At 36.1% G+C, this 71,068-nt stretch overlaps 5 protein-coding genes and 1 long non-coding RNA gene across 8 annotated transcripts; 3 read left to right on the top strand and 3 right to left on the bottom strand.

Moving 5' to 3' along the window:
* Positions 1 to 2,506: 2,506 nt before the first annotated feature.
* On the bottom strand, positions 2,507 to 6,207 carry LOC147532418 (uncharacterized). Of its 2 annotated transcripts, none has more exons than XR_015227966.1 (5): positions 6,061 to 6,207; positions 5,919 to 5,978; positions 5,352 to 5,798; positions 4,316 to 4,825; positions 2,507 to 3,630 (listed from the first exon to the last, which is right to left on the bottom strand). It is a non-coding gene; the product is annotated as an uncharacterized LOC147532418 (long non-coding RNA). The 2 variants fall into 2 exon arrangements; XR_015227967.1 differs by having other exon boundaries at positions 6,076 to 6,203.
* A 19,290-nt stretch (positions 6,208 to 25,497) lies between these two features.
* On the top strand, positions 25,498 to 29,193 carry LOC147532417 (Rieske (2Fe-2S) domain-containing protein). 2 transcript variants are annotated; one of them, XM_086647861.1, is made up of 4 exons: positions 25,498 to 26,119; positions 27,482 to 27,745; positions 28,346 to 28,563; positions 29,018 to 29,193. In XM_086647861.1, exons 1-3 carry the CDS (start codon positions 25,703 to 25,705, stop codon positions 28,532 to 28,534), a joined length of 870 nt encoding a protein of 289 aa, XP_086503987.1. In that variant the 5' UTR covers positions 25,498 to 25,702; the 3' UTR covers positions 28,535 to 28,563; positions 29,018 to 29,193. The 2 variants fall into 2 exon arrangements, with proteins under 2 accessions (XP_086503987.1, XP_086503986.1); XM_086647860.1 differs by lacking the exon at positions 29,018 to 29,193 and having other exon boundaries at positions 28,346 to 28,859.
* A 6,893-nt stretch (positions 29,194 to 36,086) lies between these two features.
* On the top strand, positions 36,087 to 41,530 carry LOC147532416 (uncharacterized). Its single transcript, XM_086649948.1, has 3 exons — positions 36,087 to 36,201; positions 39,993 to 40,539; positions 40,834 to 41,530. The coding sequence occupies exons 1-3, from the start codon at positions 36,087 to 36,089 to the stop codon at positions 41,528 to 41,530; spliced, it is 1,359 nt and encodes a 452-aa protein (XP_086506074.1).
* A 1,302-nt stretch (positions 41,531 to 42,832) lies between these two features.
* LOC147532415 (regulator of nonsense transcripts UPF3-like) lies at positions 42,833 to 50,889 on the top strand. The gene is made up of 12 exons (XM_086645741.1): positions 42,833 to 43,314; positions 43,780 to 43,886; positions 45,434 to 45,529; positions 45,649 to 45,747; positions 45,854 to 45,933; positions 46,519 to 46,632; positions 47,568 to 47,715; positions 48,627 to 48,700; positions 48,937 to 49,666; positions 49,765 to 49,886; positions 49,986 to 50,039; positions 50,228 to 50,889. The coding sequence occupies exons 1-11, from the start codon at positions 43,175 to 43,177 to the stop codon at positions 50,022 to 50,024; spliced, it is 1,749 nt and encodes a 582-aa protein (XP_086501867.1). The 5' UTR covers positions 42,833 to 43,174; the 3' UTR covers positions 50,025 to 50,039; positions 50,228 to 50,889.
* A 1,099-nt stretch (positions 50,890 to 51,988) lies between these two features.
* Positions 51,989 to 56,096, bottom strand: LOC147532414 (putative methylesterase 12, chloroplastic). The gene is made up of 5 exons (XM_086648301.1): positions 55,239 to 56,096; positions 54,087 to 54,323; positions 53,823 to 53,966; positions 52,971 to 53,105; positions 51,989 to 52,644 (listed from the first exon to the last, which is right to left on the bottom strand). Exons 1-5 carry the CDS (start codon positions 55,497 to 55,499, stop codon positions 52,372 to 52,374), a joined length of 1,050 nt encoding a protein of 349 aa, XP_086504427.1. The 5' UTR covers positions 55,500 to 56,096; the 3' UTR covers positions 51,989 to 52,371.
* An 8,062-nt stretch (positions 56,097 to 64,158) lies between these two features.
* On the bottom strand, positions 64,159 to 67,708 carry LOC147532413 (elongation factor 1-gamma 3-like). The gene is made up of 8 exons (XM_086646347.1): positions 67,503 to 67,708; positions 67,334 to 67,377; positions 66,561 to 66,710; positions 66,402 to 66,462; positions 66,258 to 66,310; positions 65,875 to 65,976; positions 65,279 to 65,774; positions 64,159 to 64,760 (listed from the first exon to the last, which is right to left on the bottom strand). Exons 2-8 carry the CDS (start codon positions 67,340 to 67,342, stop codon positions 64,381 to 64,383), a joined length of 1,251 nt encoding a protein of 416 aa, XP_086502473.1. The 5' UTR covers positions 67,343 to 67,377; positions 67,503 to 67,708; the 3' UTR covers positions 64,159 to 64,380.
* Between the last annotated feature and the right edge of the window lie 3,360 nt (positions 67,709 to 71,068).

Raw genomic sequence — 71,068 nt, 5'->3', positions numbered from 1 at the left:
ATCGGACTTTTGAAAATAAGTTATTTGGGGAAGAGTCAGTTTTCGGGAGAAAAATCGGGTTTTGGGGGAAAAAATAATTTTCAACGAAAAAAACGATTTTTCGGGGAAAACACTTTTAGGAAAAAAAAAAAACGATTTATGGAAAAAAAAATTCAAAATAATTATTTTGTAGAAGGAAATATATTTTTTTTTTTTGATTTTAAGTTTGAAATCTAGGAATCCTACAACCAAACACATCATAAATTCATTTATAACCATGAAGTCATGTCAGAGTGTGACCACATATTCTTAAAAATTGAGGATCTGGGGAGGGAATCATGTTCTCAAAACTAAGAAGCAGAGGGGCTTTTCGATACTTTGTTAAACTTAAGGGCTTTCTATTGAAAAGTGAATTGTAAATATGCCTAAAGTTGTTTAACCACATAAAACTTGAATTATTATTATCTTTTTGATATTTTGCCTCTTAGAAAATATTATTGTCCTACTAACAACTCTTCTTTTCCCATAAAAAAAAACAACTCTTCTTTTCTGTTGTGACATGGATTTTGGAAGTATGGATCGTTAATTCACCAAATTGAGATGTTGAGTACTTGTAATAGTCTAACGGAAATATATGGGATACTATTGAAGAGAGCTTTAAATGTTCTATTTTGGTTGTTCATATTTATAGGTTCCCCCTCCCATTACAATTAAGAGTTCTCCAGAGTTGGCAACAATTCAAACTTAAATCCAATGGAGAAATTGGAGAAAACTAAAGGTCTGTTTGATACGTGAGAAAATCAACTAGGAAAAACGATTTTTCATTGTTTGTTAAGGCAAAAAACGTGAGAAAGTCAATTTTTCATGGTAAAAAAAAAGTGTGAAAATCACTAAAAAGGTGAGAAATCAGACTTGGCAGCCTCTCAAAGTTGTGCTCTCTCTACTTCTGTCTCTAAACTCCTGTCTGAAGATAACAATTAGGTCTCTCTAAACTAGATTTGAAACTAAGAACCATATTCATTTCTTCCTCCATGAAATTTTTTTTTTCAGCAAAATAACATATTTACCATTAATTGGAATAAATTGGTAACTCTATGACCTAGATTCAAAACCCTTGAAGAGGAATTCAAGATGCTTTAGTTAGAGTAACTCTATGACTTAGATTCAAAACCCTTGAAGAGGAATTCAAGATGCTTTAGTTAGATTACGGTCTAAATTGAGTATTTGATCTCTTAAAGCAACGTTGATACATAAGGGATCATTAGGCTTTTTGGAAGAAGAAATCACTACTTTCTTGATACATAAATGGTCACGAGGTTCCAAAGGTTCTTTGGAGAATATGGTTTTCACTCTTTAGTCCTGATTTCTTGATACATAAGGGGTCATTAGGGCTTTTGGAGAAGATGTCCTAGTTTTAAAGGCTCCCTCACTAATTCTTTTTTTTTAATAAAAGAAGATTCAGGTGTCGCTTGGCAAACAAAAGTAGAAGAACTTTTGCTTCTAGTAGAAATACTTTTGCTTTAATAAAGTTAAAAAATATGTTTGACAAAATTGTTATTTATAAGTAAAAAAGTTAGTTTGACAACATTATTTACTTTTCTATTTTTTATTTTTCTTTCCCCATAGAGATAATTCATTTAAGTTTACTCATACGATTTAATGATGACTATTACGTCAAAGGTGGTGGTGGTGGTTGATGGGTCTAAAAAGTTTCCCTAAAAGGTCTATACCGCAAGTGCACGGTGGTCAAGTAGTAAAATCCCGGTAAGACCGGGGTCGATCCTCAGAGACTAGTCAAACCCGTTCTAAAACTTAGAACTACCACGATTTTGATTTTGATTTTAAAATTGGTTTTTTTTTTGTGAAAATTAAAATAACAAACAAAACACTAAAGTGAGAAAATCGATGGGGAGAGGTCTAGAGATCAAAATCCACCTCAAACGATCATAAATGATTTAACTCTTTTCTAACATGATTCATAATTTTTATAACTCAATATCTAGAAAAATAACCTTATCGGAAAATTGAACCTTTTAAACAAAAATATCTAAAATGAACTACACAAACATCGATTCCTAAATAATCATATCCCAACTATCTTCTATCAAATTTCAAACATAAATCATCAAAGAAACCTAATCCTAAGCATGACATATCAAGCCATAAGCATAAACGATGAAGCTACTATAATTATTCGATGGAATCAACTAAAGTCTAGTTAAACAATAACGCACATTAATGAGAATCATAAAGAGGGAAGAAAACTAATTACTCATGCTTGGAGCTTCATCTTCACTCGAAGTAAAAAGTCAGCAATACATAAATAGCTGGATCATTCTTTAACAATAAGAAAAACAGGAATTGATATAAGAGTTACAAATTAAATCACCAAAACAAGATGGAAGCTCTTGATTTTCTCTCCTTGCTGCACTTAGCTCTCTGTTTTTCTCTTAATTTCTTTCTTTCTACTCTGTCTTCTCTCTCTCACAAAAAGAATAACACAGGAAAAAGATCAAGAAGAAATAGATGATGAAGAAGAAATTAATGCTCTCTATTTTATTTGATTTCTTTCTTTCTCACTCTACAATTTCTCTCTCACTCTCTGTTTTCTACTAAACTCTCTCTCACTTTCTCTCTACAATTTCTCTCTTTTCACTCTCATAAGAAAAGAAGAAGATGATGATTCAAGTCGAGCTACTCTCTCTCTAATTTTCTGTTGTAGTTGAGCTAGAGAGAAGATCCCCCCAAAAGATGAGATACCCTTTTCTCTTGCTCCCTTTTCTGTTTTATATTCATCCCCTGGCTGGATTCTTTCTTTCTCTCTAAAATAAATCACAGACTCCTTCAATCTTCACTATTGACAGAAATAAATCTCTGAAATCTTCCTTCTTTCTCTAACAAATCTGTTTCAATCTCTCTTTCTATATATTGAAATCATCTGTTGATTCAAATTCCATCTTCAACTCTTTAAAACATAGTTATTTAAAATTAGGAGTTTCTATATTTTAAAGTACGGTCATTGTTGAAGTTTTATTAGATATTCTATACTTATCTAATATTAGGAGTTTCTATAATGTGGAGTTTCTATTTAATATTAGGAGTTTCTATGTTTCTATATATTGAGTCTTAGTTGAAATCTGATTAGGACTCCTAATTAGATAGTAAATTGTCTAGTTGTAGCCAAGTACAAGGACTTCAAATTTCAAACTGATTACCGTCCTTTTGCATTATACAACATGATTTATATACTTTTAAGAATGTCATGACAAATTAGGTTATGATATTTCTTGGAAACCAGGATATTAGTGTTTAAATGCCTTTGTTCGCTAAAGATATTGACCAAGATCTCAGAGCATGGAAGAGCAACTTGATATTTGATACAAATTCAGCTAGAGAGATTCTAAAGATACCTTTGAGCGGAGTAGATACTACAGATAAAGTAGTCTGGATATACATAGAAAAAAGAAACTTCACGGCAAAATCATTATACCAAACGATAGAGAATGAACAACCGTCGTGTTCAAATTTAGGGCCAGTTATAGATGCATTTCCATGGACTAAGAATTGGAAGAAAATGAACATTGCTCCAAGGATTCAGATGTTCATATGGAGACTACTTCAAGATGCTTTACCAACAAAAGTGAAGCAAACCTCCTATCCACAATTTTGTGGATAATATGGAAAACTAGATGTGATCATTGTTTTCAATATGAAATAACCGACCTCTCCCAAATCATTAAGATGGTCAATAAATTCCCCAAGAATATGCTACCTAATACTAAGAATAGCAAACCCGTCCAAATTAAATGGAACCCTCCAGAAAGCTCATGGATGAAAATTAATGTAGACGCATCTTTTATCAATGTGAATGAAATGACAGGTGTTAGCTTAATTATGCATGATGCGGGAGCAAAATTCATTGCAGCACAAACGTCTCTATCCAGATGCAGGAATAGTGAGGAAGGGGAAGCCGTTGCTATCCTTAATGGACTTCTATGGGCAGCTGAACATGATTACAAAGACATTATCATTGAGAGTGATAACATTAATCTAATTAGCCACATCCAGAATCCCAAGCATGAAGTTCATTGGCAATCTCGAGTTCATCTCAAGAAAATTCACGAAAGCAAAAATCAGTTTAATAGAGTGAAATTTAATTACATCAACCGGAAACTGAATATGCCAGCTGACAAGCTTGCGAAGCGTGCAAGGAAGAAAAATAAATCTGAATCTTGGCACAGAATTCCTTTCTTTCTTATTTCTTTGTACTGTAATAACACTTTGGTTTATTAATTTGATCCGAACACCTTAACAAAAAAAACAAAAGTGAAGTCACTTCGATTTACTCAAAGTGAATAAAAAATGTGTCCTATGTGCAATGAGGAAGAAGATGTTATTTTTTGTTGAAAGAGGAAGAAGAAGATATTAATCATTTATTTAACATTTGCAAAAGAAATGTGGATTCGATCTCCTCTTGGAATTCGAGTTGATGACAGTACAAACATTCAAGAGGTCATAAAAGAATGGATTGAAAATGCAATAAGTGATGAGGGAGTGAAAATTGGTCTATACCTACTGTGGTTTCTTTGGAAGGCTATAATTTCAGCTGCCATCAATATGTTCAAAGACTTTGAAGGAGAGAAAAATGAAGAAGAAGCAACTCAAATGAGAGAAGAAAACAATAGAAATGTTACATGGGAACCACCACTACTAGGTTCTTAGAAAATTAATGTGGATGAAGCCTTTGTTGAAAGACGAGGAGTAGTAGCAGCAATAATGCGTGACGGGAGAGGCAATATGGTGGCAACAATGGTGGAAACGTTTAGCTCCAATAATCCAATGGAATCTGAAGCACAAGCCGTTAAGTTAGGTCTTAAAATGGCAAAACGAAGGCAAGAAAGTGACATCACTATTGAAGGAGATGCGTACACAATAATAAGAGCATGTGAAACCGAATTAGAAAGCATGCCATGGAAGATAAGGAACATAATGGCAGAAATTCATGAAGAAGCGAGATTGTTCGCGAATACAATTTTAAATTCATTGCTCGTGAAAGCAACTTTGTGGCCAATCAACTAGCCAAATTTGGTTATTCAAATAATGTAACTCAAATTTGGGAAGGGAATCACCCCCCAACTTGTATTGATGTAGCTATCACAAAGAAATATACTATCTATTGGTAACCCAACGATGAATGAATAAACTAATAGGCTAAGTCCTATTTTTACCCAAAAAAATGCCTTGAAGAAAAATTGCCTATAGTACTGTTAATTCAAAAAAGATACGTGCAATGAAAAATTTTCAAGTAAGAAAAAAAGTTTGTCTTAAAACTTTATACCCGTTTTCTGTCTAAGTATCAATAGTTCGCATACCTTAAAGAGAAGTCGATGAAATTCACATACTCGCTCTAATCCTTCCATTAAGTCTACTTGTCGGACGTTACTCGCTTAATCACTTATACGGTTGGGAAGATATTCCAAACCCAAACATGGAATTCTTAGCATCTCTAACAATTTCCAAGTGAATAACCTCAAAACGAAGAAAATAAACGCAGCAGTGTGTCAATCTGTCCCGAATGCGCGCTGTTCACTCTAACATCCATAACTCCCTCATCCGGACTCGGAATGATTATCACCATACCATTCTGGAATCGTATCGAGATGAGCTACAAGTTTGTAGAAGACTATAAAAGCTTTCGAACTACCAATCTCGTGCTACAGACCTAACAGTACACTGTTACGGGTATGAAGTCTATAGAACTCGTAATTTCGACCTTATTTCACCTCTAGGTTCCACCATCTCTTAAATCAAGCATCACACTAAAAATACATGAAATTATCACTCATTCAAACCCTAAAATCAGAAAACCCCTAAATTCCAAACTCATAAACCCTAAAATCAGAATAACACAATTAAATCATCAAAACTACAATTCTTACCTTGATTTAGTTGCCTTTGATTTACATGTTCATAATTTCCATCAATTCCTCTCAAAGTCCCTACAAATTCGAATTCAAACTCGGTTAAAACTCAAATCACATAACCAATGAGTTCTAGAGAGAGAAACACAAAATCTCTTACCAAAATATCACTAACCTAGGTCAATTCACATCCTCATGCTTTTCATTTAACAAGAACAAGCTTTCCCCTCTGATTTCTAGCCAAAATACTCTCCTTCATCGATTTTTCTCCCCTGCCCTAAACTCTGTTCAGCTAAAAACCACGAGCAACTAAGTCTGGTTCGGTTTTTCCCTTAACCGGCCAAAGTTGCAGTTCAGTCCCTGAATTTTTCCTCATTGCAAAAAACCCCCTGATTTGGACTTGATTATTACATGCTTAAATGATTTGAACATCGAATTCTATTCTCGGTGTGTTAAGTTTGTGATCATCCAACTCAAAACCAATTGGCAATGAGTGGAGAGGACCTAGACTTTATATTCTTGGTTGTTAGTTACCCATTCTCCCATGTGGGACTATTCTCACACGCCCCCTCACGTGTGGCGTTCTTTGAGCCTAACACGTGTGTTTTTTTCTTTACGGGTGACGTGGAGTACGTGTGGCTTTTAAACCTATCACGTGTGGGCCTAGCTCTGATACCACTTGTGACATCCCGTGCCCCGTAACTAGGCACGACCACTCCCCGGCAATTCACAGACGAGCAGAAAATCCGGCAGCACCTCCTCTGTAAATCGAACCGGTCGTACCTGTAACCTGTCATGCAAACCATACATTCGCAAACACATACATAACGGAAGCTAAAAATAAGACATGACGCAACTAAAAACTCTGGTTCCAAGTTGAACCACCAACACTAGGTTAACTCAACCTGCACACAACCTTATATCCCTGCACAACCTATGTGATACATATATATTTACATTATAAGGTGTTCAGTGTATAAGAGTATAACTTCGAAGATAAATCAAAACCGAAATGAAAGGAAATTACACCAAAGTGGCACTACGTCACAACCCCTGCAATCCATCTGCTAACCCTGTCGCTACAGACGCTTCTAACTAGGAACCTGCATACTAACACACTGGTAGGGGGTCAGTAACTCACCGACACGAGTTAACTGGTAGAGGAGTCCCAAAACAAAACTACGATAAAACCATTTTCGCAATAAAACATGCACACGTATATATATATATATATATATATATATATATATCAATCCTACTCTAATATACAACAACACTCATGGTATGCTCCTCAATCAACAGAGAGTTACCCAGAGAGTTCTATAGTATTTGGGCTAGTACCGTCCCATACCAGCACTAACTCATGTACTCAAGTTCTCTCGAGAAAGTGGTTTACCCCTAGGTAGGTAAGCCCCTCTCCCACTAGGCGACTCCACAGTCATTGAAAAGCTAACCTCGTGATAAATATATACACCTAGCTTAGCCAGATACGTTTTAGCTTCACCGAAGTCGAATAGTCAGGTCGTCCCTCCAGTATTCGTGTTGGAACGAAAAGCATATTCTCATCGGTACCCTAGCATGCAACTATTTCTTCTGGTTTTGGAAAAGCATTTATTGTGTCAACAACAGAAATAATACTATTTTCTTGTGAAAACATCCTTCACCCACAATCTCAACAGATTCGGAACTCGCCCCTTACGCCCTCGACTGAGATAGGCTTTTTAAAACATCACTTATCTTATCACACACAAAAGTGGCACAAGCAAGAGTCATATCATAACGTGGAGAGGGATCCCAATCACCAAACCAGTCGGGCGGACCGAGGTGTACAGCCCCTGAGCCCTGAGGGTAAGAACAAACAAGCTGACAGTCCAATCGAGCGGTCAAGGGTAGCAAATCCCCGAGCCCCGAGAGTCCAACCTAAACGAGAATCCTGGCCAGAGAGTGGAGCACTACAACTTCCAAGACCCTCATGACTAGTCTCAGTCCACTTCACCAATCACATACAACATACGAAATCTTTATGTTTTCAAAACATCGATTATCACAAAGCAGTTCAAAACTATCACTTTGAAAGTCATTTACGAGTAAAACTCATCAAAACAACTCATCGATAATCACAATAAACAATACAAGCTTCATCGTAAAACAATTACCGAAATAGGCATAATCCACGTTGTAAACCTCATTAAAATCAACGGTATAAATCATGCATATATGATTACCTACCATCTACACATAATGATGCATGCATATCTCCTACTTCTAGCATGAATCTAGACAATAGTATAAAAGAAAACAAGAGGTATCCCCTACCTAGCGATTCAGGACTCCGTCCTCATCCGCTTTGTTTCGAGCATGTGTGTTAGATTTTAGAGGCCCTTGAACAGATCATTTATCCTTAGCAGAATTTGTAATTAGTAACAGTACGCAGACACTACTGGTATGGCACTATTCGAAGCGTGATCCGGGTGACAGGTTGTAGGGGGAAGTTAATCAATTGCAGAATGCTGCTAGCCAAGAGTAGACCAAAGAGTGATGGAAACTAACGACGACTGTTAGAATTTGATGTGGATGACATGTGTATGTAACGGTGTCACCAATAAAAAGAGTAAAGAGATTTGAACTTCAGGGCAAGCTAGCGTCGGGACTCGAGATTCATTTGTTCTTTTGCTATCCTTGAGAGAGTTGGTGTGGTAGCATATCGAGTATGGTTGCGACCAAAGTTAGTGAAAGATCAGAATATAGTTCACGTCTCAGAACTAAGGAAGTATCAACTAGACACCCATCTTATGTGGTTAGTGGAGACGAGTTAGAGATTGATGAAGACGCAAACTATGAGGTCATGCCAATTATGATTTAAGACAAACTGCTAAAGGTACCAAGGAACAAGGAAATCCCGTTGGTGATAGTTCTATGGAGGCACAACAACATCGAAGAATCAACATGGGAGAAGAGACAGAAATGCGAGAACATCCAAAACTCTTTAAGGTTTCAAAGGCACGAAGGATGTAAGGGTGGTGAGTGATATAGTGTTTGAATCAGAGGTCTTAAGATGGTAATGAGACAAATGTTAAATTATGTAGATGATGTAACCAACGTAGCTCTATCCTAATATCGGATAATTGGAACTCTACTTGCGTTTCACGAAAGAAAAGTGGCATTTTTGTTGTTCTTATTATTATGAGTCGAGTTCACTCGATCTCTGTCTTGTCTTGATTAAGACAGAGTCTGAGTTTGACGAGTAGGATCGAGCCAAAATCGACTCGATTCCAACACTTCTGTTTTTGAATAAAGAAAAGCAATAACATGTCTTTCATCCCCAAGGGCGATGTTCCATTAAAGGCTTGTAGGTGGACCTAACTTTAAAATAGAAATACACAAGACAACTGAAAGTGAAGAACATACTTCAATGTGCACAATTTTTTTCTTTCTACAATGTGGAGGATCAAAATCAAATATTTTGTTAGAATTTCCACCGCCTGTTGTAATTCTGCGAATTAATCTATGAAATTTCATGAGAAGTTGCTTGAATTAAATTTCGTGGGAAAGTTCAAGAAATTTCTAGGATTTTTTTAGAACTTCACATTGGAAAATGGAATAAAGGTATAAGTTTGCACTATTTCACCAAGGGTTGTCTAACAATTTCATTTGCAACCACGAAGTCATATATATCACAGAGGGCGACCACATATGTTAATGCAAATCAATGTTCTCAAGTTTTACATACGAACCTGAATATATTGAAAAGAAGAAATTCCATATTTTTTGTTTATAAAATGTTAAAAACTACAATTTCTAACGACGACTTTAAAAATATATCATTAAAAAATACATAAAAAAAAAGTGAAAGGAAGTAACACAAAATCGCAATAGTAATGTGGAAAATAATTAAATATCCAACTTCCCTGAAATCCCTTGTGGCACAATTAGGGGAATTATTGATTTGTGATATATATTTATATTAACTTTTATTTGAATATTTACTAATATACCCGGGCATGTGCCTCATAGATTTTAAAGTGGGTATGTTCTGATTTTAAATACATTTTCAATGTGCAATATTTTGAGATCATCTTGAAAAAGTTGAAGTTAACCAATATTTGAATAGAGTAATTGCGGATACGCCGAGGGAGTAATGTTCTTAAAAATCAAGAAGAGGAAGGGCTTTCTATTAGAAAGTGAAATGTTAATACGCCTAAAGTTGTATAAAATTTGAATTTGTTTTTAAACATTCCCCTTAGCAGATATTATGGTCCAAATAACATCCCTTGTTTTCTGGTTTTTCTCACGAAGCCCTTGTTTTCTGTTATAACATTGATTTTCAAAGTATTGGGTTAGTTAATCATCCAAATTGAGACGTATAGTACTTGTACGAGCCTAATGGAAATATATGGAATAGTGTGAAAATGATTATGAACAAGATATTTGTGAGAGGATTGTAGTGAGCTTTAAATATTCTACTTTGTCTGTTGATCTTCATAACACCTGTTTCCTATTTTTGTTCTATCACAATTAGAGTTCATCTTAGGTTTACAACAATTCAAACTTGAGAAATTGGAGAAAACTAAATGGTCATTTTCCATATGCCCTCCTAAGTTTGAGTAAGTTTAACCAGAACATTAATAGATAATGAATTCATGATCTATATAAGATGAATAAGTCACTTGTAATAGATGGAATTAATTCTAAAAGATAAAACTGTTCATTTTACTTAAAGTTTTCAATGAGAAGAAGAACAAGACCCATCAGTAATTCTAAATGAAATTCAAGTCAAAGTCTTTTAACTTAACCCCTCCCGAAATTCAGAGAAGAGATATCGTTCTACGATGTTCGTCGATCTCTGACAGTGAAGGTTATAGAGGTGTAAACATAGTGTTACATTTACAAAGAAGAATGTAAGGGATGGTGTAACTAGAGTGTAAGAAAGATAAAGACTGAGGTGCCTATAGCTATAACTAATATAACAACCATAACTAACTATTCTAACAAATTAGTTAGTTATGGTTGTAACCGAATGAAACTCTTCTCTCTCTCTCTATAACAGAAATGTAAAAGCTTATAAAAGCTTAGAACTTCAACAATTAATACAATCTTTTTCGAGTGATTTAGAGAACTAATTCTTCTCTCTCTAGCTTTTATCATGGTATAAGAGCCAGTGATTTTTTTTTTCTGTTCTTGTTCTTCCTCAAATTCCTCTTTCTCTCACTAGAAAGTGTGAATTTCTTTTCTTTAATCTCTAATGGCTTCTCAATCATCACAATCGGTTTCATCTCTAAACTTGTCTTCACCAAATACATCCATATCCAATATTGCTAGTTTTGTCTCTGAGAAGCTTGATAGATCAAATTTCTTAATTTGGAAAGATCAATTCGAAGCTATTTTGATCAGTACTGATCTATTTGGTTTTGTTGATGGATCTATTGTTCCTCCAGCAAAATCAATTGTTGATAATCATGTCGAGATTCCAAATCCTCTTTATCTTCAATGGAGGAAGACTGATAATTTCGTTAAGTCATGTATGAAGGCAACCTTTACTCATTCGATCTCTACTGATGTTCTAGGTCTTCAAACCTCTAGAGAAATTTGGAGGTACCTTGAGCTCAATTATATTGAAGAATATGAAGCAAAGATAGCTTCACTTCGAGAACAAATTCAACATCTTAAAAGAGGTGATTCTTCTGCAACAGATTATCTTCGAAAGGTAAAAGCTTTATCTGATTCATTAGTAGCTGTTAATGAAAGATTGTCTGATAAGAAACTTAGTCGTATTGTTCTCAAAGGTTTAGGAAAGGAGTATAGTCCTTTTTTTATTGCTATTCATAATACAGAAGCTCCTATTTCCTTTGCTGAGCTTAGAACTCGAATTATTCACCATGAACAATGGATGAAGACTCAATCTCATGATGATGAACCTTCTGCTTATTATGTAAAGAATCTTCCTCCAAAATATGGTCATAAACCTTATAATTCCAATCGAGCTATCCAATCTCATCAACCTTATAGGAATTATTATCATGTAGATCAAGGAAAACCTTCTTCTTCTCAGATTTAAAGGATCTTACTCTTTTAGTCAAAATTTAGGAGAATCAGCCTCTGAATTTGACTTCTCTACTGTGCCTTGTGGCATTTGTAAGAGATGGGGACATTTTGCCTCCAAATGTAGATACAGATATGCTCCTGATGACTCTATCAAAAGTCCACAAAGTAAAAATGATATAAATCAATCTCAAAGAAGACTTTCACAGCAATTCAAGCCTAACAAGAGTAATTTTGCTGGAATCCATCTGTATGAGAGTACAGAAGAATGTAAAAATGAAAAAAGAGAAAAATGTTCTCCAACAGAGGAGGAATTATATGAGTCATATTTTGACTATAATTCAGATGAATTTTCTAATGAAGAGGCTAATATGGTGGTCATATTACCTTCAAAAGACTTGGTTTCTAATGAAGCTCTTCACGCTGTCATTGAAAAAGTGTGGCTGGCTGATACTGGTGCCACAAGCCATATGACAAATGATCCTACTACTATCATTGATCAGCAAGTCTATAAGGGATCGGATTCTGTAATGGTGGGTAATGGACTGTCCATCCCTATTGCTGCTATAGGTAATGCTCAAATTCATACTCAAAACTACAATTTTGATTTGTTCAATGTGCTATATGTCCCTAACCTCAAGAGGAATCTTCTATCTATTTCAAAGTTCACATATGATAATCAATGTTCACTGAAATTCACACCATGGGGATATCAAATTAGGGACTTATGGTCTGATGATATTTTAAATGAGGGGTCAGTAAGAAATCATCTATATCCTATCACATTTGGGATACAAGAAGATGATCCTCAATGTGCTTATGTAGTATCTTTATCTGCTCCATTTTCAGTATGGCACACTAGATTAGGTCATACTTCAGATACTATTATTCATCTTCTCTCAAGAAACAAGTTGATTTCAGTACAAGATAAACCTTCTAAGAGTCTTTGCCATCCTTGCTCATTAGCTAAGAGTAAATTACTACCTTTCCCTAACTCAGAGAGCTATACTGAATTTCCCATGTATCTAATTCATTGTGATATTTAGGGTCCTTCTCCTGAGGTTAGTGTTGATGGTGAAAAGTATTTTATCTTGTTCCTAGATGATTTCAGTAGGTTCCTTTGGATCTACCCTCTGAAATATAAGTCGGACAGTCTCAAATACTTCAAATTATTCAAGACTTCTAATGAGAATTGATGGGCCTAAAAGGTTACCCTAAAAGGTCTCCACCCGCAAGTATACGGGCGTCAAGTAATAATAACCCGGTAAGACCGGGAACGATCCACGAAGATAGGAAGGTAATACGAATATCAGAAGAGTCTAACCCACCGGTTTAAGTGTTAGTCACTAACTCAGACTAAAAACAAAAAGATAATATGATGTAGATTGTTGCGGAAGCGAATTAACTAAAGAACTCATTGCTAAATAACTAAACTAAACAAGATTAAACTAAATAATAATAATAAGAACAATGCAATCAAGGAGGTTTTTATTCGATATTCAATTCAATAATTCAATAGACAGACTGAACTTCTCTTTTATAGAGATTAATATTTTCTAGATAGACTCAAATAAGGAAGAAAATAAAAAGAAGATAACAACTTATGGACACTTTCCTTGATTGCTAGGACTCTTAATTATAGAAACTCATAATACTTAAATACGGAAACTATATTAATATAGCAACTTAGCCGTTTGGCTCTATAGCGTCTTGGCCGAGAGGCCCACTCGCCGGAAAAGCTAATACCGGAGCTGAACATAATCTTTGTTTAATTAATTGAAAACTCTCTTCCTGTTGGCTTTCCCAGGTGAATTTCCCTTTCTTTAAACAATCAGTTAAAGGGGCCATTATAGTACTGAAGTCACGTATAAATCTTCGATAGAAAGAAGCTAAACCGTTGAAACTACGTACCTCAGATGGTGATGAAGGGGTCGGCCACTCAGAAATTGCCCGAACTTTTGCCTGATCAACTTTCATACCTTCTTTACTAATAAGAAAACCTAAGAAATATACTTCATTGAGGAAAAAGTGGCTTTTCGGAACATTCATAAATAAATAATTACGACGCATGGTGTCGAAAACTTCTCTAATATGTTGAAGGTGGTCACTTCTAGATTTACTGAAGATGAGTATATCATCGAAGTAAACAACCACGAATTTATTCAAGAATGGCTTCAGAACTTGATTCATGAATCGCATGAAAGTACTAGGTGCATTAGAGAGTCCAAAGGGCATAACTAACCATTCATAAAGACCCTCCTTTGTTTTGAAAGCCGTTTTCCATTCGTCTCCCTCCCGAATACGGATTTGATGATAACCTGCTTTTAGATCAATTTTTGAAAACACTGTAGCCCCGGAAAGGTGATCCAACATATCTTCAAGTCTTGGAATTGGAAACCCGTATTTAATTGTAATTTTGTTAATAGCCCGACTATCAACACACATTCTCCAGGTTCCGTCTTTCTTTGGTACTAACAATGTTGGAACTGCACAAGGACTAAGACTTTCACGGATAAAACCTTTGTTCAATAATTCTTCCACCTGTTCTTGTAGTAATTTATGCTCTTGCGGGCTCATCTTGTGATGTGGTAAGTTTGGTAAGTTAGCTCCAGGTATAAGGTCGATTTGGTGTTGAATTTCTCTCAATGGAGGTAACGATGGTTGGGAAGAAGATGGGTTGAGGTCGTTATACTCATCGAGCAATGTTTGGACCTCCGGTGGTGGATGGTTGCCGACGGTGGGAGAGTCCTTCGTTGCTAGAAGGAATCCCCTCGGTTCGGTTGGTGGAGACCGAACATCCTTCCTTGTTGGTTGGTGATGTTCGTCCGGCAGTGGTAGGAGACAAATTCGTTTATTCAACCAAAGGAATTCGAAGGTGTTATCTCGACAATGATGTGTAGCATCTACGTCATAAATCCAAGGTCTTCCAAAAATAATATGACAATTATCCATGTCCACCACGTCACAAGTAATTGTATCATGGTAATGAGTACCGATGGAGAAGGAAAACGAGCATTGTTTAGTAACTGACAGCTCTCTCTGATTAGATATCCAACCTATTTTATAAGGAACTGGGTGATTAATTACCTGTAGTTGTAGTACTGCAACCAGACGACTAGAAACCATGTTTTCTTCACTACCGTTGTCGATTATGAAGTCGCAAACTTTGTTGTTAATTGTTAGGCGTGATTTAAACACCTTGTTTCGTTCCGGATGTGTTGGTGAAGAAAAAAAATTTGTTATTTTCTCCTCAGGATTTTGAGGGCTCATGATACCAGCTGATGTAGATTGTTGCGGAAGCGAATTAACTAAAGAACTCATTGCTAAATAACTAAACTAAACAAGATTAAACTAAATAATAATAAGAAGAACAATGCAATCAAGGAGGTTTTTATTCGATATTCAATTCAATAATTCAATAGACAGACTGAACTTCTCTTTTATAGAGATTAATATTTTCTAGATAGACTCAAATAAGGAAGAAAATAAAAAGAAGATAACAACTTATGGACACTTTCCTTGATTGCTAGGACTCTTAATTATAGAAACTCATAATACTTAAATACGGAAACTATATTAATATAGCAACTTAGCCGTTTGGCTCTATAGCGTCTTGGCCGAGAGGCCCACTCGCCGGATGGTCTCCATCATAATAAGTTGGGTTTTTTGATTGATTTCAAATAAATAAACAAATAAGGCTAACTAAACTAAAGGTGAGAAGTTAGGGAAGAGTCGAGCAAGAATCGAATGAGAGGGATACTTCGATCCACAAAGTCGATAGTGACTAGTACTAATGATCTATAAGCATAAAAAGTTAGTTAACTTCACCCATTTACTTGGATGGATCAACGAACTCTTGGTTTAACTCAGATTCCAGTCCATGAACGATCTAAAAACCCGGAAATCATTAAAAGCAATAAAACTCTTTTGTCACATCTAAACATGTTTCACGAGTATTCGACTACAAAAGCTAGCTAGACATGGCGATACAAATAATAAATGGGAAGAAAACAAAGAAAGACACGAGTTAAGGTGAGAATCTCCCTATTCCAAAGAGGCGCGAGACTAAGATCGACGGGAAATATAAGTGTTCAAGTGTTGTCGATCTCCCTGTAACAGAATGTTGGGGTCCCCTTAACAGTGTATAATAGGTGTCCTGTCAGCAGAACTTGACCTCCTCTTATCGGTCAGTATCATCTTCTTCCTTTAAAAAACAATCCACCATTAAAGCTATAACTAAGCTTTCTCTCTCAAGAAATATTAACCAAAAACACAATAGGATAGCAAGGGATCAAGGTAATGATCAAGGGAGCAAAACCCCTAAACTTTCCAGCCAAAATAATGGTCGGAAGTACCCCAAATAGCTCCGGTTAGGTGCTGTTTTTCCGGTCACGAAATGATGGATTCCGGCCAAGAAATCTGCTATTCCCGAGCTCTCCTTCCTTCCACCTGCTGTTCCGAGCTGCTACTATGGGTCGTCCCATGAAGAACCAGAGCTGCTGTTCCCGTGTTTGAGTTTGTCCCGAACCCTAGCTATAGATCCCGAGTTGGTGAAGAAGACGAGCTGGTTCGTTTCCAGCAACTCGATCCTTCCCGGTTTGTTATGCCTTCAAATCCCGAGCTGCTGATGAAGAAACCCGAGCTTCCTCACGTTCCTGTTTTCGTGGTAGCTTATCTCTCTCCCGTGTTCTCTTTCCGGCGTTTTGGTGTGCCGGCCAAGAGATGGCCGGAACTAGTCCCCCTTCAAAACTCCTCCAACCCTAGTTTCTTTTCACAAACCCTAAAACTCTAATGTCCAAGATGAAGTCTGACCCTCTTTTCTTTTATCTCAAAAACCCCCAAAAAGACCAGCCCTTGACTTGCTTAGCCTAACTTTGACTTGGGCTTGTAAAGATGAGTGCCCTTAAATTTTCTCCTTTGGTCTTCTTCCTTGGACTTTGGGCCTGTCTTTGAGTCTTATTACAAACCAAGGGGTGCCTTCAAATGTGTCTCTACTTCCTCTAATTTTCAGAAAGACAAAAATGACCCTCGACTTCTTTCTTACATAACTTTCCCGTCCGAACTCCGATTCGACTTCCGTCTTCGCCGTCGGACTCACCATTGGCTCCACTTTCTATTTAACCTCTAAATTTCACAAAATGACCAAAATACCCCTGGTTCCCTCTCCTTCCGATCTCTTCCACATGAGACGAAAATGTGACGAATTGCTTCGTTTTATTCCGAATGTAATGCCAAACTCCAAATAAGCTTCCTAACAAGAAAAATACATAAATTATTAGAAATAAAACCCGAAACGAACTAACTCATCCAAGTTAAGTGATCTCAATGTGGTATTTTAACGCCACATCAAGAATCTCTTCTCAACTTCTATTAAGTATTTTCAAAGTGATGGTGCTTTGGAATTGACTAAGGGTGATTTCAAAGCTTACTTGGATCAATGTGGTATTCTTCCTAGAAGTTCTTGTCCTTATACTCCACAGCAAAATGGAAGAGCTGAAAGGAGAAATAGGCAAATTACTGAAATGGGCAATTCATTGTTATTTCAATCTAATCTACCAAAATGCTATTGGTTTGAGGCATTCTCAGCTGCTGTCTGATGGGCCTAGAAGGTTACCCTAAATAGGTCTACACCCGCAAGTGCACGGGTGTCAAGTTGTAATAAATTTCGGTAAGACCGGTTCGTTCCTCAGAGACTAGTTGAACCTATTCTAAAATTAGAAAGTAATAAGATTTTAAAATGATTTGGTTTTGGTTTTTAAAATAAAATAAATAAAATATTAAAATAAAATAACGGAAATAAAAATGAACTCAAATGGGGGAGGAGTCTAGGTTTTAGGAATTCACCACATAAAATCACCTTTAGAAACAAATATTTAAAATGGTTAATTCTCTTTTTTTTTATAACTCAGAATTTCGGATAATGAACTATCCTAATTCCGGGAGATGTTTTCGTTAAAACCGAATAAAACATAATGATGTAATCATTTTATTTTAAATAAATAAATCTCTAAACTATTATCTATCAATCGGTAAGTATGCATCATCAAAGGATTCAACCTAAGTATGATGCATCAAACTAAAAGTATAGATAATGAATTGAAAATCTATTTATCAAACTAAAACGAATTAAACTATGAAGCATTAATCAAGAGTTAATCAAAGAAATATATCTCTAAAAGATCAAAATGGGTTTCATCGTAAAATCCTAGATGGAGAGTATTAGCTAATCATGATCGAGATTTAAACAAATATGAAAAGCAGGAGAGAAAATGGAAGAAATATCATAACTTTTCCTGCTATATTCAAACCAAACAGGGCCTTAGGGAAGTGATTTCCTTCTGTTTCCCCAGAATTCTGCCAAACGCACCCTTCAGGAAAACGATTTTCTCGTCTTCCTGGAAAATATTTCGATGAAGCTCACAGTACTCTGTCTTTCTTTCTCTCTCTTTCAATAATTTCGATGAAGCTCAGGAGAGAATGAGAAGAAAAGAGAAGAAGATCAAAACCCAATTAAATTCAGTGGATTGCTCCCCCAATCCGAGATGAAAAATGATGATGCTCTCCCTGTCCTGTTTATGCCCGAGAAGAATATCTTTCCCTCTCTTCTGTAATTTGTTGCCTTCTTTGTATATCAAGAAAAGATCCCCCCATGATGATGAAGACCGGCTCCTCTGTTATAAGAGAGAATTTATCCTCTCTCTACTGTATCCACTAATAACTGAGAGTCTTCTTTCTCTCTCAAATATCTTCTCTCCAGCCCACACGATTCTTTCCTCCAATCTCCAGCTGAAGCATTATCCTCCTTCCTATAATGGACATTCCAAGATCTCTTTCCATTTCTTTCTCTTTAAAAATATCTCTTCAAATCTCATTCTCTCTCTCTACTGGTTTTATCAAGGGTTCTTTGCTTTCCCTCTCTATTCAATTCCAGCTGGATAATATATCCTATCATATCCTCTCTCACTGTTATTTTCCATTAATAGAGATGAGAGGAAGAAGAAGAAGAATCGGCTTTCCTTCTCTCGGTCTCCAACTATTCCTCTCATGCTCTCTTTCTTAAAATGGAGAAGAGATAGGAAGAACGTGAGATTCTGGTGTTGATTTGGAATTTTTCAAAAGCATGTGATATGCTGCAACAGGGACTATCGTATTAGGGTGAGTCACAGTGAAACTGACCGTTAGATGGAAGCTCATTAATGCTGACGTTTCTGATGTTGGCTTACTCCCTTTTATGCTGTAGTGCGTCACACAGAATCAACCCCAAGTGCCTTCCCGAACATACCGACCGAATACCGAAATTTAGCCATCGCCATCAGATTGCACGCCGCGTGTCCAGAATCTAATTTGGTCCACTAATTTTGACTCAAACTTTGACTTGGTCTAATTTGCTCTCTCGGACTCCGATTTGACTTCTGTTTTCGCCGTTGGACTCGTCTTGGACTCTACTTTCATCCGAGCATCAAAATTGGCCAAATTACCAAAATTCCCAAATGACCAAACTGCCCTTTTGTGTGACTTTCTCCCGTTTTTATCTAACTTTCGAGCACAATTCCATAGAAGACACCTGAACAAGAGAAACTTACAAATCATCAGAGTAACCGCTCGAAATAGACTAACTAACCCGAGTTAAGAGATTCAGATAGGACATTTTCATGTCTCATCACTGTCTTCACCATCAATAGACTTCCTACAAGACTTCTTCAGAGTAAGTCTCCTTATGAGGTATTGTTCAATAAACCTCCCGATTATTCTCTTTTAAAAACTTTTGGGGTCTGTTTGATAGGCAATTTTTTACGGGAAAAGAGAAACTTTTTCCCAAAAACTGATATTTTCAAGTGTTTGATTGATAGTTTGGAGAAAATCTCAAATGCCCTCACGTGACCCTATTTTTCTCATATTTCCCTCAAAACAGGGAATCTCTTGACCCATCTTTTATTGGAGAAAGATTTTCTCTAGGTCTCTCTTCTCTTGGCAACCTACCATTAAACCCATCGGTTCCACCATTTTCAACAAACAAAAATAAAGGCAGCAAATGCAAAGAAGTATCTCACCGTGTAATCAATCTATGTTTAAGAATCCCCTGTTTTATTCTCTTCTTTTTCTCTCTCTAGCAGATGCTTCTTCCTCTTTGGGTGATATGAAATCACTATTTATTAATTAATTAAAGAATCTATCGGCAAACGAGTGTTTTTCTCTTCTTCTTCTCTCTAGCAACTGATATGATATATCAAATTAATCCCTATGAACGAATCTCTTAATACTAAGCAGATAGACTATAGTGTTCCTCTCCCTTTCCTTATCTCTCTCTCTCTCCCTCTTTCTCTCTCTCTCTCTCTCTATATATATATATATATATATATTGTGAAAATGAAGGAGTATTGAAGATGGTGATGAGATCACACAGTCTTTCTTTCACCAAAATAAGCTGAATGGGGTGTTCTCTTCTCCTCCTCCCACTCTCTCTCTCTAAATATTTTATTTTGAGTTAATCTATTGAATTCTTATGCTTGTGTGTAACATTCAAAGTGCAAATATAATAACTTATATAAATGGAAGTTTTAGGTAAATCTATTACAGTATTAATATTTGAAGATACCATGCTTGATCTTAATCATTCTCCTCAAAATGATGATCATCAAAGATTAATAAAAGTGAGGGAGATCTACAGCTTCTTTTGACAGAGAAGATGAAAAAAATGAGAAGAGGTTCGATCAATTTTAAACAATTTGAGATTTACCCGACGAGGAAAACTGTTTTTTGAAAAGTTGTAATTATATTTTATCTCAGCGAATCAAACAGTGGAAAATTTGAAAATCTTTAAGGAGAAAATGTTTCTCGGAGAAAATGTTTCTCGAAGTAAATATTTCTCTATTTTTTTCCTTTTCTCCCTACTGCTATCAAACACAACCTTGGTTCCTTGTGTTATCCACATTTAGGAGCTATCAGGCAGGACAAACTTAGTCCAAAGTCTTCTAGGTGTGTCTTCATTGGTTATAGCTCCTCTCACAAAGGCTATAAGTGTTTAGACTTAGATTCTCATAAAATATATATCTCAAGAAATGTAGTCTTTGAAGAAACTACCTTTCCATTTGCTGAGTCTACCATTTCCAGCTCCACCTCTGAAAATCCACCTATTACTTTGCAATTGCCTTTAGCATCTATACCTTCAAATGCTTCAAATAGTCCAATCATTGAAGATTCACCACAGCTCAGTGTAGGGATTTACACCCTTATACTAGTGTTTATAGCGGAAATAAGACATCTAATGTCTACACTAGTATCCCCAGGATCACATGCAAAACTAGTAATTAATCTAATAGAGATAGTAGATTACCTTAATCGCTTTTCCCTCGAACTAGTTGAATTGATTGAAGAAGACCAAGAGCTTCAAGTGTAGCTCCTCTACTTGGGACACGAGCAATCAATTTGATCTCCCACCTTGTTGTATAGCTAGCACACCAATGGTGGTTGGAAAGAAGAACACCTTCTTCTTTGACTAGATAGATAGTATGGGAATTAGCTCACTTTCTCCTCTCTACTTGATGTGGTAGAGTAAGAAAGCTTAGAGAGAAATTTCACACCTTATTCTCTGCCCTAAGAGTGTTTATATAGAACCCTAATAAGAATCCACCTCCTTTTAGATTTCCTAAAACACCCTTTAGAATAAGATTTAGGGAGATAGTCGAAAATAGCAACTATTGGTATTTTCTCAATTCCCTAAGGAGATGACGTCCAAACCCAGCCAAAATTGGCAGATTTAATGTTCATAACATAAGGAAACGTCCCTCCAAAAATCAGCCCAATCCGAGCCCTAAAAGTGCCCGAATCGGCCTAGGCCCAAAAACCCTGTTTTTGGCCTTTTTGTACTATCTTTGCCTAATTCCTTTTTAGGCCTATGAGATATGTTTATGGGACACTCCCATGATTATATCTCACTCCCACTAGTCATATCCTAGATCAATTTGTCACTCTTATGTGTAACCCGTTGTAGGATCCGATCGAAGTTAGCCGTGAATTACTTCGTAATTCGACGATCGTAGTTGGTCTCTAGCTACAACTCTACGATCCCTAAATCAATCGGACTTGATGATCTTCCACATCAATTATCCTATCCGACAAATTGTTCGCATTGTCACCTTGGTCGAAGGACATCTCCTTCAACTCCTTCACTCAGTACCTCAGCTACTGAATCCTCTGCACCTGAACCAAGTCATAGAATGACTACTAGATTAAGAAATGGAATCTCTAAACCCAAATGCATTCCTGATTACATTTCTCATTTATCAATTAGACACCCAATATCTCAGTCCTTTCTTACCCTATTACTTCATCATAAGGAACCCTCTACTTTCAAAGAGGCTGCTTCTGATCCAAAATGGGTAAATGCCATGAAAGAAGAGTTTCAAGCTTTACAAAGAAATGGAACTTGGTTTCTTGTTCCTCCTGATTCCTCTATGAATTTATTGGGTTGTAAATGGGTATTTACAGTAAAATACAAGTCTGATGGTTCAGTTGAGAGGTATAAAGCTAGATTAGTTGCCAAGGGTTATCATCAAAAGGATGGTTTGGACTATTCTGAAACCTTTAGTCCAGTAGTGAAGGCTGCTACTATAAGGACTGTTCTAAATGTGGCTGTCTCTAATGGATGGAAAATTCAACAATTAGATGTTTCAAATGCTTTCTTGCATGGTCTTCTTCAAGAAAATGTGTTCATGACTCAACCCCAAGGCTTCATTGAATCAGAATTTCCTTCTTATGTTTGCCATCTTCATAAGAGCTTATATGGATTGAAACAAGCTCCTAGAGCTTGCTTTCAAAGATTTGGTTCTTTTTTGCTCTCACTTGGGTTCAAGAGGAGTGCTCATGACCATTCTATGTTCATTCAAACTACTGCTTCTGCTATGATGGTACTGCTTCTTTATGTTGATGACATAATTCTGACGGGAAGCAGTGACACCCTTATGACTTCTCTTATAAACACTCTTAGCAAGGAGTTTTCTATGAAAGTATTGGGACCTCTTCACTTCTTTTTGGGAATTGAGGTAGCTACATCATCTTCTTCTGCCTTATTCCTTACACAAAAGAAGTATGCTCTTGGATTACTTGAGAAAGTTGATTTACTAGATTGTAAACCAAGTACTACACCAGTAACAAGTGGGAATCGACTCTCAGCATCTGATGGCACCATTGTCTCTGATCCTACTTTTTACAGAAGCATTATAGGTGGTCTTCAATACCTCACCATGACAAGGCCAGACTTAGCCTATGCTGTGAACTATGCTGCTCAGTTCATGCAAGCACCTAGGTCTTCCAATGTTCAACTAATGAAGAAAATTCTTAGATATGTAAAAGGAACAATTGATTGTGGGATTACTATTACACCTGGTGATGTTTCCAAACTAAGGTGTTACTCAAATTCAGATTGGGCTGAATGCCCTGATTCAAGGAGATCTACAAGTGGGTTCTGTGTTGTACTTGGCCAATCTCTTGTCTCTTGGTGTTCTAAGAAACAACCAACTGTTGCTAAGTCTTCAATAGAGGCAGAGTACAAAGCTTTGTCAATTGCTTCTGCTGAATTACTCTGGATTTCCTATCTCCTTGTTGAGTTGAATCAGAAGATTACCTCTATGATTGCTTATTGTGATAATTTGGGAGCAAAGAACATAGCTGCTAATCCTATTTGTCATGCTAGAACTAAGCATATTGAAGTTGACTACCATTTTGTGAGAGATTTAGTTGCTTCAGGTCAGCTTGAAATTAGGCATATTCCCTCTTTGGAGCAGCCTGCGGATTTGCTTACTAAAGGACTATCTAAAGATCTGTTTCTATCTCTTCGAAGCAAGTTAATGGTCCTGTTCGATCCATCAACTTGAGGGGGCATGACAGTGAAGGTTATAGAGGTGTAAACATAGTGTTACATTTACAAAGAAGAATGTAAGGGATGGTGTAACTAGAGTGTAAGAAAGATAAAGACTGAGGTGCCTATAGCTATAACTAATATAACAACCATAACTAACTATTCTAACAAACTAGTTAGTTATGGTTGTAACCGAATGAAACTCTTCTCTCTCTCTCTCTATAACAGAAATGTAAAAGCTTATAAAAGCTTAGAACTTCAACAATTAATACAATCTTTTTCGAGTGATTTAGAGAACTAATTCTTCTCTCTCTAGCTTTTATCAATCTCTTCTTCTTCTACGATCTCTTCTTCTTCAAATCTCTCTCTCAAAATCACCATACTTAACCCGAGTTCACTACAACTTTCCTCTCCATCTCTCTCCCATTTTCTCTGTCCATAAACTCTAGAATTTGGGAGATCAAATTCCTATATAATCTTGACTCCGAAACTAAATTTCTCTGTGTGGGGTTGTTTGGAGTCTTAATTGAAGCGTATCTACCAGACATTTTAGTTCAGAGTTGAGGCAATCGTCGATTTCAACTTCATTAATGGGGTAGCCTTCTTTGGAGTTCAAATCGGTCCTCCTAGACCCGTAAGCTAGTTGCAAATCGGTACGATGCAAAAATTAAGTTCTTGTTGTTGAATCGGTGGGCTCGTATCGATAGAGGCAGCGGTATGTATGTAGAAATGGGTCTAGTCACATCGTGTTATACACACGAACTCGGTCGAACCAGACCGATTTTGAGGTCGACGTCAAATTTTTTTTAATCAATGACGAAGCATGAATTAAAGTATTAGGATACTCACTACCTCTTTAGAACTAGAATCTCGCCCAAAAATCGGTTTTTTTGTAGTCTTTTGAGGTTTTCTCAATGTTTTTGGAACTCTTTTCATCCATGGCGGTTTCTAACAAATATGGTACCTCTTGCACTTAGAGTATGAGCACGTACACAATGGGCTACAACACATAATTGGTGTGGTCGATTCGTTTCAAAAGTCGTCGGTTAGCGGTGATTTTGATATTTCTGATGAGATGAAGCTAGGGTTTAAGGATTCGGGTTTGACTTTTAGGACTGAATTTAGTTTCTAATTTTGAAGATAGAGAAAAAAGGAAAACTTGGATGAAATTAACCCTCAAACTGTTATAGGATGGTGCGGACCAGCCTTCCGGGCTGCTAGTGATACTGTCCGCTTTGGCACACCTGGGCCTCACGGTTTTAAAAGGCCTCACTAGGGAAGGGTGCTTAACCTCTTAAGAGGAGCACCACACTCCTATCTCCCACCAATGTGGGATTGCTTTACAACACACCCTCCCAAGACCACATCATAGTAGAGCGAATCGTGCTGATAACGTGTTATATAGGATGGTGCGGACCAGCCTTCCGGGCTGCTAGTGATACTGTCCGCTTTGGCACACCTGGGCCTCACGGTTTTAAAAGGCCTCACTAGGGAAGGGTGCTTAACCTCTTAAGAGGAGCACCACACTCCTATCTCCCACCAATGTGGGATTGCTTTACAACACAAACTTAGTTATCTGAGCATTGTCTTTAAACAAACATGGTCATATTGACTGAATTGACCGAGTCAAAATTGTAAAATACATTGCCTTTAACATAATCGTATATTGCCCATAAAATCTCCCGTAATAAATTAAAAAGTGAGTCTCACATACACAGAGTACATGACCATAAAGTATAAATAAATACACGCAGTGAAGTCCAAGACCACAACTTCCCATTATCCACATCTTGTGGTCATGGATTTTCCATCTCTCTTCACTCTAATTCCTTTCTCTCTCTTCATACTCTGATTTTCCATCATCATCATTTCTTCTTCTTCTTGTCATTCTTCTTCTTCTTCTTTCATGGCGATAACAACCGCCTCAAATCCTATTACTTTTTCTACCATTTCTCCTTTACATAATACCCGTAACCCACTTCCTTGTTTAATTCATCCTCCTCACATCTCTTCACCAAAAATCTTCTTCACCTCAGTTTCCCTCTCCAGTTCAAAGATTCACAGAAACCCTAGAAATTTTTTATGTAAGGCGACGGAAGTTTCAGTTACTGAAGAATCATCAGTTTCTGGAGATGATGATGGTAAGAATTGGATTCCTGTGGTTCCTTTGGCAGCATTACCAAAAGGAGAGAGAAGGGTGATTATTCAAGATAATGAAACTATTTTGCTTTTATGGTATAAAGATTCAGTTTATGCAATTGAGAATCGTTCTCCTGCTGAAGGAGCTTATACTGAAGGATTGCTAAATGCCAAGCTTACTCAGGTTAATTACTTATTTTCTTAGTTATATTCAATTTTAATGTATTATTTGAGTAAGAATTGAATTATTAAATCTTTGTAGTAGGTGTCTTTTCATAATTTCAATATTGATACCATTTGTGAGGCCCCAAGCCTGTTATCGATATTGTCCAGTTTTAGACACCTCAGGTCCAAGCCGACAGGTACTGGGGTTTGTTCTTGTCAAAGGCTCCACGAGCCTACCTAAAAGGCCTCGAGATTGGGGAAGACTCTTCGCCAACCCATCAGAATACACAACGACACCGTAGACTCCCCACATGTATGATTTTGTTCTCACTTAGCCACCACCCAACGTGGTGTGAGGTTTTGTTCCACACCTGGAGGTCTCTACACTTACTAGGCTTGAGCGTTCACAAAGAGGAAATTGAACTTCAATTTGCACAAAAGAAGTAAAAGCAAAGTAGTTTGAGAACCCTAAATGTAACCTACCTTAAAATATCAAACTTTAGTATTGAAAGTTGATAGAAATCAGGTCCAGCTAGAATGTTACTTTTTTTAAGAGAAGAGGAATATATAGAACAAAAGAAAGGAACTACACAGGGGGCTATACAAAACGAAAAACAGACAAACAGAACGAAACCTCTAAAAAATTACGTAGTGAGTCTCCTAATTTAAAGTGAAATCCCTAAAAGTCGCCTGGTAGCTCAGTACTTTTGCTTGCACCACAAAAAGAGCAAACAAAGACGGGCAATTTACATTTGCAAATATTAACTATACCATCTCGGAAGAAAGATTTTTGTTACCCCATCCAAATGGATCAAATCAAAGTTTGAGAAATGAAGTGCCAATCTTCATATTGCCCTCGTAAATTGGTGTAGTCTCCCAATTTAACACACATACTAAATGTTACTTACTTTAAGGGGATGTGCACTATTTCCTTAGTAATGGGTTAGTGGTTGAAGAGATAATGGACAGGTTGTTGGCGAATAACATATTCAAGTTGAGTACTTTTTTGTTTATAGGGATAGTTTTTGGAACAAAATGGTAGACATCGATGTTGTCACATTGGTAGGCTGGACATTTTATACCACTATCTATATAATTATAATCCAAATCATAAATTTTAATGTCACTGTCATTTTTTGTCGAACTTTTTTTAAATATTTAGAGTAAGAATATATTGGTTGTTTGAAAATTGTAGAAACATAACTCTATATGAACACAGATCTTTCATGATAAATTGTTTGTTAGAACAGATACATATCTGGTATCCAAAGATTATGGATTATGAGAGATAAAGATACTTTTCGTTTTTTGGTAAAATAAAGTTACCCATTTCATTCTCGTTGGACGGTCCAAATAATTAACTTGTGATTTCCTTTTTCAGGACGGTTGTATAGTTTGTCCAACTACAGACAGTACATTTGATCTCAGGACCGGAAAGATAAAGGAATGGTATCCCAAGAACCCTGTGCTTAGAGCTCTCACACCTGCTTTGAGAGAACTCTTTGTTTTTCCTGTCAAAACAGATGACGAGAACATTTACATCAGCATGGGTGGAGCAGCAGTTGGATCCGGTGTGTCTGCAGAGATCGTCTTTAGTGGAAGAGCTCAACCAGGTGTTACTGCGTCTGATGTCAATGTGGACGAGGTATTACCAAGATTTTCTATTTTTAGTTAGAGTTATTTTATAAGTTGGCCGTGGGAACATAATAGATGACGGGTCCAGGTCACAATGTTGTGTGTTTTTTTTTGTTCAGCTTTGACATAAACTAACGACAGTTAGTGACCCTAAGAGTCTAAGACTAGTGAGTTTCGATCACTTACGGTAATTATCATTAGTTATTAGTGAATGTCTAGCTTAACGGCCATATAATAGTCAAAGTTAATTTGTGACCCAAACTACAAAAAATGCAATATCGTGATAGAGACCTGCCATATGTTGATTTTATACGCCCATCACGATATAACCGTTTTATTTAAACTAATTCATGCTCATTTGGTAGTTCTTTGAGATTCTTGTAAGTACTTCTAACTTCGCCTTTTCGACTATCAACTTCGAACCAGAACATCTTTTAAAATAAGTCGATCTGCTTTGAAAAGAAGTTACTAATCGGAAAAAAAAAACCTTCTATCGTTTAGTTACAAACAATTTTCATTGGAAATGGTATTATTAGCCATAAAAAAGGAAACGGTTAGAAACTCAATTTCTGCTTTCGTTTTGAGTTTGCCATTGTCATGATTAATGCAGGTGAGAATGGTAATTGATGAGGGTGAAGGAGGGTTTGGTTTCACGCGTAAGAACGAATTGATCAACGGAAAAGCAGCTATAATTGGTTTTCTATTGGTGTTAGACTTTGAACTGCTAACAGGCAAAGGCCTTCTCAAGGGAACTGGTTTCTTAGACTTCCTTTATGCTGCTTCAAATGCTCTTAACTAGGCATCGACGTGGAATCTGATGAACTAGAGGTAACTCATGGATTTGCAAAGATCACATATATACTTTTTCGTCTCATCAAACACATATGCTGATATTGACAGTCGTGTAGTATATATCTCACCTCAAAATGTTTTGTTCCTTATGTGTCTTCCCTTTGATTCTTTCTCAAGTTGTTTTTGTAAGATTATACTCAAAATGGTACTCATACCAGTGTTATGTTCATTGAATCGAAAATTTGGTATCAATTATTTCCAATATCTATGTATAAAATAATAGACGAAGTCATCAAATGTGTTTACTATACAATATGTTTATTGCTCAAAAATACTTGCCAATTTGAAACTTGTGAAGAAAATTTCATGATGATATCTCTAGTTAACTGAAGTCACTTTCTTGAATCTTGTCTTACCTTCTTACGCTTTGGGTTTCGGCATGTTTTCTTGCTTATCTTCTCAAATAGAGTTAGTATATTTCATTTGACAGGTAAATCATGGTTAAAGAAACTGAAATGATGATACTTCTAGCAGGGGAAACTCGGTACCACCACCACCAAAATTCTTAAGCAAATGAGTTTAGTCCAAGATATTTGTAATCTCGGTTATTGTTGACAGGTTTTTGTGCAGTACATTCATAACAAGTTAAAGATCAAAGATTCATAATCTCGTTATTTACTTAGATCGTAAAAGCTTATAAATAGATATTTGAAATACACTCAAACTATGTAAATAATTGACAATGATTACACGATTCTACTAAATCCATAAATCCAACGAACAGCTAAATAAAAACTCAAGAAACCTATGTAACATATTAACTTCTAGATATTACCTGGCCGACGTTTTTTTACGAAGAACCAAAAACCCTTACATTTTTATTAAGTGATGGGCCTAAAAAGTTTCCTAAATAGGTCTACACCCGCAAGTGCACGGGTGTCAAGTTGTAATTTCTGGTAAGACCGGTTCGTTCCTCAGAGACTAAGTGAAACCTATTCTAAGACTTGGAAGTAACTCGGTTTTTGGTTTTGATGAGGTTTTGGTAATAAAATATATAAAATATTAAAACAAATAAAAAGATGAACTCAAATGGGGGGAGAAGTCTAGGGGTTTCGAATCCATCCTTCTAAAAATTCTAACGACGATTTGTTATGATTTAATTAGCAAATTCTTTATATAACTCAGATTTTAGTCCATGAATGGTCTAAAAATCCGGAAGATTTTATCATGAAAAACAATAAAAATTATTAACAAATCATATCGATAAAATTAATTTTGGACTTCATCTAAACCCTAGATAGACAAGAGTTTAGCTAATCATGCTGGAAGAGATAAACATTTAAAGTTATATAAGTAAAAGAGTAAGAAAACGTAACTTTTTCGCTATTTCCAAACCAAACAGGGCCTTAGGGAAATGATTTCCTTCTGTTTTCCCAGAATTCTGCCAAACGCACCCTCAGGGAAAACGATTTTCTCATCTTCCCGGAAACGGATTCCCTGTGGGAAAACTATTTTCTCACCATTTTTCTCATCTTCCTCACTGATTTCTGTCTCTCTTTACTGTATTTAACTTCTTCTAATCTTTGTCTTTCTCTGTTTTTCCTCTCTCTCTCACTAAAATAGTCAAAACAGAAACAAAAGAACACATAAAATGATAATCAATGTTTGAATTTATGATCTCTTTCTTCCTCTCTCTCTCTACAGCAATCTGTTTGGATTCTTTCTCTCACTACAACTTCTGTTAATCTCTCTCTCACTAAGAAAAGATACAGAAGAAGAATAAGATAAAAATCAATGATAATCTCTCTCTACAAATTTCTGTCACTCTCTCTCTGATTTTTCTATTGGTTGAGCTCCAAAGAGGCTTCAGCCCCCAAAGATGAGATGTCCCTTTGTCTGATAAGAGTTCCTGATTTATAGAGAAAGCAGACGAAAAGAATCCAAAATTCCAAATCTCTGTGGTGTGGCTGTCTCTCTATGTGATAAGATCAGCTGAATCCTCATTCAAATATTTCCTTCCCTCTTAAAAATCATCTTTAGTCGAATTTCTCTTATCTTGTTTCTTCATTGAGTCGAATCTGTCCTTTGATTTATGATATCTCCTTTAATATTAGTAGCAGCCCTTTCAATCGAAAATCTCTCAATTCAATCTTCATCCAACCGAATATCTCCATAATCCGAAAGTTTCTGTTTCTAAAACTCATTCCCTTTCTTTCTTATTTCCCTCTTTGATTAACAAACATATGCTTTCTCTTTCTTAACCTCTCTTTCTTTCCTTTGCTAATTCGAGATACACACAAAAATGAAGCTGCTCTTGGTTTTCTCTCTCCACTGTTAGGAAACTTAAAAGGAATAAAATCCTTAAGTTTCTTTAAAAAGGAATCAAAGAAGAAGAAGGGGATAGGCACTGTTTTCTTCATCCATTTAATTGCTGGCTCATAGGGACTGATTTGGTGCTTCACGGCAGTAATAATTAAGTTGCAACGCCACCCTAGTTGCTTCCATGTGTGAAGATAAAATCTAGGTCCCCATCTCCTTTAGATTTACGCGGGGAAGTACGGAAGTATGGGTTGGCGAAGCACCTAATCATGTTCTCAACATGAATCCCGAGCATTGTCTCACGCAACCCACCAGTTTATTTCTCGCCACATGTCGTCGTCATACTCGTTAGTCAACTTAATTGGACCAAGACTTTGACCTTCTCTATCTTGCTCGTTCGGACTCCGTTTTCACTTCCGGTTTCGCCAATAGACTCGTCTCGGACTCTACTTTCACATGAGCACTAATATTGAGCAGAATACCCTTGTCATTAAAATGACCAAAATGCCCCTCAAGTATGTCTTTATCACGATGTTTTCGCATCGAACTCCGTAAATGAGACCTAAGAAAGAAAATCAAATAATTCATCAGAGTAACCGCTCGAGTTGGACTAACTAACCCGAGTTAAGAGATTCAGATGGGACATTTTCATGTCTCATCATTAAGCTTCTTGGGTTCTTCTAACAATTTGATAAAGTTCGAGAAGACAATAATATCATTTCTAGTGTCTCTAGATCTAGTAACCCCCATTTCCATATTGTGCAATAACCAAAGAAGATCCATATGATTTTGCTAAAAGAGTTGATTTGTTTTCTATAGACTGAAGATATCAAAACTTTGTGACTCATCTACTCTCTGTGATCTCACTAATTTATGCTAGTACCTATAGGCTATAGTTGTAAAATCACATATTCTCACCAGGTTGACTACAAGCATTTGATTGAATTTGGTAATTGAGTTTGGCTTAAACGGAGAAAAAGAAAACAATCGAGTCTAAAAATAGGATGCAAGAAGGCACAATATGAAAGAAAAATGATAAAGTTCTCTTTTACCTTACTCCCTTGCATAACGCCTGGCCTCTGTGACAAAAAAGAAAGGATTTTTTGAGTTTACATCTTCAATACTAATTGGTAATGAGTTTATCCCTCAATAATTGATGATTGAGTTTACTTCCCTCAACTTATAAGTTTTATTAAAAACACTAAAACAATGTTTGACGTGTGGAGAAAATTATATAACTACCAAGAATAATATTGGGTAATGTGATTTTAGTAATTGTAATAACTTACTTTAGTGTTAGGTCTGGTCAAGAATATGATCTGTAATGTAGTCCTTGAATTATTTAATTTATAATTACCATTAATGTTGAGGGGATAGAGTCGAAAAAACCCAAAAAGAAAAGGGTTGTTTTTGTCTGGTTGAGAGATAGGAGGCGAAGCTGTGCCACAGGGAACGAGGAAGGTTATGGTTCGAAACTGGAAACTTTGTAGATTCAATGAAAGAGACATTAAGTAAAGACATCACATGAAAGGGGAGGAATTTAGTCGATTCATCTGATTGATCAAGGAAAGAGAGAGACGTGAGAGAGTGACTTTTTTTTTTATCTTTCCAGGTCGCCGGCAGGAAAATTTTCCGGCCGGCAACCTGGTCGGAGAAGACAGAGAGAGTGGTGGGGAGAGAGAGAGGTGAGGTGGGGAGAGAGAGGTAAGGTGGAGAGAGAGAGTTGAGGTGGAGAGAGAGTGAGGTGAGGTGGATTTTTATTTCCCTAAATTTGAAATTGTTTGTTAGTCCCTAAATTTATTTCCCTATAACAACTTACAAAATAAAATTGTGAAACAAAATTGACCAATTTTTGACCAAGTCTTCACACTCCGGAAATTATTTTGCTTTCCCCAGAGCGCTGGCCTTTGATTTTTCAAGAATCCAGATTCATTCCTCGGTAGATGTCTATGTGGTTGTCCTAGTTAGAATGTAGGAGCATTTATTTTATCCTACTTACAACTTTTCTATTTTGTAATACAAGCTAGGGAATAAATCGTGCTTTTGGCACACCATAATTTGTTGATTATGTTACGTAGATGAACACATACTACCATCATACCGTAGAAAGAAACCTAATCATATTCTCCTCAACTTTTTTTTTTTGTTTTTTTTATTTTTTGATGAAGGAACTTTTTTTTTTGTTGAGAGAATATTCTCCTCAACTTGCATAGCTAAAATCAACATGTACATTCATTAAAAAAAATCATAGTAAATAAATTGTCCTAAAATTAACATTACGAGTACAAATTACAAAATCTTACTTTGTAGTCTATGATAACAAATTTGCCATGTCATAACTTGCAATTGTAATACTATACCCAAATATTACATTAATGATGTGTTTGATATCAGAGAAATAATTCCCTATGAAAATAAAAGAGTTTCTATAGAAAGTATTCCATGTTGTGAAAAATATAAAGGAGGGAAGAAGAAAGATAATGGAAATATAGACCAAGAGGTAGAGACAAGTATAACTAGAGTTGTATTCGTATGCTTGTAGATGATTTCTCTACTTTGGTACATTGGTATATTGAGTACTATGATACATTGGTTTGATCCATCTTCTTCATTAGCAAGTAACCTCTTTATATAGGCATTTAGCTAGATGAGTTACACATCCAATAGGCACACAATAATGGAGCTTGAATACAAAGTAATGGTGGAAAACCTATGGTGGTGGGAGTTACAATTGGTGGTGGTCATCCACCATAAATCTAATATTTATAACACTCCCCCTGGATGTCCACCACATTAGAAATTGTCTCATTAAAACCTTACTAGGAAAACTCAATGGGAGAAAACCATAGTGAAGGAAAAAGAGTACAAATTCTTTGTTCATGTACATCTTTTATGTACACATAATCTGCCTCATTAAAACCTTGTTAAGAAAAACCCCGTGGGAAAAAAAATCTTAACGAAGGAAAAAGAGTACAGTTTGAAAATGCAGTATACAGTGTCTACATAAACTTGCTCCCCCTCATGAAGGTTGGGGGTGTTGTTCAACTTTCTATTGTCAGCTTCCTTTTGGTATATATACACAAAAATATAATAAGTATCATTTGACATTTCAAGTTGCATTCATATAATGCTTCAAAGTTTATGCACACTTTAGATTGATTTGTTAAATCCTTCAGGGATTTCAGTTGAACTCACTCTCTAGTGATCCATATCTGTGTATCATATATATATATCGATTAGATAATTATAATATTTTGTGAAATCGTGTACTAATCATATTTCAATGTGCAATCCACTTGACGCGCATAAGAGGTGTTAAACTCATCATTCAATGACTAGTTGTCTCGCCAAAACCTTGTCAGGAAAATCCAATGAGACAAAACCTGAACGAAGGAAAAAAGACTACAACTTTAAGAAAATCCAATCGTGTTGATAACGTGTTGTGAAAAATAAAGGAGGGAAGAAGAAAGACAATGGAAATATAGACCAAGAGGTAGAGACAAGTATAACTAGAGTTGTATTCATATGTTTGTAGATGATTTCTCTACTTTGGTACATTGGTATATTGAGTACTATGATACATTGGTTTGATCCATCTTATTCATTAGCAAGTAACCTCTTTATATAGGCATTTAGCTAGATGAGTTACACATCCAATAGGCACACAATAATGGAGCTTGAATACAAAGTAATGGTGGAAAACCTATGGTGGTGGGAGTTACAATTGGTGGTGGTCATCCACCATAAATCTAATATTTATAACGTTCCATGTAATATACTCCATATAAATAAGAATTTTTCATTTCGTTGTCACTTGTTATTTTGCAGAATTACATAATTATTTTATTTGGCTGACAACTAACTTCCACGAATATGTTAAAAAGATATTTTACCATTATATTGCTAACATGATATTTTTACCTTAGATTGTAAAAATGAAATTTTACCCCAATGCTACCAAATGACATTTTTACCCTCATGTTAACACTATTGTCTTTTTATAGCCAAAGACATTTTTACCCAAATGCTTCCAAAGTGACATTTTTCCCATCTTGCAAAATAACATTTTTACAACGTTGTCACAATAGCATTTTACTGTTGCGTTGTCATAATAACAGTTTTACCCTTACATTGTAACAGTAATATTTATACCTGATGATGAAAAAATTGGTCATTAATTGAATAGGTCAATAAGTTAGGGAGAGACAAAAAGATGAACGGGTCAACCGTTGTGAAGTCGCCATATAGGTGAATCCGGAAGAGCTCTGCCACTCAAATTCAGAATTGGGGGTTGGTACGAGTGTCCTTGGCGCCTAAGCTTTTCCTCTTCCTCTAAATACAACCAGGTATCCTTTAGTTTTTTGAGAAACAAAAGTCGGTATGCGGAAGTGGGGTGGTACTTTAACCCAGATACTTATGTGGTGTTGGAGGGTGGGGGGGGGAATTTTTCGACTTAATCCTGAATTTAATCTAGGATCTCGACCGAAAAATATCGTAAGTTTTTTTAGGAACTTGGGGTACATGAATCCCGTGAGAATAAACTTTTCTTTACAAAATTTATAAGAGCAGCAATACGATTTATTCAAGATACATGATACCCTTGAAGAATGAAACTCAATTATATGAGATAAACCCGAATAAGAGAGTTTAATATCTCACAACTACGAAATAGTAGTTTCATCTCAAGACGTTGGATCTACGCCGCCTCGTGACAACCGGCTATCAACAATCGGCAAACAAGCTTATACAAAGCAGATATAATAAATCTAAATGGGGGCAAGGGGTAAGCTAAATACAAGAAATCATCAATTGAAGGTCCAATTCCTAAACTTAAAATTTCATACTCAATTAATTTAACTGCAAGAACGCCATACTGATTTAAGCTTCAGAGAGGTTTTAAGGTTCTATGCAAATTTCGCCCTTAGTTTGTAAGGAGCAATTCGAGAATTAAGGCGACATCTCTTTATCCTAAATGGTACTAAAATGACATTTTTTGGCAATCAGACTAACACTAGAAGCAGGGACGCCTCCAGTAAAAATTCACCAACATCTTATAACTTCAACCATAAACTCAACTCCTGGCATAATCAAACTCTACTTTACATTCGACAAACTATTTGAAGTCATTAATGTCTTGTAAGAAAGAATCAGCGACTTAAACCACCCGTTATAAAGAAAACCCAATGATCATTGAAATCATCCTTGAAGCAAAGATAGGAGGGTCGTCTGATACGCAACCAATGGAAGGAGTGACTATCCTTGAAAGACAAGTTCACAAGATGGAGGAAGTGGAACTTCCAGTTGTAGATAAAGCAAAGCAAGTTGATTCTAAAGCTGAGCTGACACCAAACAGAGGTCAGTGACGAAAATGACATCGTTGTGAAGGAAGAATAGTCGGATTATGTTGAAGGGATTAAAAGAACTGTCGATATCTATGTTGCAGTCTAAATTGGGAATATGCTCTCAGAAGTTACATATGTGGGAAGCACAATATTATAGAACGAAAAACAAAAGTTGACCCAGTTTTTAAGGATATATTCTTCGATTATCACACATAAAGTGAATCTCAAAGGAGATTGTAAGGTTATTAAACAGAAAAAGATAATTAACTTCGCACTTGAGGAATAAGTGGAAATAGCAAAATAAGTGCAGATACTTTTGGTCTTGTGAGTAATACGGGAAGCTCATTACCTTAATTGGTTGGCCAACGTAGTTTTGTTCCTAAAAATGAATACTACGTAAAAGATGCGCATCAGCAACACCGAGATCATACTAATTATAATGTTATTAATAATGTATTTATTAATTAAAATACAACTAAGTGTGGTGGGACAAAAATGTTGATTTGTAAAGTACATCAAGGATCTAAATATAATATTGTTTTATCAATTATAATACTTTTATAATATTATAATTAAAAAATATAACTTATAAATTAGAATACCAATGAAATAATATTTTTTATTAATTAGTATTAACGCAAGTCTCTATTCTATATTGACATCTTTATAGTTTTATTAGTTTTAAATCCACTACCTGACCATTTTTGCTTATAAACTTTTCAATTTTAATAATTTTGAATTTAATACATAATATATAAAATAAATGAAAAAAGGTATTATTTATTTTAATTTATATAAATTGTTAATCTTATCTATCAATTTAAATATTATTTAATAATATAATTTAATAATATAATTTAATAATATAACAAGTGTTATTAAATATATACGTCAATCTATAAAATATAAAGTTTTTTAATAAAATAAAATATATTATTTAACTGCTCATGTTATATTATAAGATGTAAGTGAAATGTGGCAGAAGAAGTAAACATTAATTACTGTCTTGAATTACGAGGTACTAATGCCTCATTTCCGCCTAAGTTGGAAATAAATAACTAACTAACTGCTTAAAATTATCAAATGCTATGACCAAGTTTCAGATTAAGCTTAAATTACAAGATACAGTACAGAAGTTGAATCTATTCGAACAGAACTAATTAACGATATTTACAAACTTAAGAAAGGTTCTCGAGGTTTTAAATATGATATTATTTTATTAATTATAATACTTTTAATAAATAATTTATGAATTAGAATGTTAATGAAAACATATTATTTATTAATTTGTTGTAACGTAGTTCGAGTTTCTATGTTAACATCTTTATGGTTTTATTAACTTTAAATCTACTACCTTACCATTTTTGTTTATAAACTTTGTTATTTTAATAATTTTAAATTAAATATATAATATATAAAATAAATGAAAATAAATATATTATTTATGTTAATCTATAGAAATTAATAATCTTATTTAATTATATTATCTATCAATATAAATATTAACTAATAACATAATTTAATAATATATTTATTATAATGTAACAAGTTTTATTAAAGATAAACGTCAATTTATAAAATATAAAGTTATATAGCAAAATATAACATATGGATTTGAGTTTTCATCGACCTACATATGATGTATGTAATCCAGTGAGCACCTATAGCATTTGAAAGATCAATAAGGGTGAGGCCTAAGGGTAAGATTTTTTGCCTGAAAGCCCGAAACTCGGCTAGGAACGCCGGAGTATGACAGGAAAAAAGCCCGACACGGATAATGCACGCCCGACCCGGCTAAAGATAATGGGCGGGCTTGGGATACTTCAAAAAAACCTTTGCTCGTCTAAGAAGCCCGTTCTTGAAGCCCATTTAAAGGAGTAATCCGTATGAGTGCAAGGGTTTAACCTTTACTCGTTGGTCTAACAAGAACGAAATATTCCTTAACCCTGAGCGTTAGATCTAGAGTGGTCTTGGTTATGGCCTATTTAAAGGCTTAAAGCCTTTCTTCACCTTCATTTTAACAGCTATAACATTTCTTCAACTTTTTTATCTTCTTCCGCTCTGTTTAAATACCCCATGTCTTCATCTTCTTATTCTTATACAAGATCCTAAAGTTTACTATTATTTTTCTCTTAAATAATTCATAGAAACCCAAAATCAACGACAATTCACCGACTGAGAACTTTGATCAGATTCGGGATTAAGTCGGTAAGCGTTTGGCGCGCTTCTACCTTCCTATATTCCGGGCTTAAGGTATCGACCTTGCTCACGTGGACTTCCCTAGCCTTCTCGTAAATCCCATGGTAGACCTGCTGCATTTGAGTCGTGGCAGAGCTTAGGACAATCGTGCCGACCCCCCATTTCCGGGTTTGACAAGCACATCTCTTTCAGATCCGACCTCCCTTGCTGCCTTGAAGCGGGTTGACCCACAAGCTCTTGATCTAATTTTGCCTCATTGACTCCAATCAACTGATGACTACTTTTTGTATCGCCACGATCCTCGTCACTCATCCTTAGTCGAAAGTAGAAACTAAAGATTAGAAGAAGGTCGCGATTTTGGGGAATAAAGAAAAATCTCTGGGGCATAAAGACTTTGATCAACTAGATTTGAAGATGGGGACATATTCATTGTTGGTTCAAAAATTAACAAAGTTAACTTTTACCCCCTAATCTACATCTCCCTCTCTCTCTCTCTCTCTCTCTCTCTCTCTCTCTCTCTCTCTCTCTCTCTTGCTCATCTTCTCTCTATCTTTATATCTCTTTCTGGCACATCTTTTTTTATCTTCCTCTCACTGTTGCTCTCTCTTGGCATCTCTCTCGTTGTTCTTCTCACTCTCTCTTGGTCTCTCTCTCGGCCTCTCTATTGAAGGAACCCAATAATAAAACCCTAAACTCGCAACAGGAAAATGGGTTAAATTGAAACACCCATAACATATCCCAATTTCAAGTCTGCTCTTAATTTGATTAGGTAAAATCTTTCAGAGGCATCAGACTATCAATAGTTGTTATTCCAATGAGGATTCAGCGATGCCTAATAACCGGACTATCAAATTTTGATCTAAAAGAATTGAAACCCTAACATCACTCAAATTGCAGACAATAATCAATATCAGAACAATAATCTCTCAAACCTATACCAGATCTTTTTTCAGATGGGATTCGCGGAGCAGTGGATTAATTTGATACATACCTGCATCTCCACCTCTTCTATGGCGATTCTCATCAATGGTCGTCCAGGTAAGAACTTCAATGTCTCTAGGGGAATTAGGCAGGGAGACCCTTTATCCCCTTTTCTTTTTGCTCTAGCTATGGAAGGCCTCAGCCGTCTCCTGGAATCCAAAAACAGTCAAAACCAGTTCATTGGCTTCACCTTCCCTAGGTCGGATTTAACGCTCACCCATCTTCTTTTTGCTGATGATTGCCTCATTTTCGGTCTTAACTCTTTTGAAAATATTAATATCCTCCAGAACATTTTAGATACTTTTAGTGCGGCCTCGGGCCAAATGATAAACTATGCCAAATCTACTATCTTCTTTTCCAAAAACACCCATCCAAAATTCAAGCGCCTCATTACTCGTAACCTGAAAGTTCACCAAGCTTCCTCTCTAGACAAATACCTGGGCACTCACCTCTTCATCGGAGCCAATAAAAAGCAAGTTTTCTCCTCCCTCATTAACCAAATACAACATAAACTCTCTAAATGGCACACTAATCTCCTCTCCCAAGCTGGCCGCTCTGTAGTGATCTCCACCATAGCAGCGGCCGTTCCCCGATACCAAATGCAATGCTTTGCCATTCCTAAAGGCATTAGCAATCGCATTGAGACCATTCAGCGGTCTTTCTGGTGGGGAAAATCGAAAACCATCCACACCATCAACTGGCAACAAATATGCAAGCCCCGCAGATTTGGGGGGCTGGGTATTAGATTACCTTCTCTGGATAATGAAGCCTTCCTCAGTAAACTCCTTTGGCGTGCTCTCAAAAACCCTGATTCGCTTTGGACGAAGATTCTTAAAACTAAATACTACCCGAAAGACACCAAGCCTTCTATGGCTAAATCTAACCATTCCTGGTTCTGGAAATCCATGATGCAGCGGTTCAAACAGGTCCAGGAGCTCATCTTTTGGGATGTGAATAAGGGAACCAATATTAACATTTGGGAGGACTACTGGATTCCGAATCACAAACCTCTGATACCGAACTTGCACAATTGCGGATTAATTACAGTGGATCAGCTTATCAATAATAACCAGTGGAATGTGATCCTGATTCACCAACTTTTTGACAGCGAGGTCGGCAAGGCGATCTGCAGTATCAACCTTCGTCATGATAGAGATGACTCTATGAAATGGTCTCTCACCAAATCAGGTAACTTCACTATCAAATCCATGTACTTTCACTTAAGAACTCAAAATATGGACTACCATCATCCAGAGTGGAACTATATTTGGAAAATACAAACGATACCCCGGATTAAACTATTCTTATGGAAATGTTGTACCAACAGTCTTCCAGTTCGTGGACAAATTGGTCAGTTTATAGGTAATGTTTTTAACTGTGGTTTTTGCGACAAATTTGAATCGTTATCTCATATCATGCTCCATTGTACTTTTTCTCGTACTATCTGGTTTTTCTTTAATGTCAGGGTGGAAAGTATTGACAACCTGCAGGACTGGATTTTGAAATGGAAATCCTTGGAACCAGATTTGCAATACCTTTACGCTAATATTTTGTGGTTCATATGGAAAGCTAGATGTGAACAATGTTTTTCCTCGAAGAATCAAACTCCGGTCCAGGTTATCAATAACATTAAAGGGTCGGCTTGTGCCCTAAAGAAAACCAAACCAGCAACAAACAGAAAGGACTCGCAGGTCTGGCAACCCCCGGAATCCCCTTACCTGAAATGCAATGCCGATGCTTCCTTTAAGACTCTTACAGAGGCGGCAGGATATGGAGGCATCATTCACAATGATAAGACAGAATTTCTTTTCGCTTTTGCGGGTGTCATCAGAGGCCAATCGGCAGAAGAATGTGAGGGTCTAGGCATTCTCAAGATCTTACAGTGGGCTCATCAGCTACAGATAATTCATCTTATTTTGGAAAGTGATAATCTTAATATCATCCGGTACCTGAACAACTGCAGCTCGGCTATTGAATGGCAGACAGAGAAGTTAATAGACAACATCCGTGAGATATCAGGCCACTTCGCCTCTATTAGATTCGTCCACATTCCCAGAGATCTCAACAATTGGGCGGATAAATTAGCTAAGTGGGGCAGGCACAATAAGTGTAATAGGATGTGGAACTCCTGGGGGGAGCTAACGAGGGAGTTACCGCTATAGGCGGTGTGGTTTTGCTTGTGTTCTTTTTGTTTTCTACTTCAACAAAAAAAAAAAAAAAGGTTGAATGAGTAGTGTAAACAAAATTTCTGATCATGGATGAAACAAATGGACCATGACAGTGAACTCATCCATAGTTTTCTGCTCTTTCTTGATTGGCTTGCCCTTTGGGCGAATGATCTTAGTAAGAAGACAAAAAGGTCTTCTTAGGAGAATAGACAGAAGTAAAGTATGGTAACTTAAGGAAATATTAAAGAAAATAAGTGGATTTTTAGAGAGAGAAGATCGGAATGGTGCTCGTGGTGGTCGGAAGTTTTTGTCGAAGATGAAGATTAGGAGGCAAAATATAACATTGTCAATTTTTGGACTATAAATGAATATGCCCCTTAAGTCAAATCTAGTTGACCAAAGTCTTTATGCCCCGAAGATTTTTCTTTATTCCCCAAAGTCGCGGCCTTAGAAGAACTCAAAAGTCTTTACTTTGGCTTTCTCTTATGTGTGCAATCCACACGTGGATTTTTACTTCTCATGATGTTGTGAAACATGAACTGCTTTATCACCCCAAATGAAGTCTACTGGAAAAGTTTGAAGAGAGATAGAGAGGTAAAACCGAATTCCAGAACCCATCGTAAACTCTAAAATGAACAATGAAGAAGGTGAAAGAAACGACGGATCTATCCATAACCTCTACCTCTTGATCCAACTATTGTTGCCCACCTCTCTCTCTCTCTTTAATAAAGGAACAACTTGAAAAGCCTACCAGACAGCAACATGAAAAGATGATTGATAAGAAATGGCCCCAATGTTTTGGGGAAGAAAGCCCCTTTTATACCTTAGAAATTAAGACTAACTTAACACGGGCTTAGTGGACGGGTTTAGCGGTCAGGCTTACTACACGGGGTAAGGGTTTTTGAGATAGAGCCCAAGCCCGCCCATTATCTATAGCCAGGTCGGGCGTGCACTAACCATGTCAGGTGCGCACTACCCATGTCGGGCTTCGGACTGAACGTTTTTTCGTCGAACTCGGGCATTCCGGGCAAAAATTCCCACCCCTAACCAGGGATGTGCGTGAAGCCCGGTTGTTTTTCATGTGACTTGAATATTTGGTAGCTCTGTTTGCGAGGTCTGCGTTGCAGGGTTATTTCTCCAGGGTTGCATTACTGAGCTCGATTTTTGCCGAGCTTATCAGCGTGTCCATTTGCATGCACCAAACATTAAAACCTTTGCTTTGAAGAGCGATTTTAATTCCTTTGACCTTTTAATGCCAGGCGTTTAATCTTGTGATTACGTATTTTCTGAGTATTATTGCAGCCACATAAGATATGAGAGGCCCTAAATGTAGTTAGGGTTACGTAAGGGCCAGCCCTGGCGCTTTGAGCCACCAATTTTAGGTGCCCCCACAAGACCAATAAGAAAAGGGAAGTGGCCCCACTTTAACATGTATTCAGACCTGACTTCAACAATTAGGGCTAAATTTTTCCCCAAATTTCACAAACGGAAATGTAATTTCATCGGGGAAGATAAGTTTTCCAGTACTAATTGAAGTACTAATAGTAGCTTTTCAATCTTTAGAGACTTCAGTTTCCATCTCATCAATCAATTCAATTTAGGGTTTCTTGTTGTGTTTTTTGTTTTTTTACTTAACTCATGAAGGATCACTACGATAAAACGAAAGTTGCGGTTCGGCACTTGCCTCCGGCGCTTAAACAGTCGGAATTAATGGACAAAATCGACGGTAGCTTTGCTGGGCGGTATAACTGGGTTTCCTTTCATCCCGGAAAAACCAGGTTCCTTTACTGTTTCAATTATAATTTTCCTATGAGATTTTAGGGTTTTCCCCTGTTCCGTAATCTGTTTATGACTTTGGTATTGATTGCTACTTGGTAAATTTTGTTTAAGTTGGCAGTAGTATCCCATCAAGGGATTAGTAATGCATGTCTGAGAACCTAACTGAACCTCTCAAATTTAGTGTTACTTGATTACTGAAACACAACTAGTTTAGGGTTTTAGCGACATCAGATTACTAATTTACCACAAAGAATTGCTGGGGTTTGGTTGATTCTTTTCGCCTCGCTTCTTTCTCTCTCTAGATTGTTTTATATTTCAATCATCACAAACGGATTACGATTACATGTGCAATACATGAATCATTTGACTGATATGACTTTTGTTTTAGTGATTTTTTGATGAAATTTACAATCTTTCGCACAGATTTTAGAAGCAAACTTATGTACTTTAAACTATGTATGCAGCCATAAACGCGAGCAGTATTCGCGAGCATACATCGATTTTAAGAAGGCAGATGATGTTTTTGAGTTTGCAGGGTTCTTTAACGGCCACGTTTTTCATTACGAGAAAGGTAGTATATCTCACCATTTATCATTTTCATTTTTACGTAGACCCCTGGCAAGTGAATTACTGTTATTTGTTTGAGAGGTGGTCTAACTAATCTATGGTTATGTCCACTCTAGTGGTATCTATTTCGTATGCTACTTTAGGTGTTGCCATGTCACATGTGGATACAGTGGCCACCAGATAAATTTCTTTGAAGCTATGAAGAAAAAGTCGGGATTAATCCCCGAGTACACCCCGACTACTCCTCAGTCCCCATCTTGCCGACTCGACTAGGAGCCAAAACCCTAGTCCCGTGGAATTCCGAGTAAATCTCCGACTTGGTCCGACTAGGACCGAGACGACTAGTCGGGCCAGTCGGGATTATTTAGCTGAGCCTTTTTTTCTTTTGCTCAAATCGACAAAGGTGGTTTAGGATTTACTCATTCGGCTTTTCACCCTTCCTCTCCCCTCCAAATATCATTATAACCAGATTGAAGTAATTTTGAAGTTTTCTTGCTCTCCAAACAAGATTCCAAGTTTCTCTATCTTCTCAATCTTTTTTTACTACTTCTTTTTAGAACCCATATTGTATTCTTTTTCTCTATAAACTCAAATAAATGTTAGTTGTTAGTGTTTTATACTTCATTAATGTTGTAGAACTTGTTGATAAGTGTATGTGTGCTTCTTAGGGATGAATTTTTAGTGTTTATGCCTCATTAAGACCAAATACTTATATTTATACCTATATATAATTATATATTTATATTCCACGACTAGTCCCGTGTAAATACGACTAGTAGCGACTATGCCTAGTCCCATGTCCGCCGACTAGTCCCCCTTGCCGACTTTTCCAACATAGCTTTGAAGCATTCAGAATTACTGTTTCTGAGTTTTTTAATGTGAAAAGTAGCAGGTTTATGCGAACATACAATTATTCATATCAATTAGTGTTACCTGGAATGAATCCTTCCTAGACACTAATCCAATTGGATACAGTACTACTAGATAAAGTTGGGACATGCTGTTGGTTTATGATCATGGGATCTTTTCTATCAAATATGCTGTTGCACGAAATGTACTTATAAGTAATTGCATGTAGATCATGGTTCACTTGATCCAAATAACTCATTTTGGTTGGTCGAGAGGCAAAGAATGGGCTTCGTTCCTGACTCATAAGCTGCATGACCATCATTCTCCTCTTGCAAGAACTATTGTAGTAGTAGGATCGTAGAAGTTATAGAAGGTGAGAATGAAAATAAGTTGTAGGATTGTTATCGTTATCGCTATAGAACGGATATGCCATGTTGAATTATCTTTGAAGTTTAAAATTTTGTTTATCCCCTCATAAGTGAGGAGGAACTGAAGGAGCATATTTTCATACAATATCATCATAAGCCTACAGTTCATTACATACTCTGCTTATAAACCATATCCCTGTTATAATTCTCAAATAGTAATAGTAATTACAGTTATTATATTGCATTAACATCGTTAGTTATTTAACCATATCATTCTTGTTATCTTGTTATTATCATACTGTTGTAGGGTACCATTAAAAAATATTTTCTTCAGGTACCCAATACAAAGCGCTTGTTGAATATGCCCCTTCACAAAGGGTTCCGAAGCAGTGGTCTAAAAAAGATGGCCGTGAAGGGACCATATTCAAAGGTATATTATTGATCATTCATACGTGTAACTCTTTGAGAATCATTCTTTTATCAATATTCTGTCCACACTTCCTCGTATATGATTTAATTTTACTAACGATATTTTTGATAAATGCGCAGATCCTGAATATTCGGAGTTCCTTGATATTCTGGCAAAACCTGTCGAGAACCTTCCTAGTGCTGAGGTACAACTGGAAAGAAGAGAAGCCGAGCGAGCTGGTTAGTTTCAAGTTTCTATACTCTTTGTGATCTTTATGCTGCTTATGCAAAGGTCTATTAGCATAATCACACACAAATAGTTATTCATTTTCATATCGTCCTCCAGGTGCTGCAAAGGAGCCTGCCATTGTTACGCCCCTAATGGAGTTTATACGTCAGAACAGAGCTGCGAGAAGTGGATCTCAGGTGCGTGGATGTAGAAAGACTTGTTGCCTTCATACTAAGATAGTGCATGGATGTAGATAGATTTGTTATTCCTTTATGCTATAAGATAGGTAGTCAAATCGTAGTAACAAACCATGTTCTTTGGCTGTATTCGAGTATTATTTCAACAATTACTTAAACTTATTCATTCGGAGCATATATTTACCTTAACAACTAGTTATAGCTGATGAAGTTGAAGTTCTCTATATGATATCTATGCAGTTTTCGGATGTCTAATTAAGCAGAATTAGAGCCTTTGGTACTATTATTCAGAAAAGTTCCTAAGACGAAACAGTTTTATAACTAAAATAGGCTACTATATATATATGCCCCTTAATGAATTGAATGGTCCGTTGACTTTCCTTTGATTCCAGTAGCCTGAAGGCCGTGAAAAGATCTCATGAGATCCGTCCACTATTGCTACAAAAAAGCCCTCCCCTTGTCCTTCATTAGAATGAAATCCTCAAGTCTTTGAATTGTTCATCATTTTTTGGCGGATGCGAAAGCTTTATATTGTTTATAATGTACGCGAAGTTTGTATTGACAAAATCTTATCATTGATGACAGAGGCCCTTATCCAGTGGTAAGATTAGCCGAAGAACTGTTGGAGCTTCACCTAGTAATTCAAGACCATCTTCCAGCAAACGGGGTTCTGAGAAAAAAAAATCATCATCCTCTATGGTATGTATATATATATATATATTTCACCTTAAAGGTCAACTTTTTGAATGAGTGTTTATTTATAGAAGATGAGTTGTGCTTGTTGTTGATTTGCTTGGCTTGGATATATAGATGCTCCTCTTCATATTCAAAACTTGCAAACATGAGATGCCTTGCACATTAGTTTAGGTTACTTTTCTTTTGCTTTTTGGTAGTTAAAGAGTCCATCCATCAAGTCCTTAAAATGGGCATTTTGTGTAGCAGTGAGATGTCATGATAGCAATATTAGAGTAAGAGAAAAAGTATATCTACTACGCGTGTTGTCCGTATCTTTGACTATTTTGGTTAATCTGTTGTACTTGTGTACTATTTAATATGTAATTGAGCCTAGCTAAAAAGCCATGTAGGGATGGCTTTGTTGATGAATATGGGCGTACACATAATTTAATAGTAATACCAATTAAACCTTGAGATAATTTGAAATCATTATAAAGATATTGACTTTTCAGAGATTGAATTTAGAGGAGACAAAATAAATAAATAAATATAGTAAATCATTGAGGAAACTGAAGAAAAGCAGAAAATGGATAGCACGTTTGAAACTTGGTGTTTTTAATATCACCAAAAAATTAGAAAAAGGAGCAAGTTATTTTCTCGATGATGGGGATTTGACCCCTGGAGCTTTCAGTACGAGTTATACCAGCCAGCTGCAGCAAGTAAGATAATAATACCCCAAACGTAATTTTCTACAAGTCAGTAGCAGCTGTGCCAAATCATTGTTAACTCCTCGGCTAATGTTTTTGTTGTATTATCAGTCATTTCCATATTGCTCAGGACCTTTAAATTTTTGTCAATGTTCTCCTCGGTTTTCCACTGATGTTTATGTTTTCAAGTGCTTCATTTGAACTTCCTCAACTTTTTGTTGTTTATGCTCATTTTTCCTATTTGATGAACAGTACGTTTTAAGAGACAGTGTAAAAAATGTGAGTGGCAAGGAAAAATCTACTTATGCCCTGGCGCAAAGGCGAGAGAGTCATCAGCTTTCAGACAAGTCAATTAGTGGTGCTGCTGCAAGTGGAACTAAACAAGCAGAAGATGGAATTGGTAAGTCTGCGACTAGACCCAATTCAATAATAACTGTGCTACATGTTGGATTTTGTAACCCTTCTCTTATGACCCATATGCGAACCTCTGCAGATTTTTTTTCTCTTTGCTATGGCTCCTTTATTCTGTATTGAGGTAGCCTTACCATCAATAAGGAATAAAGTGCTGAATAATTTTCTTCGCATCGCATAGAAGCACTTCGTGATGTGGTTAATACAATTGCTCAAATTGCAACCGAGACGGTTTGTTCACATCATATATTAAAGTACATATGTAGGTCCTGTTGACATCTTCTTCTATGTAAATCAAGATACATGGTCGTATTAGCGAACTAGCAATTGAGAGTTGGGATAGGATGTTATGGTCAATGGATGGAAAGTAGGAATAACCAATTCAGCCTAAAGGTGCTTGTAGTAGGTTGTCTTGGATCCTGAGTTACGGAGAAGCTATGAATTTGATTTCATGGGCTCAGTATTTAATTAATAGTTCTCTTCTTTTCTGATCGTGTTCTTTAACATGAAGGGGGTTTATCATTCTTGACTTTGTCAAGATGATAAAATAGTTTTTTCTGTTGCATTTGCTTATGTGGTGAAGGCTGGATTATTGTTGGTTCCTGAAACATGATCTATTGTTCCAAAAAAGCCAGTCATTTCCATGATTTTGGTTGGTGCTGTCGGGATGTAGCTTCTTCTAGGGCAGAGATGTGCACGTATTCGATGTGTATGATGAATTGGTGATTTTTTTTTTCTTTTTTCAATGTACATGTATTTGGTTCGGTCTTTTCTTACTTTCTGGTCTTGCGTTCGTGAAGTCATACGTTGTAGAAAGTTTTCACTTGAAATGAATGATTTATAGCGTATCAATTTTTCGATTTGATTTTTTGCATGCAAGTACTGATGGAGCTATTACAGGAGCTTCTAGGGGGGCTGTTCCTATTAAGAAGAAAGTACCGCTTTTGAAAGGGAAGGAGCGAGAAATTTCTCATGTAAGGTTTTCAGTCTTTTGTCAGTTTAGTTTATTAGTTGCCAGATTCTGTTTCTATTTTCACTTATTATCTTATATAACTTTTCGATCATTTTTCAATTTAATTTAGTAACCGGCGGAGGCTCATATTTTGTTTTTATTTTCATTTATATGGTATTACTTTAGGTTGTTCACATTCAAAATTTTCCAAGCTAGGTGCTAATTTCAGAATTGCTTATTTCATGCTCGGTTAAACAGACTTCTGGGGGTATTTCACAACAACTGGGAGCACCTCTTCCAGTCAAAAAATTGCCAGGTGCATCGAATTTGAAACAGACCCATCGACGTGAGGCAAGTGGAAGGATTATCAGAAGCATACTTTCGAACAAGGACGTAGAGTCTGGACAGAAAATCCAGTTTCTGATAGCAGAGAAGAACAAACAACCACTTCGACCTGCCACCACGCCTTCATCTTTAGAGGGTTCTGTTTCCAGCGCTTCAGAAGCTACGAATAATTCACATATTGACCTCAAAAGGGCTATAAATGATAAGGCTATTGGGAATGATCTCCACACTTTTGCTCCTACGAACGATAACCAGGAACAGCCCACTAGAAATAAGGATAGACCCGATTGTGGTATTTGGACCCTTCGTCGTTCAGATGAATCTTCTTTTCTAGCAAAACAGTTACTGTCAGAATCCGTGGAAGGAACGATTATTGCTAACCATGCACTTGTCCATGGGGTAAGTAAACCTGGCGATGTAGTGGAGAACGAATTTAATAATAAATCATCTCAGCCCAGCGGCAAACCTCGAAACCTGGATTCAGCAGTTCACAGTTCTCGATTTGGACGTGGAGTTAATTCACCTTTATATGGCTTTCCAACAAGTAATGCAGAAATGAAAGTTGACATGCTTAGTACGAGCAGAAGCAGAGAAGTTAAAACCCCGGGGGACGGACGGAGCAATTACTTACCTATAGAAAATGGTTATTTTTTACCTGAAGTTAATTATTGGTAGTCTATTTTGAACTAGCATTATTTTATGATTTTTAGTTTGTAACTCTCTTTTTATGCATTTCTTCAGGTTCACATAGACATGGTGGTCGCCGTGGACAAGGAGTGAAGGATCTGGATGTCTCTATTGGAGCAAGTGATGGAAAGCTATCCAAAAGAGGAAGTGCATCTAGCTATGGTTCTCCCCATGAGGTATAGTACCTACTTACTAGACATGTACTACTACCACTTTCTATGCCAATTATTTTGTTTTATTTGATTAGTCTAATGAGATCCATTATGCATCTACAGAAGCAAGTGTGGGTCCAGAAGTCGGGTTCGGGTTCTTAGTGATATCTTAAACTGGTATGATGTATGCCTATCTTATGATTAAATTTGCACGTACTGTTTCCATCCATTTATCCAAGGATACTTCTATTTATCTAGAATGAAAGCTTAAATTTGCACGTACTCTTTGGACGTATGACTATCTGGTGAATACAGGATTTATACCACCCTGCTAGCTGACCTCGGACTATTGTTTCTGTTTTCAGCTTTTGACATAAAGATGGGACTTGATTTAGATCTCGAGCATCCTCTCTTTTACCATTTTCTGTGAATCACTGGGTCATTTCTCATGTTGGGGTGATCTTTCGCCGTGTCTGCCACTCTTCATGATTCAGATATGAGGGCTAGATTCAATCAATGGTGCTACAAAAGCTTATACCCATTGTCACATGATGCAAAGGTGAAACCTAATTTTGATTAATCTGAATAATTTAGAGCATGAGACATGTTGGTGGATTGCCCCAGTGAGAAAGATGAAGATGATGACGATAAGAAAGGGAGAAACGTAGATATGACTATACATATAACATGGCAAAGTTTTCTTAGGAGTCGGTCTAATAACTAGACACTTGGTGGAGGAGCTATAAGTTGCTGGCTGGAGTGATTGTTATAATACAGAGAGAAGAGCTCGACAATAGATCGAGGACTAGCTCAACTGGGAAGGGAAAAGCAAATTTCTTGGTTGATTTTTAGCGTCACATCTACTTTTGTCGTAAACTCTGAGTATATAACCTTTTACCACAGGTGTGGAAGTGATGTTATTTTAGTTTCATTACACCGACCGTCTTATAGTAGAAACATGTGATCTGTAGCAGAAGACAGAATAAGATGTTTGATATTTGTAATGATATGACAGTTAGATATGGTATTTGAGACTTGGTGTTCCTATTTGTCATTCTCTTCTGGCAACAGATGGGATACCTGAACCCCCTTCAATAAAACACAAATTATTGATTTTCCTGTAAGTATTATTGTTGTTATTAGAATGTCCAATGTTCAAACAAGAACTAGCACAACAGTCCATAATAGGGTGGTTAGGTTAGTTTGAATATAGTGTTTGGACTTTCAATAATCTGTTTTATAACATGGAAAAAAGTGAAAAATTAGACAACTAGATAATCTCAAGGTTATTTATTCTCTCAATTGAATATGTACAAGATGTCTCTAATTTTTTTTTTTTTTTTGAGAAATCGATTAGGATCTACTTTAGTCGTTAGAAGGCATTGATATATTATCAAGACGTGATAAACACGATAGCCACATGAAGCTTGACAAATTTGTTACTGTTTATACCTTTAATGATTCAAATTCAATAACCATGGATTTCACTTTCTATGGGAATCAAGCTAGGAACCTCTTTGAGTTCTCTAAATCTTAATTTAGTAAGAAAAGACCATAATCATGTTAGCAACGGGGTCCCAACTACGTGGGAAACGTAATTGCGGAAAGAAGAAAATCTTCTCAAAGTACAAATTTTTCAAAGAAAATGGTAGATTTTATCAAATTTTCTTGGACGACAAACTATCATTTTGTTCTTTCGTCTCTGGCCACCACCAGAAGCCCCACCATCACCCGGGTTCTTCCTTCTCTCATCCCTTCCTTCCTCCTCCCACCACTCCTTTATCTTTCCTATCTCATATTTCCTCTTTGTCTCTCTCCTCCATCTCCCGATGAAAGTCCCCTGCTGAAATGCTAATATGGTAAACCAGATCAGTTCAGTTGGAAGGTTTGGGGAAGAAATGGCAGTGAAAGCCTGAGAGATTTGGGGAAGCCAAAAGTAGTTAAAAAATTTCACCCAAAATTTTGTCACCGAGAGCGCTTTTTTATTTCTCCAAAGCGGTGACGCCAAATCTTGTTTTATGCTTGATTCAAACAAATCTAAAACCAGTCATAATCGGCTATTGGGATGAGTCAGTTGCCCAAGTAAGATAAAACCAAACATTCTAAATTTAACTCAAATCAACTGGTACTCCAAATCAAATTTATCTAAAATTGAAAGGAGACAGACAGCAGAATATATATCAAGAAATCCTGAAAACAAGACCTATTTCAAGTCATTCATTTATGGATCCTAGAAAACCTGTTATATCTCTATTAAGAGAATAAGATTAATCTAACGTTCCCTACTACTGACTAGCATCTTATTTCTGTTTCAAGAATTTTTAAAAAAAAAACTTTTTTTTTTCTGTTCGAGTAGCTTCGCATTGATCAGAGAGAGACCTTAATAGAAATTCTTTACCATACTCTTTTGTACAAGGATGGCTATATATAATGTGACCATACATCTTCTATTGTTCTCTCTTTTTCTTCTTTCTTCTCAAATTCGACCTTGAAGATATGCAGATTTCAACTACGGAATTTGAGCGATCTCGACTAGAATCTTGTGTAGTGACTGTGGCTTTGAAAAGAATGGGCAATGATCACTTCCTTTGATCTTGTAAACTTCCTCGGGAGGATTTTCTCTCACAAGTTTTTCTTGAACATCAGCTGAGAGTGCATTGTCTTCAAGTGTTTGAATAAAGAATCGTCTTCCTGTGCCATAGTTCTTGGGTGTAAGCGATAGTTTCTCCATGATAGGCCCCAGAGGGATGGGTCTCATTGATACTGTGGCTAAAGCAACATCCTGAAATACACAAGACTGATTCAAATTCACTGAACAGATAGAACAAAACAGAATATCAAAAATTATCACGTTAGTTGGTCGAGGCAAAAACAGAAAAAGGTTACCACATAAAATGACTAGTGATGTCATGCTTGAATTTCTTAATGTTTTGCGTAAGTGGGATCTTGTGGTCAAATCGAAGCGAATATCTTAGGATTGAAAACACTAACAATGATAAATTATAGTGCAAAAATTCTTGAAGATTAGCAAATGATTTTGTTTTCTTTGATATGTATATCGAAAACAAGTAAAGGCAAAAGTCTACCAATATAGTTCAAGCTCCATACCTTAGAAGGAGTCTGGTTGAAGTATAGGCCCTTCATTTGCTGTTTCTCAAACATAAGACTAGTAGGAGGCTTATCTTTACCATTACCATGTACCAGTGATTGGGATTCCTTCAAAAAAATCTCAGCAGATCCTAGCTGCAGAAGTCAATTGACATATGACAGGTTACAAGCTGAAGTAGAACTAAGGCAGAAGATGGTAATTCATAATCGTAAACTTGTACCCAGACAAAGTGACTCGAGTGTGATATTAAGATATTCTCTTATATTTTCGTAAGGTTTTTTAGGGATTGACCAGTTCTATAGCTAAACATTATTAACATATTTGTATGACTTCTTTTTTGGGAACGTTGATTCGAACACTGGTTTTGCCAGTGAAGAGACATACATGTTATCATTCAACCAAAGTGAAGTTCAGAAATTTGTATGACTTGTTATCAATGCGGTTGACTCCAACTAAAAGTAACTATCGAGGAAGTTTATTGACATGTATATGTCCTATATATAGACTCAAAACTACAATATGAAAACCTAGGTTGTGCGTCGATGTCCAGAAAAAATTTCAACCAAGTTTCCTCTCTCAATTTAACCTAACTGACCAAACTTTCATGACATTTTGCTCCTCTTCACATAAAAAGCAAGATTCGGCATCTATACTTACGGATTTTATGCCCAACCCTCATTTCAAGGGAGTGACTTCGACGAGTTTCTTGTACTAACTCAACAAAGTAAACTCAGAACATTTGACTTGCCAAAATTGGAAGTCATTCTGGCATGCCCAAATATTACCATATATGAATGGCTCGTAATAAAACTAGTAACGTATTTGGCTAAACGATAAAATACACTACCCACCTGTTCAGCGAACACGTCAAAAGGCCTTTGTCCATCGGATACCATTGTCGCACATAGAAAAATCGCTTTCGAAATCTTTTTTGGGTAATGTTCCAAGGCATATGAGATACTTGCCCCTCCACAACTGTGACCAACCAAAATCACCTGTATTATAACCACCAAAACCACGAGAACATCTTAATATTATTTATTTTTTCTGAATAATCAAATCAGAAGTGCTCAGGAAGATCGTTGAAGTTCGAAAATTCTTCAATATGTTGTTACCTTTTCTTCCTCAGGTAAATCATCTAGATAATTGATCAAGGGCTTTGAATATTCTGCTAATGTTGCTACTTTATTTGTATCTGTTTGATCAATTCCCGATCCCACAAGATCTATGGCGGTAGGAACAAGACCCACTTCTTCCAAAAGAGCAATAGTTTTGTACCAACACCAAGCTCCAAATCCTTCTCCATGAACGAGAACAAACTTCTTCGTTTTGATAGTCTCAAGATCTATGACCTACAAAATTCCGAAAAGATTATCTCTTTATTTCTATTGAAAGATAGCGAAAAAATAAAATAACTTACGCGCTTGTGAAAAAGTACCAACTACTCTACGAATTTCATAAAAGTGAAACTAAGGAGAAAATCAATAATTATGACTAGATAGAGTTATAACCAGTAAAGGGAACTATACGCCTTTGCCAACCCAGAATCTTATGGCTTTTCTCCTATGAGAGTAAGTCATCGTAGGTTCATTACTATATAACTTTATACTCTACACCTAAATAGAGAAAAAACCGCGCAGCGAAAATGCACGCTCGGTTGCTTAACCATGGGTTCTTTCCAGATGAGAACTCTACCCTAAAATCTCATTGTTCAAGCCCGTATCTCTTTCGACTCTTCAAACTCAAATATTACAAACTGTTCACTGAAGATTCGGCTGCGATAAGACTGCGATAAGGATGCAATTGTCTTGGTTCATTTTCTTTTTTGTGAAATCTTGGACTTGTTCCAGTCTATTTGGCTCACCTATTGCTTTACCCACAACTACCTCTTCAGATTATTATATGAACCAACGTGAATTTGTCAACCCAATAAGCAAAATCAGAAATTTCCACTCATAAGTTATCTAAGCAGATCTAATGAGTCACCGGTATAATTGCTATAAACCTAAATTATGAGAAATGCCAAAAAAGGCAAGTCTAGCACAAAACTTCACAAGAAATTTTTCAATGTCTCATGGTGATATAAGGCAACCCCATCAATCTAGTTCTTACTTAGCACCTCTAAATTGGATTTCATTATATATCAAACTGAAACTAAACATTCAAACCACTAAGAAGCAAACTCTGAATCAAAGGGTATTTTTAATATAAAAAAAATTCTCAAAGAGAAAAAAAGAAAAGAGGGATTTGATTTGAAATGAATTAACCTGTTGTTTTTCATTAGGGAAATTATCAGCAAGATTATGCCTTCGAGAACTAGTGGATCCAATACGTCTAGACATTGATCCTTCAAATCTTTGAGAAAGTTGATGTTGTTGAATAGCCATAGAAAGTGCTCTTCTATGAATTAATTCTTCTTCTGCTGCCATTTTTCTCTGTGAAGATCTACCAACAGCACTTTTACTCCTACTCTTATGTCTAATATCTTTCATATCCTTCTTAGACATACAAAAAAATCCATTACCCATTATAGAAAAACCTAGATTGATGAATACCCACAACTTCTTTTGATGAAATTAGTCTAAAAACAAAATCAAAACGTTTCCCCACAACCCACACAAAGACAATTTTTGGGTTTCCTTCCTCTGTGTTTAGTTGAAGAAGATGAGATAATCACAAAAAAATGGAGTTGAGGAATAAAATCTCAACAATAAATTGAAAGCTCATTACAGCAATGGAGCTGTAGATGTATTTGGTAATTGGTAGTAGTTGGTATTTGTCTCTCTCTCTCTTCTCAATCAGTAAGTACTAAATGGAGTGAGTGATTTTAGTGCAGAAAGTATTATCTGGACTGCCACTCCAGAAATGAATAAGATTTGTTTATTTATCTTCCACCGTCTTTCTAGTTCACAACCATTGACTTTCTTCTTGGGATTTGATTTTATTTACCAGTTAGTTTTAAATTCCTTTTCTACTTCTTCTTCTAGAAATACCTGATCAGAATTCCAATCTTCTGTACTAAAAAATAGTACATCCCAAATTTCATTTGTGTTCTAGAAAATAACATTTTTTTTTTTGTTGAAATTCTAGAAAATAACATGATCTAGAATGAAAAAAAAGAGGAAATAGTTAAAGAAAATCGGGTGTTACGAAACTTTTTCAGTATTCAAAGGTGGCCTTTATATGGGCAATTATTTTACGTGGACAACTTAAAAATGTACAAGTTTTTAAGATAACCTCACTCTATGATTTTTCTTTCATGTCCTCTAAGAATGTGAAGTTTTATTTTAAACCATCCCTCTTTTCTTCCATTTTTTTTTTTTTTTTTTTTTGTTAAAACCCTCTTTCCTTCCATAAACCTTAAGGTTTACTACTTTTTCTTCATCACACATAAATTTGTAGAGAGAGAAAGTTTGGAGATCATTATTGATCATCGCACCAAGAATATTCAAGTTTTATTTTAAGCCCTCCATTTTTTCTTCCATAAACCCAAGAAATCATTAGCAAAAATCGAATATCAGAAGTCACAAGAGTACTTGACACAAAATATGGCAGTCGAGACCAAATTGCCAGATTTCGTGGCAAAAATAAAATGTTTATAACAGTAAAAAGTAATACGACAGTAGAAAAACCAGAGAAATTTAGTGAAAATTCTCAATAATTTTTTTTGTTTGATAAAAATGATTATTAACTTTTCAGTAGTCTGTCTACAAGAGTGTTGCAACTGGTTTGCAAAAATATTAACAAAATACTAATACTAAATTCTAAACAAATAAATATAACTTGTCTTTTAAACTTTAAAAAAGTTTAGAATTTGACCTTCGATCCAATTCTTCAAGAAGTTGTCAATATACTTGACTTGTCGATCCAATTCTTCAAATAATTGTCAATATACTTGAGGTTGAGGTGACTAAGCAAAGAAGAAAAACATATCTCCTCACTTGTTAATATAAAACTTGTTATATTTTCATTACATTAGTATTTTTAGTTATTAGGGCATTGCCCGTGCTTGTAGACACGGAGTTTTCTATAATCATGTTAAGTCTAGTGGTGGAAAAAAGATTTGGAAGACCGCTATCTCATCCGCTCGACCGGGACAAAAAGTATCTATAGGCACCCGATGGTCATTGTCTTGTTTGTATAGAGAAGAGAAAAGATAGAGAACGAGAGAGAGAGAGAATAGTGTGAGATTTTATAGGGAGTGGGTAGTTATTTTGACTTTTACACCTTCATCTTCTAAAGACTCTTTGAGAAAGAAAGATCGTGATTTACAAAAAAATTAGACGGCTAAGATTTATAATGAAGTTATGACATAGCACCAAAACTTATGTCATTTGTCATATAGATTAGTATTTCACAAACGAACTATGAAAAGAAATTTTTAGTACCGGGCCACACATGTAATGTGCATGTATTCAAAAGTCAAAGATAAGGAACAAATGGAAATTTCAATTTATAGTGATTTATTAGGTGGATTTTTGGGACATAAAGAAAAATCTCTACGGAATAAAAACTTAGTCAATTAAGATTGACTTATGGGACATACTTATTATTGGTCCAAAATTAAATTTGTTTGTATTTTAGCCCTTAATTTTAGTCTTCATCTCCCCCACAAATTTCGACCACCACTACCATAATTTCCTGCCACTGCCGCTACCACCATTTTATTCTTTTTCTCCTCCTCCCTCTGTCTCTCTCTCTCTCTCTTCCACTCCCTCTCTTTCTCTCTCTCTCTCTCTCTTTTCCTCTCTCTCTCTTCCTCTCTCTCTCTCTCTCTTTCTCTCTCTCTAAAAACCTCTACAGATTTGAGATACATCAAAATGAATAAAGTCCACAACTAATCACCTCATGCTACAAAGTGAAGAAGAATTGAATGAACAAGCTAAAAAGGATTCTAGGGTTTGTGTGGATAGTCTATACTAGTATATTTTTAGTACTGGTACTTACTGGGACGAACTCAAGACGGGAAGTTCAGACTTGAAAACAGTTTCAAGAACAGAGTCGGATCAATCTTCTTAACACAACAACTTACATCCAGTCTTCTGAATCGAAGGAGCCCTAATTTTGGTTCTTTCTTAGATCGTTACAAAATCAGCCTTGTAGAAGAAGAAGTGATGACCGAAGTGTGAATGTTGAAGTTAGATGTTGAAGAAGAGATTGCGGAGATAAATGGCATTGAAATTCAAATAAAACTTGTTATTGGAATTGAGATTGCGGAGAGGAAGGTGTTATTAATAGTCTAAAGAGAGAAAGTAACAATTTTCAAAAAACAAAGCAACAGTGGGAGAGAGAAAAGAAGCATCGGAGAGCGAGATAGAGAAAGACCGATAGAAGGAATTAACAGGAGAGAGAAAGATAAGATAGAAGACTGAGCAAGTGATAGAAGAAGAGGAGGTGAAGATTTAGGGGCAAACTTCAATCAAACGAATTTTCGAACTACAAATTAAGTATACCCTAGGTCAATCTTAATTGACTAAGTCTTTATTCTCTTGAGATTTTTCTTTGTGCCCTAAAGCGACCATTTATCAAATGACCTTTATTCTTGTGAATTAGGTTGTAGTGGAAGTCTTTTACTCGGGTATAGTCGTAGGGCTAACCAACCCCAAGCCAATCTTATTTACACTTAGAGGGTTGTACATTTAACACGCTCCATTGTCGGGGATTGGGGAATAAGAGAAATTCTCCGGGGAATAAAGATTTTGGTCAATAAATATTGACTCAGGGGCGTTTTTTTAGTCCAAAAATTGACTTGATCAAACATTTCCCCCTAATATTTATCTTATTTCTCCCTATCTCTTCTTTTTTTTTTCTCTCTCTCTCCCACTGTCTCGCACCATCTCTCTCTTGTTCTCCTATTATTTCCCTCTTCTTCTCTTAGTTTCTTTCTCGATTCCTCATTGTCTATCTCTCACTATCTATGTCTCTCAATCCCCCAATGTTTCTCTCTCAATCTCTTACTGTTTCTCAATCGATCTCTCATTCTTTCTCTCGCTCTGACAGACACCACTTCGACAAAGGGAAGTGTTCCCTTCGTCGGAACTTGGCATCAAAGAGGTTTTTTTGTGAAACCCCTCCTCGAGGATTTCGTGGCAACGAAACGTTTCGTGGCTACAAAACGTTTCTTGGTCACAAAACGTTTCGTGACCATTACCATTTTGTGGCAACAAAACGTTGCGTGGACACGAACTCTATGATTTCCACAGAGAGATCTATACAGACTAAGAGAGAGAGACTGCGAGAAAGATATAGATAGTGAGAGAGATATGTCTACAACGAGAGAAATAATGAGAGTGATCTACAACGGGAGATAGAGAGAGAGAGAGGGAGAGAGATAAATAGAGAGAGAGAGAGAACAAACGCAACAAGAGAGAGAGGAGGGGGAGACATAGGGTAACAGTGAGATAGAGAGGAGGAGATAGGAAAGAGAAGAGGTAGCAATGGTGGTCGGCATGGTGGTGGGCGGAATGGTGGTGGTGGGAAGTTGTTGTGGTGAAGGTGATAAAGAGGATGAAGATTAGGAGGCATTGTTTGATCAAGTGACTTTTTAGACTAAAATAAAATATTTCCTCGAAATATACAAAAAAGAACATAAATTCTGTAGAGAATTAATTTCTCGGAGATTATTCTTTATTCTCCAAAGCTGCGGCCCAATTTTTGTACATACAACTCTCATTCGAGGATTGGGGGGGGGGGGGGGGGGGGGGGGGAAGATATAAGATATCTCCTCCAGTTGTAAGTGATGAGAAAAGTTATAACTTTTTTTTTGTGTTAAGAAAAAAGTTATAACTTAACCAAGAGATGAGGTAAAATTCGTCCACCTACTTTTTTTTTTTTTTTTTTTTTTGTTGAAAGCGTCCACCTACTTAAATTGGATATAAATATCTTTTATGTTAGAAATGAAGTCTTGTGAGTCTGACTAATAGAATCGAATTGGATTTAGAATTTTTTGTCTATCAGTACATAATTGTGTGTTTTTTTTTTTTTTTGTTGAACAATTGTGTGTTTTTTGTTATCAAGAATTTGAATTAAAATTGTGTACAATTTTATTAGCTTAAGATGAGTGTTTGTATGCTTTCGAACATTTGTAAATTAGATCTTATTCAAATCTATTTTTTTATTAAACATACAAAAATTTGTATACATATTTAAATTTTTATTTAAATTTCTCGAGACATTATTTTCAGCTAAACCCCGTAAATGATATTGGATGTTTAGTTGAACCGCTAAAAGATTTTAAATCATAGATTATATTCGACTCACCTATCACTTTATTTGTTTGAGTTCATTTATACCTTATATTAAACTTAAAATCAGGCATTGGTCTGATGGCGTTTTTAAAATGAACATAAAATAATGTTATTTATTTTATTTTTTTGATGAAAGATAGAACAATCTTATTGATACACTATTAAGATGCCTATGGACTAAAAGCTAACTTAACTAGAATTAGCTACACTTATTAGAAACCAACAACTCTTGATCTACCCTTGTTTAATAAAAATCAAGTTTGTCAAGAAATCAAGTTTGGTTTCTAACAAATTATATTTAAAATAAACACTTTTATTGTTGAAAAATTCGGAAATTTTTTATTAAACAAGGGGTTTGAATTTTGAATAGCGGATGCTATAATTCAATTCTCGCTTGCTAAAAGTTGAAATTTTAATAGGTGATATTATATTCAAACAAAAGGTGTACAGTAAATAAAAAAAGTTGACATGCTATATGTCCTATATATAATAACTTTGGCTAAAAAGATTGAGCAAAATTTGCATGATTATTGCATGAAAATGTGAAAAGCTATAATCATTTTGCCCCACAAGATATAAAAAAAACAAGAAAGTGAAGGAAAAGACATAAAGAAGATTAACTTTAGTTAGGGGTTTAATTCTTTACTAAAAGATATATCCAAAAGAATTTTAAATTTAATATATTTAATTAAGAAGCAAGTTTTGTTCTTAAGTGATAATTGAATTAAGAGTTAATTCCTATATGGCCCCCTACTTTGTGACCAGCTTCCTTTATAGCCCCCAAATTTCTGTAAATTCAAATATGGCCCCCTATTTTCATGGAAATGTCATACCTACCCTTCACATTAATATATTTTCAAAATAAAATTAAAAACAAAAACCTAAATTCCACCTCACTTCCCTCTCCACCACTCATCTCTCTCCACGTCACCTCTCTCCAACTCACCTCTCTCTCTCTCTCCAAGTCAGCACTCAAAATTAAAAAAAAAAAAATAATAATAATTTTTCACTCACCTCTCTCTCTCTCTCCAATCAGCACTCTCATGAAGGTCGCCGGCCGGAAAATTTTCACGCCGGCGACCTTCAAACTTAAAAAAAAAAAAATAAATTTTTTTTTTTCACTCACCTCTCTCTCTCCAATCAGCACTCTCATGAAGGTCGCCGGCCGGAAAATTTTCCGGCCGGCGACCTTCATACTTAAAAAAAAAAAAAAAGATTTTTTTTTTTTTTTCACTAATCTCTCTCTCTCTCTCTCTCAACATTCCGGCGAAGGGGGTTTCCCTTCGCCGGAATCTGGTCTGTTGAAGAACAGACCAGATCTGGTCTGTTCTTCAACAGACCAGATTCCGGCGAAGGGAAACCCCCTTCGCCGGAATTTTTAGAGAGAGAGAGAGATTAGTGAAAAAAAAAAAAATTTTTTTTTTTTTTTTTAAGTATGAAGGTCGCCGGCCGGAAATTCCTTCATGAGAGTGCTGATTGGAGAGAGAGAGAGAGAGAGAGAGGTGAGTGAAAAAATTTTTTTTTTTTTTTTTTTTTTAAGTTTGAAGGTCGCCGGCCGGAAAATTTTCCGGCCGGCGACCTTCATGAGAGTGCTGATTGGAGAGAGAGAGAGAGGTGAGTGAAAAAAAAATTTTTTTTTTTTTTTTTTTAAGTTTGAGTGCTGACTTGGAGAGAGAGAGAGGTGAGTTGGAGAGAGGTGACGTGGAGAGAGATGAGTGGTGGAGAGGGAAGTGAGGTGGAATTTAGGTTTTTGTTTTTAATTTTATTTTGAAAATATATTAATGTGAAGGGTAGTTATGACATTTCCATGAAAATAGGGGGTCATATTTGAATTTACAGAAATTTGGGGGCCATAAAGGAAGCTGGTCACAAAGTAGGGGGCCATATAGGAATTAACTCTTGAATTAATTGTTGGTTGGTTTTCTTCTTTTTGAAGTTTTGTTATTGGATAAGGAGGATTCTAATGAGTCACATTTGATCACATTATCAACCATTATAAACAATTTTTAATATTTTAAACTTGAACTCTTAGACCTGTTGACAAAGAGAATCTTCTGTGCTGGGAGACTTCTCTGGACAGAACAATATAAAATTTGTTACAAATTACTCAATAAAAAATGGTAAGATTTATTTAAATATCAATTTTTCAATCTCTAATTAGGGGGTCGAGCAAATGTTTAACATGACATATAGTGCAGTATTAGATTCGTTTCAAATCTTTGAAAGTTAGTTACTTGATATCCAAACAGATAGCACATTTCATTTGAGTTAACATCTGCAAGTTTTTCGATCTATCCAAAAACTTTCTGATGCGATAATCTTATTATGAAATTTCTATTATCCGCAAAACAAAATTAAGGTTGGGTATGTTTTTTTATTTTTTCAAATCTGAAATTCAGATGTTTATTTTTGGATTTCAAGAGATCTGAAATTTTTGTTGAATTAGGTTATGGTCTTAATGGGCTTTTTTAGCCCATTCTGTAAAAGAGCCCAATTTTTACTGAATTGGGTTATGGTCTTTATTCCCCACTACTTGGTGAAGCTTGGTCATTTGAAGTGAAACATAATGGTTATATATAAATTTTTTTTTTTTTTTATGAAATGGTTATATATCATCCAATATATATTATAGGCATTCAGTGCATATATCTATCTAATATTTAATGTATACAATTACATAATATCTTCTCCAAATCCAATGTTTTTGGGTAAGGATAATTGAGCATGTGCACGAAATGTGGAAAATATCCAAATTGGGTATCTGAATAGGCGAATACATACGCCAATCGATACAGTTATCGAGTTGCTTCCCAGCAACACCAACACCACCACCGCTCATCTTCATCCACAACAACATCACCATCTTCACCTAACAAAAACATCATCTTCACCATCATCATCACCTCCACCACCCTATACTCCCACCACCTTGCAGTTAGAAGAACTTTAATCCAGGGCGACCCAGAACTTGGACAAAACCCTATTCAGGGTCCCTCTAAGAACATCTCCAATGCAACAATCAACTTACAAAACTCAATTTGACACAGGACTACTTGAGTTTTTGACAAAAAACACTCTCCAATGCAACACTCAACTAGAGTATCTCAACATTTATTGTTGTGTCTCAATTGGTCCACATCAACATTTTATATATTAAAATAAGAACCAAAAGTAAATCTAAAGTAAATGTTGAGTTTTTTTTAGTGTTGCATTGGAGTTAAATTTTGAATTGAGTATCTCAATAGTGCAACCTAGGAAAGAGAAACTCAACTCATACTTGACACATTGGATTAATTAAGTTTTTATTGAGTGTTGCATTGGAGATGCTCTAAAATGAGATGAATCCTAATTTAGGTTTTATAAAAATTTAGACGGAACCATATATGAGGGTTTTCTGAAACGATATGAACCCTCGTCGAGGGTTCTTCTAAAATCAGTGGCGGTGCAGATGTTGGCCTTGGGGTTAGGGTGTGGGAGAAATTGAAGAAAAAAATGTACACTAGCAAACACAGAATTGGCCCGGTAAATAATGATGTATACCATCTGAGATTAAACGATCATAGGTATGTTAGTGACTCCCGCATACAGCATTCGAGTGAACAACCTAACATATCTTAGTAACAATAAAGCCAACCATTGTAGGAGAACCCCCAATCTTAAAACATTAGGGTTCCTGCATAGATGGTGGAGTTGACAAATTTCACTATGACACAACACCATTGTAGGAGAACCCCCAATCTTGAAACATTAGGGTTCCTGCATAGATGGTGGAGTTGACAAATTTCACTATGACACAACACCATTGTAGGAGAACCCCCAATCTGAACATTAGGGTTCCTGCATAGATGGTGGAGTTGACAAATTTCACTATGACACAACACCTTCACTTACTGACAACCCCATCAAACAATTTGTAACTTGGAAAAAAACATCAATATCATGAAAGGAAATTGTCACCATTATATTTCATTACCACCAACATCTTCTACCATAATTGTCAACAATATCAAAAACATTGACCACAACTAAATTCACTGGAAAAACAAGAAACCAGTGTCTACGTTTGTCCCACACAAAGTTTAAACTAGAGAAATTACTTAAACTCTGCCTAAATCCAACAGACAAATACGAAAGACAGTATAATTAACGAGCCAAAAGATGATCACTTGAAGCACTTAGCATCCAACAGGGCTTCTCCCTCGAAAGGCTCTTGGTCTTCGATCATCTGATTAACACGTTCTTTCTGGGCTTCATCAGAAAGGTCTACCTTGGTCCACTCGTACAACTCCATGTCATAGCACTCGTCTATGACGAACTGTGGAACCTCCTTTCCACGGAAGAGCCATAATCCCTTCACCTTGTATGGTGGGTTGGTGCCGATAACAAGCATCTTTCCAAATGCATATTTACGGGCCAAGTCCATTCTCTGCAGGAATCCACCTACCTTGTTCATGGTGACAAAAGACACAGTGTTCTCGTCGTTGTATTTGTAATCACAGAACCACAGTGAGTATCCCTCGGGATCATACATGTCCCAAAATCCTGTGAACGCATAAACGGAGAAAAATAAGAAACTAGAAACAGATTGATGTAACAACAAATACACAAACATAGCAATGTTGGAAGAAACATCTACATAAAATACTAAAACGGATATAATCTGTGATTCCAATAACTGAAACATTGGTGTGAACTCCAAAGCATTAATATAAGAACAGTTATGTGTAGTAAGCGGGTTGACCACATCAGTGAAAATAACAACACGAGAGCAACACTAAAGAAATGGAGTTCTGAAGGGTCATTTTAATATGCAACCGCTGCAATGTTTACGTGAAAAGTGCAGAATCTGAATTTCGTTCAGTCTGATATTCATTTTGATACAATTCGGGGCAAACTATAATTACCCACAGGCGCCGTAGAGCTGATTTGATTAAATTTCCATATCTTAATCTAGCTGAAGGTCAGTATCTACTGATGTGTAGGTGCTTGATATAATCTCCCAAGTGACTACGCTAATTAGCAGGTTCTGAATAAGTAGATTGCATGCAAAAAGATATTACCTTTGATTGCAACCTCACGGAAGTTGGTCTTGGTGTTGGAGTAAAGCCTCTTCCACTCATCCAATACCATCTTACTTGGTGGCAAAAGATCTAAAGGATTCTTAGCCTTGGGCTTGGGTGCAGGCTCTTCTTCTTCCTCAACCTCTTTAGGCTTAGGAGCCTCCTTCTTTGGTTCAGCCTTAGCTTTGGGTTTCGCTGGTTCTTTGGCAGCAGCAGCAGGTTTCTGAACTGGTGGAACAGAATCTGTCTGTTTTACTTCACCCAATACCTTCTTGAAATTTGGTTGATTAACCATTGTCCAGAAGTACCTCTCTACGTGAGGGAACTCGGACGTGAAGTTCTTGGTCATAAGTTTACTGAAACCCAATGTCAAGTTGCAAGTCATGATAATGTCAGCAAGGGTCACGGAATGGCCCACAAGGAAAGTGTTGGAGGCAAGATGTGTGTTCAAAGCTGCTAGGGCTCTCTTTAGAGCAGCAATTGCAGCTTCCTCGGCCTTGAAGAGTTCAAAAAGGAACACAAAGGCACATTAGTTTTGCGATTAAGAAATAGATTTGGAAGTAGACTAGAAATTGAAGGAATGGCATTTAACTTACAGGAGGAAGGTATACAGCGTAACCAATTCTTGGAATAAACCAACGCAATATGTTGTTATCGATCTCCAAAGCTGAAAAATCAATCCATTGCTCGATAAGACCCTGTACAAGACAAGTATCAAAAGACGTAGGTTAATAATACGTTAAAGAATAAACTCAATTCATTAGAAAATGTGACAAGAAACAGTTTAAGAATTGGTACTTCAAGCTTATATACAAAACCTGAAGAGACAGATTTGATATTTTACTGAGTTAAAAGAAAATCCATGAACAATCAATGTGTAAATCACAAGAAACAAAGAAGAAAAGATGATTTTGGCCTTGTGCGAGGAAAAATTATCACATTCGCTTATTTCATTAGAAACCAAATGATAAAATCTTACATATTCAATGGAGGATGAACCGAAAAGAGAATTGTTTTCATTCAAACGTGTAACTGCAAAAAAAAAAGGAAATGATAATTGATGAGAACCAAAATAATAGTCCAGAAATAGAAAACTTAATGAGATATTGTCATTTTGTCTCACCATAGCGAGCAATAGCATTACTCTCGAATATGGGGCCCTCGGGTGTTTCCAGTACAGGAACCTACACATAACATAACATGCATATTTAAGAAAAATGAAGCAACTACTAGGAGTAGTAAGGACAGTAAGAAAGTAAACTCAATAGGCTGAAAAGTGTACCTTCCCAATAGGATTCATCTTAAGAAACTCGGGAGTTTTGTTGGTAACACCCATTTCAAAGTTCTGAACAAGCTCAACTTTGACCCCATTGTACTCGGCAGCAATGAGTGCCTTGTACGCATTTTTATTTGTGTTTCCGGCATGTAGTACCTATAAAGTAGATAAAACTAAACATCAATACGAGCTTTTATGAAGGAAAAAATGATGCCAAATGGGCCAATTTTGTCAACCCCAAAATGATGTACTCAGGATTCATGAGATTTCCTCCATCTTTTGCATATAAAAACTGCCCATTACTGCTAGATTTTACAGGGTTATTTATTTCATAGAATTATAAGACATAATAAATACAGCGTGATTGAAAGACAAACAAAATAGACATTGAAGTTCTGTTGGAAGCAAACCTTTTCAAGTAAGACACCAACCATATATATATATATATATATATATATATAGATATATATAGCATGGCGAGAAAAACATAAAATTGTCGCTATATACAAAATATACCAACTAGATCTAGAAAACCCAACAAAAGTTTTATGAAGGATACACCTCCTATAAATTATCAATGCAACTTCTGTTATTCTATGAGATAAACAAAACTGAGAGGGAGATGGTCAGGAAGGGGAATAAATTTTGATGAAACCATCAGTGAGTTAGGTCAAGAAGGCCCTCCATTGTCGAATGAAGGGGCAGGTGACGGATTCTTTCGTTTAAGTCTTGACCTAATTGAGATAAACAAAGATCTAAAGAGAAATCAAAATACTCACCAAAGCCATTTCTTCCAGAGATTGAGTTCACTTTAGTTTCAGATCTGAGAAAATTAACAACATCAATTAGAATTTCACAAAGAAAGATAGAATCGAAAATAATCAAAATCGATCTACAATTGAATAATCAAATCCATAATTAGATAAATCTAACACTCTGAGAACTGACCTTCCGAAAAACCCTAGCCTCTGCTGAGGAGAAAACGAGAGGAGTGTAGAAGGATTTTAGGGTTTGTAAAGAGAAGGCGTCATAGTAAAGACTAGGGTTTATATAGAAGTGTATATTTCTTCTTATTTCAATGCGAGACCAAATAATTTGTTAAATTTGATAATGGTCTATTGACTCATACTTCCTTCTATTTAGTCCTCAAACGCAACTTCAAGGTGTAATTTTCTTTTGACTTATTTCCCAAATGGTCCTCTAGTTTATGACTAGTTTCCCGCTTAGCCTCCTAGTTTATCGAAAATACTCAGATGTTTTCATTTTCTACTTTCCCGTCACAAGTCTGTTAACGTTAGATTTTGTGTTCCCAAATCACCCGTTCTTGTTGTCAGAACAAGTCTTTTCAACCTGTCACTCAAATTCTTTTGAATCATTTTCCAAGATTTATTATTAATTATAGAAGAGATTCGTTCTCTAGTAACGTACCCACTTGTCACTTCTATTGTTTCTCTCTCTGCACTTTAACAACTTTACCTTGATAGCATAGCATACCTACTATTAATTATAGAGAGAGATGAGGAGTATAATCAGATCTTATTACTCATCGACATCTTCTTCTGCTCTGAGTTTATATTGAATCTTGCTGCAATTCAGTCACCTATCTTTCTACTTTAAGGTTTTAGAGTTAGTTTGTTTTCTTCTTTATGTCATTCATAACCTAAAAATGAGACGGAGAAAACAGTAGCTACAAACTTTTAATTGGTGGGTTGTTACCAAAATCAAGTGATTCGAAGTTTCGAACTTCCATTTTAAAAGGGGTTTAATTCTTTCACATTTTTGCAAATTGGGTAGTTGAGATTTTTTTATTGGAAATGACACCTCATTTGATTGGTGGTCAAATCACAAATGATACTTAAAAGAGGATCTCATGTTGTTGTAAAAATGAAAAATTTAATGGTCTATGCTTGAACTTGATCCACTTTTGAAGATGATTTGATTTTAGGACAAAAGGTAGAGGTAAAAATGCTAAGCACTTAATTTGGGTTCTTCTTCTCAAAGATCATAAGGCTACGGGTTGTTTAACTTCCATTGTTTTGCAATTTTTTACATTTTTGGTGCAATTAAACGTTGAGTTGGTTCTAGTAGAGTTAATAGATTCAGACGTTGGTAGTGAGATCGATAACACTAAGAATCAAAAGGTTAAGAAGAGGTTTTATTCCTTCAACGAAGTGTTTTGATGGTTATGTACTAGCAGGATTTGAAATTGTTGCTTATTTCAAAGATTGGCATTTGGGTTCTCCTCGGTCACACTTAGAAAATCTCATAACAACAACTTCAAATAATGGAGTTAAGGGTTTGTTTGATTATTGTTGTCAAGGTAAAGTTCTAAAAGTTTAGAGAAAGAAGCAATGGAAGTGGGTATGTGACCAGGTAATGAATATATATTTTTCTCTCTCTATAAGTAATAGTAAATCTTGGAAACTTATTCAAAAGGATGAGAGTGACGGGTTGAAAAAGCTTGATCGGACAACAAGTAAGGGTAATTTGGGTTTACAAAATTTAATGTTAACGGACTTGTGACGGAAAATTAGAAAATAGGGTTATCTGGTTATTTCAATAAACTAAGGGGCCACGCGGGAAGTTGGTCATAAACTAGGGTACCATTTGAGAAATAACCCTTTTCTTTTCCTAAAGTTAGTGTTTGATAACAGAGAAATATGTCAACAACTGATAGCTCAATTTGTAATGCAAACACTCCTAAACTCTGGAGGTCCAAAATTCGAACCCCAACGGAGGTGAACTCGATGGTTTATTGGACTCGGGTTGTTAAAGATATAAATAAAGTAGTTACATGGGTTTTAGGCCGTTAGTTTAGTTGGGGTTCAGGCCAATAATTTGGTTGGCTTTAGGCTCATTCTGTAAGAGTTTAAATTCGGCGATTATCATGTTTATCACATCATATTGATGTGCCAATACCTTTGTAATGACTACGGTAATTAATATCCTAAAAAGAAAACGACAACAGAGAAATATTTTCACATAATAGTTTATTTCCACCAAAGTCGTCATTTGTGTGCAATTAAAAATTCAGTTGTTTAGTTATTGTATGTTATTTCATGTAACTATATTATTTTATTGTTTGGTTGACAATTAGTTCTCTTCCCTAAATGATGGCGGCCATCATTCTAGTGGGCCTCTCGGCCAGAGTACTAGTGGGCCTAACGGCCAAGTCGCCGCCTAAGCCCGCGTTAGTATAGTTACCAGGTTTGAGTATTTAGGGTTTCTATGTTTTAGTATTTTAGTATCTTAGCAATCAAGGAAAGTATCCCTTAATAGTTATCTTCTTTCTTTATTTGAGTCTATCTAGGAAAGTGCAATCTCTATATAAGAGAAGTCTAGCCTGCCTTGTTAATCATTGAATTGAATCATCAAATACAAAATCTCCTTGATTGCATCTTCTTCTTTAATTATTTCAGTTGTTCTTCGTTATTTTATCGTTTAATCGTTATTTCTTCAGCTTTATTTCCTTAGTTTAGTTTAATAACAATGGTGGATTCCACTACTTTTACGCTTCCGCAACAATCTACATCAGCTGGTATCATGAGCCTGCAAAATCCTGATACAAAAAATGAGAAATTTTTTTCTATACCCTTTACCACGACTTCATCTCTCCACCATTCTTCATCTCTTCTTCCAGAACCTCCGGATCCTGCGGAAAGACATAACGTTTTCAAATCAAGACTCACCATCAACAATAAGGTGTGTGACTTTATTATTGACAACGGTAGCGAAGGAAACATGATATCACTTCGCCTCGTCAAAGCACTCGGTCTTCCTACTTACGACCACCCTTGCCCGTATAAACTCGGTTGGATTTCCGACAAAAGCGAGTTATCAGTTAGCCAACAATGCATATTTACGTTCTCCATCGGTTCTTACTACCGCGACTCTCTCTGTTGTGACGTTGTTGACATGGAGAATTGTCATCTCATCATAGGACAACCATGGATTTTCGATGTTGATGCCATACGTAGAAGTCGTAATAATACTTACGAGTTTGTTTGGCATAAGAAGCTTGTCATCCTTGTTCCGCTTGAAGAAAACCCGACATCGACTAGAGAGAAACATGAGGTAACTGCTCCACCCAAATTTTTTGAACCTTCTTCTACAGATGATTCTGGTTCTCAATCAGGTTCTCAATCTTTTATTACTTTCCCTACCAATAGTGAAACCCATGAATCCAAGAAACCCATCATGAACAATATTGTTGGAGGAGAGGTTCTCCATAACAAAAATACAAGTTATTTAGTGAAGGGGGAAGACGGTTGTCGCTTACTTCCACGGTATTGTAACAAAATTCCTTCGACCACCATGATCGACATCGTTGAAAGGGAGGTTCTTGTTAACGAAATTTCTATGTTTTCAATGACGGATGAAGAAAAATTCGATGAGACAAATAAAGAAGAAGAATTTCAATTGAACAACACAAGCCCGAAAAATTTATTTGTTTCAGATGCGATTTCGGAAGAAGAAATTCTCGTTTCAAATCACAAAATTCTTCCACATCAATT

Source organism: Eschscholzia californica, unplaced genomic scaffold (genome assembly GCF_041429995.1).
Source record: "Eschscholzia californica isolate CP2 unplaced genomic scaffold, dmEscCali1.0.p SCAF_6, whole genome shotgun sequence".
NCBI lineage: Eukaryota > Viridiplantae > Streptophyta > Magnoliopsida > Ranunculales > Papaveraceae > Eschscholzia > Eschscholzia californica.
This window is presented reverse-complemented; position numbering and strand designations above follow the sequence as displayed.

What these genes read in the sequence shown, in the direction of transcription:
- LOC147532414 (XM_086648301.1), bottom strand. Translation starts at nt 55,499, where the DNA reads ATGGGTAATGGATTTTTTTGTATGTCTAAGAAGGATATGAAAGATATT. An exon ending in TTGACGTGTTCGCTGAACAG is followed by an intron (nt 53,106 to 53,822) that starts GTGGGTAGTGTA and finishes TGACTTCTGCAG; the next exon opens with CTAGGATCTGCTGAGATTTT. An exon ending in TCAACCAGACTCCTTCTAAG is followed by an intron (nt 52,645 to 52,970) that starts GTATGGAGCTTG and finishes TGTGTATTTCAG; the next exon opens with GATGTTGCTTTAGCCACAGT.
- LOC147532413 (XM_086646347.1), bottom strand. An exon ending in GTTCATCCTCCATTGAATAT is followed by an intron (nt 65,977 to 66,257) that starts GTAAGATTTTAT and finishes TGTCTTGTACAG; the next exon opens with GGTCTTATCGAGCAATGGAT. An exon ending in ACGCTGTATACCTTCCTCCT is followed by an intron (nt 65,775 to 65,874) that starts GTAAGTTAAATG and finishes GAACTCTTCAAG; the next exon opens with GCCGAGGAAGCTGCAATTGC.
- LOC147532415 (XM_086645741.1), top strand. Translation starts at nt 43,175, where the DNA reads ATGAAGGATCACTACGATAAAACGAAAGTTGCGGTTCGGCACTTGCCT. An exon ending in TTTCATCCCGGAAAAACCAG is followed by an intron (nt 43,315 to 43,779) that starts GTTCCTTTACTG and finishes CTATGTATGCAG; the next exon opens with CCATAAACGCGAGCAGTATT. An exon ending in AAGAGAAGCCGAGCGAGCTG is followed by an intron (nt 45,748 to 45,853) that starts GTTAGTTTCAAG and finishes ATCGTCCTCCAG; the next exon opens with GTGCTGCAAAGGAGCCTGCC.
- LOC147532417 (XM_086647861.1), top strand. Translation starts at nt 25,703, where the DNA reads ATGGCGATAACAACCGCCTCAAATCCTATTACTTTTTCTACCATTTCT. An exon ending in TAAATGCCAAGCTTACTCAG is followed by an intron (nt 26,120 to 27,481) that starts GTTAATTACTTA and finishes TTCCTTTTTCAG; the next exon opens with GACGGTTGTATAGTTTGTCC. An exon ending in CTGATGTCAATGTGGACGAG is followed by an intron (nt 27,746 to 28,345) that starts GTATTACCAAGA and finishes TGATTAATGCAG; the next exon opens with GTGAGAATGGTAATTGATGA.
- LOC147532416 (XM_086649948.1), top strand. Translation starts at nt 36,087, where the DNA reads ATGGAAGGAGTGACTATCCTTGAAAGACAAGTTCACAAGATGGAGGAA. An exon ending in TGAGCTGACACCAAACAGAG is followed by an intron (nt 36,202 to 39,992) that starts GTCAGTGACGAA and finishes CCATTCCTAAAG; the next exon opens with GCATTAGCAATCGCATTGAG. An exon ending in AGAGATGACTCTATGAAATG is followed by an intron (nt 40,540 to 40,833) that starts GTCTCTCACCAA and finishes CTTTAATGTCAG; the next exon opens with GGTGGAAAGTATTGACAACC.